Source organism: Rosa chinensis, chromosome 6 (assembly GCF_002994745.2).
Source record: "Rosa chinensis cultivar Old Blush chromosome 6, RchiOBHm-V2, whole genome shotgun sequence".
NCBI classification, from domain to species: domain Eukaryota; kingdom Viridiplantae; phylum Streptophyta; class Magnoliopsida; order Rosales; family Rosaceae; genus Rosa; species Rosa chinensis.
In genome coordinates this window covers 1,695,200-1,766,010 of record NC_037093.1, presented here as the reverse complement: position 1 = coordinate 1,766,010, position 70,811 = coordinate 1,695,200, and the positions used below count along the sequence as shown (strand labels likewise).

The 70,811-nt window shown below is 39.7% G+C and overlaps 6 protein-coding genes and 4 long non-coding RNA genes across 15 annotated transcripts; 6 read left to right on the top strand and 4 right to left on the bottom strand.

The window, feature by feature from the left end:
• Positions 1-3,729: 3,729 nt before the first annotated feature.
• Positions 3,730-4,505, top strand: LOC112173644 (auxin-induced protein 15A). Its single transcript, XM_024311329.2, has one exon. It carries the CDS (start codon positions 3,995-3,997, stop codon positions 4,301-4,303), a length of 309 nt encoding a protein of 102 aa, XP_024167097.1. The 5' UTR covers positions 3,730-3,994; the 3' UTR covers positions 4,304-4,505.
• A 1,333-nt stretch (positions 4,506-5,838) lies between these two features.
• LOC121049655 lies at positions 5,839-7,017 on the bottom strand. Of its 2 annotated transcripts, XR_005800971.1 has the most exons (5): positions 6,828-7,017; positions 6,693-6,740; positions 6,517-6,587; positions 6,345-6,423; positions 5,839-6,267 (listed from the first exon to the last, which is right to left on the bottom strand). It is a non-coding gene; the product is annotated as an uncharacterized LOC121049655 (long non-coding RNA). The 2 variants fall into 2 exon arrangements; XR_005800970.1 differs by having other exon boundaries at positions 6,517-7,017.
• A 10,324-nt stretch (positions 7,018-17,341) lies between these two features.
• Positions 17,342-18,922, bottom strand: LOC112174453 (zinc finger protein 862). The gene is made up of 2 exons (XM_040509043.1): positions 18,165-18,922; positions 17,342-17,750 (listed from the first exon to the last, which is right to left on the bottom strand). The coding sequence occupies exons 1-2, from the start codon at positions 18,850-18,852 to the stop codon at positions 17,563-17,565; spliced, it is 876 nt and encodes a 291-aa protein (XP_040364977.1). The 5' UTR covers positions 18,853-18,922; the 3' UTR covers positions 17,342-17,562.
• Positions 18,923-22,618: 3,696 nt separating this feature from the next.
• LOC121049822 lies at positions 22,619-24,672 on the top strand. Its single transcript, XM_040508043.1, has 3 exons — positions 22,619-22,669; positions 22,757-22,900; positions 22,977-24,672. The coding sequence occupies exon 3, from the start codon at positions 23,024-23,026 to the stop codon at positions 24,479-24,481; it is 1,458 nt and encodes a 485-aa protein (XP_040363977.1). The 5' UTR covers positions 22,619-22,669; positions 22,757-22,900; positions 22,977-23,023; the 3' UTR covers positions 24,482-24,672.
• A 10,950-nt stretch (positions 24,673-35,622) lies between these two features.
• LOC112169638 (auxin-induced protein X15) lies at positions 35,623-35,937 on the top strand. Its single transcript, XM_024306706.1, has one exon. It carries the CDS (start codon positions 35,623-35,625, stop codon positions 35,935-35,937), a length of 315 nt encoding a protein of 104 aa, XP_024162474.1.
• Positions 35,938-37,280: 1,343 nt separating this feature from the next.
• Positions 37,281-39,942, bottom strand: LOC112170355. The gene is made up of 4 exons (XR_002925068.2): positions 39,555-39,942; positions 38,623-39,102; positions 38,011-38,089; positions 37,281-37,574 (listed from the first exon to the last, which is right to left on the bottom strand). It is a non-coding gene; the product is annotated as an uncharacterized LOC112170355 (long non-coding RNA).
• A 144-nt stretch (positions 39,943-40,086) lies between these two features.
• LOC112169636 ((-)-germacrene D synthase) lies at positions 40,087-47,702 on the top strand. Of its 4 annotated transcripts, XM_040507557.1 has the most exons (7): positions 40,087-40,746; positions 42,220-42,260; positions 44,918-45,144; positions 45,401-45,776; positions 45,869-46,090; positions 47,004-47,145; positions 47,264-47,702. In XM_040507557.1, the coding sequence occupies exons 1-7, from the start codon at positions 40,624-40,626 to the stop codon at positions 47,546-47,548; spliced, it is 1,416 nt and encodes a 471-aa protein (XP_040363491.1). In that variant the 5' UTR covers positions 40,087-40,623; the 3' UTR covers positions 47,549-47,702. The 4 variants fall into 4 exon arrangements, 1 of the variants encoding a protein (XP_040363491.1); XR_005801002.1 differs by lacking the exons at positions 42,220-42,260; positions 44,918-45,144; positions 45,401-45,776; ... (1 more) ...; positions 47,004-47,145; positions 47,264-47,702 and adding an exon at positions 40,902-41,828; XR_005801001.1 differs by lacking the exons at positions 42,220-42,260; positions 44,918-45,144; positions 45,401-45,776; ... (1 more) ...; positions 47,004-47,145; positions 47,264-47,702 and adding an exon at positions 40,832-41,828.
• An 848-nt stretch (positions 47,703-48,550) lies between these two features.
• LOC112170354 ((-)-germacrene D synthase) lies at positions 48,551-54,369 on the top strand. Its single transcript, XM_024307613.2, has 7 exons — positions 48,551-48,923; positions 51,143-51,410; positions 51,667-52,042; positions 52,135-52,356; positions 53,276-53,417; positions 53,536-53,784; positions 54,007-54,369. Exons 1-7 carry the CDS (start codon positions 48,801-48,803, stop codon positions 54,304-54,306), a joined length of 1,680 nt encoding a protein of 559 aa, XP_024163381.1. The 5' UTR covers positions 48,551-48,800; the 3' UTR covers positions 54,307-54,369.
• A 234-nt stretch (positions 54,370-54,603) lies between these two features.
• LOC121050188 lies at positions 54,604-57,956 on the top strand. Of its 2 annotated transcripts, none has more exons than XR_005802300.1 (2): positions 54,604-56,267; positions 57,608-57,956. It is a non-coding gene; the product is annotated as an uncharacterized LOC121050188 (long non-coding RNA). The 2 variants fall into 2 exon arrangements; XR_005802301.1 differs by having other exon boundaries at positions 56,879-57,956.
• Positions 57,957-61,144: 3,188 nt separating this feature from the next.
• On the bottom strand, positions 61,145-63,744 carry LOC112169508. The gene is made up of 3 exons (XR_002924699.2): positions 63,674-63,744; positions 62,755-63,534; positions 61,145-61,172 (listed from the first exon to the last, which is right to left on the bottom strand). It is a non-coding gene; the product is annotated as an uncharacterized LOC112169508 (long non-coding RNA).
• Positions 63,745-70,811: the final 7,067 nt, after the last annotated feature.

Here is a 70,811-nt window from a genome sequence, read left to right as displayed (position 1 = left end):
TACATACTGCAAATCCTGCAATGTTGTGTTACTTATCTTCCCCATCCAATAAAATAGAAAAGAAAATCATCACCTACCATACATATCAAGTGATCTTCAGGGTTCATCTTGACATGCTCAGAGATAACTAAAGAACTTTCTGATTGGAAGAGACTACCATCCATATGGTGATTTGATACACACACACACACACACACACACACACACACATATCCAGTTTATCTAGTGCAGAACATAGATGTGGACATTGGTTTCTAAAAAAGTTCCTGATTCGAAAGTTGAGTATGAATCATGGTTACAGATGAATTATGGTTCTTCCACTTTACCATAAAACATAAGGTAAAATCAGTAATAGGTATCTTAAATTTAGTTCTTGAATGATTCTACTCTTTATTACAATAATATACTTCTATAAAACCACAGACCAGCCACAGAAAAATTTAGTGTTAATTCGAGAACTTACCTGGAGAAACTGACAATGAGGCCTCTGCATCAGCACTCATAATGTCCTCAACATTTAGGTCATATACAGAATCTATTTTTATGTAGCTCATTTAACCAGGAATATACAGTCTACAGTCTACTCTGGCCTCATGGAGTGTTCATGGGAATTGAGTCAAGAGGGGACCCAATTGTAATGGTTACAATAGCATAAAAGGTACTGTTAAAGTAGAAATCATGATGTCGATTAATTTTGGGGTCTAACTCATCACCACAAACAAAGGTTTTTAGCTAGTTGACACTAAGGAAGACACTGAATAGAGCTGAAGTCCAAGTTCAGTGGTTTTAATATGCACAATGAGTCAGAGTATCAGAGTATCTTCTTTGATTGATCTTCATTCTTCTAATGTTAAGAACATCACAAAGGTCACCACAGTCGGCATTATTTACTAATTATTAGCTGGAACATTACTCAGAAAGTGAGAAAACTCTATAGACCTTTCAACTTGGACCCCTCTTCAATATATACTGGTTCCTGAAGCTACTAGTAGGGCAGGATGTGTTAGATAACTCCATATGCCTTTCAAGGTGAAACATTTTTCATAATTTCTCCGACCAACTGAAACTTTTTCACACAAGAAATGAATAGTTCAGATTTAATAAAAGCTCTTCAACATAACTCACAAGATCAGAGACATGCATGAGACATTTAGTATTTGACAAGAAAACTTAGAAGGAAAGCATTAAATGGGAGATGGCTGCAGGAAAATGCCAAATGACAAAATTCAACATTGAAATATGGATACAATTGAATAGTGAGAATTGTTAGCTGTGGCTGCACATGATGGCATTACAACTTGGGGTTCAAGCTTCTTGAAGTTTCCCTACTACTCATTCCTTCATTGCATACACCAACTTGAACAACCGCAAAGCAGTCTAAATACTTGTTCTTGTTGTTTTGTATAGAGACATTTTGCCATTTTATTTGGTACTTGCCACTTCTTCGTGAAGAGACAACTACTTGTAATTTGGGGTTCGGTTTAGGACAAGAAAGATGAATCACATGGTTTGCTTCCCAACTAATAAAAATTGACAATTTTCATAGGTGTCCCAGTTAGATCCTGGCCTACCATTAGAGCTATTTCCTATGTATCATCACTTTCTGACTAAACACATAACCCACAGAAAACACAAACAGGTGGAACAAACCATGTCTGATGATGAGAACTTGGGCTTGTAACTAAGATCTCAGATGAATGGTTTTGAAAAGATGCGTTATTTTTCCCTCCATTCAGTAAATTTTGATATTTCAAGTTATTTGACCCATACATGGAATATGATGAAACTTATCAATCAAAAGCTGGTAGACATTCGAATTGGATTTGAATAGGTGGCGGTAGGGAATGATATCAAGCAAGCTGCAACCTTTATTAGGATAAACTGACCAATGACCTTTGAAAATCAGACTTGAGAGTTGAGACAGATGCATGTGAACTTAAGTGTGTGTAGTTTGCTCTTAAATAGTTGATCCTTATATATAGGGAAAGACACCTAAAGAAATCATCACCCAAAGTCCTCACATCCTCAATCACAAGATTCATAAGAGCTCTTCGATCTCATATATATCACAAACGATGGGTATCAAATTGCTATCAACCATCTGAAGATCTCTCCATATGGCTAAGCAATCGAGTATGGCTACTACTAATGTCCAAAAGGGCCACTTTGCTATTTATGTAGGAGAGGAACAGAAAAAGAGATTCATAATACCAATATCATACTTGAACCAACGGTAATTCAAAGACTTGCTGAGTTCCTCCGAAGAAAAGTTTGGATTCACTCATCCAATGGGTGGCATCACTATTCCATGCAGTGAAAAGGCTTTCATTGGTTTGAGTTCTTGTTTGCATTCCTTTTAATGATCTGATCTGACAGAGGTAGATCAAAGCTCTTCAATTTTGTGCTGTGAAGAGTTGGCATCACTTGTAAAATTCATCTTCCGTATCCTCATACTGAGAATATAGTTGGAACCCCATTTCAAATTTTGTTTCACCAGGTCTAAGTTAGTTTAATTTTTTTACATTTATCACCCTTCATACTGCTAAGCCTGTAATCTGTGCAACTTATATCGCCCATAGAACAATACAGAAAAGAAAATCATCAATACAGTATATTTAAAGTTAATAGTGATCAAGTTAATAGTGATCTATTTGGAAGTGACTACATCCTAATCCCTCACCATACATCATAAGCAAACCCAGATATGATATATCTATTGCAGAACACAGGAAAGCATATTGTTTTCTGAAAAAGGTTCTAATTCTAGAGTAGAGTACGAAACAGAAGAATTATGATTCTTCCACTTCACCATATGACATAAGATAAAATCAGTTCCCAAATAATGGATACTTGACCAAGCAAAAAGAAAACTGATGTATAGTTTATTGGCCAAAAAAAAAAATAGCAATAGACTTTTCAAAGAAGTACTTGAACCATTACTTGATATATATTTTTTCTTTGGTGCATGAATGGATCTATAAAGAACCAATGGACCGGCCACAGAAAACATTTGGGGTGTTAACTAGATCCCAAATCTGCTTGACTTACAACTTTAATGCGATTATTTGTTTACTCACTAATAGAAATCTTATGGTACTGTGAAAACTGAGATCATGGATGGATGGACCTATATTTGGTCAAAGCAATGTGTATGACTCATAAAAAGCAACTCAATGTACATTTTAATTAAAATCAACAGAAACTAACGGTGTTTGGCTTAGATGCTTTACAGATCAACATGATAAGCGATAGGAACAACAAATAGAAAATGAGTAATAGACTGCATTCGAAAAGCTTCTTGAATCATAAAGAATGAGATGATTGGTTCAACTCTACAGTCTACTATCTGTCCCTAGTCATGTGAATGAGTCAAGAGGGGACCCAATAATGGATTTTAGCTAGCCTAAAAGAGAATCTGAAAGTGGAAATCGTGAATTGGATTACTTCTGGTGGCTGATCTTGACCACAAACAAAGGCTTATTGGCTGGTTGTCACTAAAAAAGCTACTGAATAGTGAATAGCAAAGTCCAAGTTCAGTGGATGTTCTACGTATCAACAATGCTTCAGAGACTCAGAGTATCTTCTTTAGTTGATCCTGGTGCTACTGCTTTCAAGAACATGCCTAACATAGAAAAGATCATTACTGGTTTGTTAATTATTAGTTGAAACATTACTCAGATGAGTCGATATAACTTTCAAGTTGAGCCACTCTTTATTAATTTCTAAAGTTGGTAGGACAACATGTCTTGGAAAACTAAGGCAACTACCATGTGAACCCTCACCAAGTCCTTCACCTGATGTGTTTCTCAACATTGTTAACAGGGCTCTTGCAATTTTATCCACTTTAAGGTTTCAACTTTGAATTCTCCCACTATATATATTTAGGGTACTAAACATGCCAATTCATCAAACCAAATCTGCAATTCTCACAGATCACTACAACTTTTCTGTATCCAACCTCTGAGGTGCATTTCCTTATTTTTGTATTCTGAAGATGGGTATCAAATTGATGGGTATAGCTCATGCCAAGCAGAAACTACAGCGAACCCTTTCAGCGAGATTAGGAGCAGTTACAGACACTACGGGTATTGATGTTCCGAAAGGCCACTTTGCTGTTTATGTTGGAGAAGGCAAGAAGAAGAGGTTTGTGATTCCGATATCGTATTTGAACCATCCTTTGTTTCTAGACTTGTTGAACAAGGCTCAGGAAGAGTTTGGATATGATCATCCTACAGGTGGTCTTACAATTCCATGCAGTGAGGACTACTTCATTACCCTAACTTCGGCTCTAAACTCCTCATAATCATTATTGATGATAGTTCTGTATATGACCTGAAACAGGTCGATTAATTAACCAATTCATTTTTCTTTTAATTTGTTTTCCTTTCATCCTACGATTAAAAGCAACAGAACTTGAGACTAATAAGTGTGAGTCTCTTAAGTTTTGTTTTAGTTGTTAGTTCTTGAGTAATACCGTTTTGTAATTTGTAGTCAAATTTTTCACCGTCACTATCTACATCTTTATGGTCTACTTTTGAACTTCAATGTCTACTACAACTCAGGCAAAAGAACAATGTATCTAAGAACCATAAAATAGATATCAAGAAAATTTAAAGGACAATAATAGAATTAGATCCGATAATTGTGACAAAATATTGACTACAACTAGGGGGAGAAAAAAGACCATGAAAAGTTCTTACATAACCATTTTGAAATCCCATTGAAAATTGCTAGCTTCAGAATCAGAGAATGATGTATTCATCATCATCATCTTCAAAACCAGAATCACTTGCGGAACTCTCCCTTTCATCCTTTTCCTCCTCCGCATCTTTAAGCTCATCACTATCACATCCAAGACATGTAAAGTGGCCATCATGCAAAAGTAGTTCATGAAATTCAACGGAGGGTCTTATTGTTTTCTGCTGTGTCCTATTGTTTTCGTCTGATATTGTTTCACTGTTCGAGTCTTTTGCTATGTCTTGGAGAACTATCTGGCTGCTGATTCCAGGGTTGCCATTGTTGTCCTGCAATTCTTCAAAGTTGGTCTCCATTGAAGGATTGGTAGTGTCCATTTTGATTTCTTTGTAAGTATATGGAAATTTTCCCTTGGGCAGGCAACATTGAAATAGCAACGCAGCCACAGAGGCTAGGGTTGGTACTTGTTGAAACCGTGGCATTTGGGGGTACGTAGGTTGACGGGCAACTAATATGATCAGGTTTCTTAGAATATATGGAACTCGATCGGCTACCAATCACAGTATCACACCACACAAGAACACCACTGTCACACCACAAAACAAATTCTAAACAGACTTTGCTATCTTACTTTCGTGATCGTGCCCATAACTTTGTTTTTATCAGGACTCTAGTAAAAATATTTAAGAAAAAAAAAATTATTATTTGTCCCACTTCATTTGGAGGCCCAAAATGACAACAAAATGTGCCGAGGTTCGGTAATTGCTTAGCAACTTTATAGTTTATCTCTGCTACTATAAAGCCAGGACCCTCTTTTCGTGTCAAAGGCTTCACCAATTTTTAGAAGTCCCCACATTACCCATGGTGAAACAATAATTAACTCAGATGAAAATATCTACAAGGGTTAGTATAGTAAAATAAAGAAAAAAGAATAAGGGGGAGCATACAGAAGCTAGAACGAGCCTGACCCTAGAGCTAAGATGGAACAAATAAGAGGGTGTACTACACCAACTAGTTGTTCTTGTACAATAAGATATTGCTCTAGAATTTTCCTAGGGAAACTAGCAAAACATCACTACTAGAAAAACAGACATTTTCACACGGATGAAATCTTTGTAAATAAGTACAAATTTTCACGGATTTCCGTGTGTATTCGTCTTTTCACATAGTACACTCACGGATTTAAAATTTGTACATATTGCGAGCGTTGCTAATGCTCTTTCACACAGAAAAGGTTGTCCGTGTGTAATATTTATGCAGACTCCACTTTAATTTCAACAATTACACTTGTGTCTGTATTTATATATTTATTGAATTTTAATTAATTTAACCTCATTTAGATTTTTTTTTTTGGTTCCTCCATTTACTGTATTGTCCTTCATGTGATTTTCCAGATTCGGAGTCTTTCAAATTGTCTTGAGAGCTTCTATGATACGCCAGACGCAACAAAGCTTCTATGATAAGCCAGACGCAACAAAGCAGTGACTGATCATCTCGGGGTTGATTTCATCCTGATTGAAGCGCAACTTCTTGATCAAATCCATGGGCTTGCGCTTCAGATGGATATTTAACCTATCAACAACATAAAATCAAAACCAACCACATCAAAAAAAAAAAATCTCAGATCCACAAATAATAGATCCTATTACCAGTTAAAATCAGTGAGAGGGTAGTCCGGTAGTAATGAACCAACATTACGAGTATCACCTTCCAATACAAATCGATCATCTGCACCAAAAACCCAGATTAGATAAGGAAAAAGATCACGTTTTTAATCTCTGAAACCCATAAAGATCAGATTTTTAATGAAAATTGAGGTACCCAATAGATGGAGAGGACTTGGCTGATGACCTAGACGAGAACATTGACGTTGAATAAGAAGAGGGCATTGGCTAAAAGAAGAGGGTGGTGAGTACTCCCACAGATATACAATAAAGAAACACAAAAATAGCAAGAAATTACAAAGAATAACAAAGAGAGGAAATTGAAATCCATACCTTACCTGCAGAGGATTTACGGATTTGGCATCTTGAAAAATACCCAGTCTGAAACCCCAACCCCCAATTATATCATAATCACATAACGAAATTACCCAAAAAAAAATAATACAAATTTACCCAAAAATTAAAAACCTTGCCAAGGAAGAGAATGCGGTCTTGAAATCTCAGGTTTCGGTGACTTGAACCTTTCAATATGGTCGGATTTCTCTTATTTGTGGAGATGTGAAGCTTTGTACTTCATAGATAGATCTGGAGAGAGAGAGAGAGAGAGAGAGAGAGAGAGAGAGAGAGAGAGAGAGAGAGAGAGAGAGAGAGAGAGAGAGAGAGAGAGGGAGGGAGGGATGTGGGTTGTTATGACTTGCGAGATCTGAAAAACTTGAATGAAGAGATATTGGAATGACTTACAACTTAGGACCCTATTGGAATTTGCCAAAAGCTATTGAAAAGAATTCACACGTGTATCCGTGTGAAACATGCGAATAGCGTACCAGATAAAATTACACTATCAAAATAATGTATTTAATTCTAAATGAGTAAATGTTAACACTATTCATATATAATTATATTTATATTTTAAATATCTTCAAACAGATATTTGGAGCTAAATATCATTTACACAGGTTTCTGTGTATAATATATTTTTTAATTTTATGTTTACATGTTTGCTCAAGTCCCATTAAAAGCATTCACACGGATGTTCGTGTGAAATATTATAAACTATTTAATAGATTTAATCTTTCACACGGATATCTGTGTGAAACATGTATACACACGGAACTCTGTGTATAATATAGTATGTTATAGACGGATTTTTGTCCGTGTGAAGTTCTGTAACAGTTTTTTCCGTGTGAAAATGCATGTTTTGCTAGTAGTGCATCTTTCTCTTAATTACCTTTATAAAATAAAAACACACTTTGGTTTTTAATATCACGGAACTTGTCGTGGAATTACTTGATTTTCTTTCCATTCCACTAGTGTCAACATATGCCACTGTAAACATAAGGGTCCTTGACCCATAAATCCATTTTTAGGGAAAATTTTCCCTAACAGCCTACCAACAAAAACAGCTTCCCCATTAGTCCATTTAACTCAAAAAAAGATTGAAATGATGAATTTTTAATAACCTCAATTATAAATTTACAAAATCTACCTCCCTGTTTCTCTCTCTCTCTTCCCCTATAGCTTTGGCACAATTTTTCCATTGTCTCAAAGCTGAAGAAAAAACTCTGAAGTCCCAACTCAATCCATCATCTCAAAACTTTGAGGTCAAGATTACTCTATCCACTTTACTTCTACTTCTCTTGGTTATGCTCAACTTCTGGTTCATTCTAGAGTTTAGTCAATCTTGAAATTGGAGTTGATATTTTGATGGAAACTTTCGAATGAAAAGTTTTAATTCCAATAACATCGAGAAGATATTTTACAATTCCACCCGTTTAAGTTTAATTCTCCAACGAATTGGTTTTTTTTTTTTTTTTGGAGAAATAGAAGTTGGGTGGTTCTAGTTGGATCACCAAATTTTCTATTTGGACCTCCCATACTTAGTACATTTACTTTTTAGAATAATTAAAAGGTTAAGTAGACCTCCTTATTTTTACCAAAACACCCTTGAACATAAGATACAACAATATGTTACTCTACTTTTTATCTCTATCTTCAACACATGAGAAGAAAAATGAATCAAAATCACATGGTATTGCTCTCTTATGAGTAGGTCTCTCCTCCACCAAAATTAATCAGAAGTTCTCGATCTTGATATGTTGCTGGAATCCTTTTGAATTTGGTAAAAGAAGGAATTTCAAGGATTTTGGGTTGGAAGATCGAGTAATAACTGTATCATAATACTCAATGAATTTAGTTTAAGAAAATTCCAAATCAGATTGTTTTGAATTTATTTTTGTATTAAATGATGAGCCATATATAGAAATTATCGTTTTTACTTAATTATTTTAGGTAAATTTTAAAACTATATGTCAATATAAGGAAATTCCGGAAAAGTAAAAAATAAAAAATTAATTTAATTGAATGTTTATATTTAGGGAGGGAATTTAAGAAGAGTATATATTTTTTTTTTCAGTTTTCTCTCTGTCCTTATTTGTCTTTTCATATGACTTGACAAAGTATATTAATAATTGAAAAAAGTTGGAGGTCCAAATATCAAATTTGGAGGTCCAACTAGAATCACTCATAGAAGTTTCATTAAATGGTATTCACAATTTCATATGCATCCAATTCCACTAAGAAAGCTATCGGCATTCTCTGTCAATCTTTACTTTTCATTCTATTATTAAATCTTATTTTGTACTCAAAAAAGTAATACATGTTCAAGTCAACCCTAATTTGTGTTTAGCTTAAACGCTAGGTTACTTGACCTAGTGGTAATAGGGTTAAATTAGAAAGATCTAGATTCCTATTCAATGTACGATTACTTTCCTTGTATGATTGAGATTTTATGCATTGTAATCCTCTATATAAAGAGGCCCCTATTATCAATGAGAATACACAGCAAATTTCTCTCAATTTCTAATTCCCTAAAACACGTTATCAGCACGAAGCCCTAACCTTGAATCCCTAAATTCGTAGCCTTCAAATTCCAGATACCGCCGCCGCCTACCTTGAAGATTCAAGTTCCAGAAAGCCAGAACCGGCGGTGCCACCTCTAGAACCGGCCGGCAAATACCTAAACCGGCCCCCGGAAATCCCAGAAAACTTTATGTCCGGTTCGAAGCTTTTCCCCCCGTCAACTGCTGCCATACTCCACCAGAAGCTTTAACCTAATCCCAGGTTACCGGTACTGAAAAATCATCACCGGAACCGACCTATTGGTACCTGAACCGGTCACCTGAAGATCCATTGCTCTGAACCGCCGCCTAACCACCAACCTAGAAGAAAACTCAACCCTGCTGACGCAGCCCTAGGCCCATACAGGTCTCGACCCACAGCCCACAGCCCAGAAACAGTCCTTGGCCCATAAGCACTGCAGACCTTGAAGCCCACATAAGTCAGCCTAAGACCCAAGCCACGTCAACAGCCACATCAGCTCCAGTCAGCACTCGGTCATCCTTCCACGTCAGCACCCCCGGTCAACCGACGGTCAACCTTTTTTCGGAGACTTCCGGCAACTTTTTCGGGTCAAGATTTTCGGCAATTTTTCAAGGTAAACTTTTCTAAAAGTTCCCGTTTTTGAAGTTTTTATTACTTTTCTCTTCTTTTTATCGGGGACTTCTAACAACCCTTCTTCTACCCCCTTTCTTCTTCATAGGGGAGACCAAAAAGCCAAACTGTGGGGTTCGTGCTCACTCCAAGCTTGAAGCTTGTAGAGTCCTCCAAACTTAGAGTTTGTTGAGAAGAAAAACGATCGACCACATACATCATTGTTTCGATCTAAATCCAAAACCCCTCTTGGAATCAGATTTTCTTGGAAGCGACTACGCTCAGAAAATCCCGAATTTCTTGGAAGCGACTATGCTCAGAAATTTTATAGTTTTTCGTGGTAGCCTTTTTCGCTCCGAAACTAACCCTATTTTCTTGTTGTTTTTCAGGATGAGTAACTTGAACAAGTTGAGTTTCGCTCCACTAGAGACAACAGGCGCAGGATACCACAAGTGGGTCCATGATGTGCGCTAGCATCTTAAGGCTGATGGGATCCTGAGCACGATCCAAGAGCCAAGTTAGGATGTGCTTACTCCTCAACAAGCTGCTGCTTTTGAAGCAAATAGAGCTACGAGAGAGGCTAATGAAGCAAAAATCCATCATTCTCATGATAAGGCACATGAATGACACGCTCCAAAATGAGTACCTCAATGAGGAAGACCCAAGAAAACTATGGGTAGAACTCGAGCAGCGTTTTGGCAACGTCCGTGATTCCCTGCTTCTAGACTTAGAAGTGAGATGGCATAGCCTCCGCTTCTGTGATTTCAAGTCTGTACTTGATTACAATTCAGAAGCACTTCGTATCAAGTCTATGACGGAATTCTGTGGACAGAAAATCACTGATACGATGTTGATCGAGAAGACTCTCTCCACCTTCCCCGTCTCTGCATTGATGATAGCCAAAAACTATCGGATTGATGTCAATGCTAGACGCATCACAAGATTTCATGAGCTAATTGGTGCCATGAACGTAGCTGAGAAGCACGACAACATACTTGTGAAGAACTATAACTCTACACCCGTGGGAACCAAGTCAAATCCGAAGTCTAATTATAGTCGCGCCTCCAAGGGAGGACGCAAGGAGGGAAACCCGAAGAATAGGGATAATTCTGGACATTCCGGTCCATATTCTCGCCCTAAAGAGAAAGGAAACCGCCAAGATAGGCGTGCACGGAACCGTGGAGGTAAACGTGTGAAGAGAGAGAGAGGCCAAGCCTCCGGTTATGTTGGTAACGCCACCAAAGGCAATAACCGTCCTCAAAACGCTCCCAGAGCACCTCAATCAAGGGAACCTGACCATAATGATGCTTGTCTCAGATGTGGATCAACTGGACATTGCGCAAAAGCATGTAAAGCATCCCAGCAAGTTGCAAACGCATACAAGACATATCGTGAAGCGAGGGAGACAAATTACATGGAACAAGAAGATCAAGATGGCGATCTCGATCTAAGGGTGGAAGACTACAAGGATTAAGACCCAGAAACTGGCGATTTTGATTAAGTCTTTTTATTTTCCAAGAGATGTAGGCAATTGCCATATTATTATAGTAAATGCCAATGGTATTAGTCTTTCTTCAAAGATGCGTACTCAATGTAAGTGTGATGTCTAGGAAGGTTTTGAGATAAGTGATACTTAAGTGAGCTTTGCTCCACCGACATCTCTCTACTCACCTGGTTACATTTGCATTGAAATTACCAAAAGGAGTTAAACGACTACCATTGTTTTGCATTAGCTAGTTTATTGGATTAGATTCTTTTTTATTAAAGAAACGATGATGTAATTCCGTTTAGCTTATTAATAAAAGTTGAGTGCTTTTCTTTATGACTCCTTTTTAAATTATAAGCTTTTCTTTTATGAATGGATGAACTACAATGTCTTGTGGATAGTGCGACCACGCATACCGTTCTACGATATAGGCAATTATTCTTAGAGATGTTGCCTACATATTCCTCTGTGACTACGATGGCTGGGCCATCAGGTTTAGTTCAAGGACATGGAATGGCCCAATTCCTATTGCCAAATGGCACCTTGATTAAAGTCACTGAAACTCTCTACGCTCCTAAGGAAAATCGAACCTTGTTGAGCTTTAAAGATATAAGAGCCAACGGATTCCATGCGGAAACCCGTAGTGAGAAAGGAATAAAATTCCTTTGCATTACCTCTAATGATTGCGGATGAAATAGCATCGTGAAGAAGCTTATGTGTCAATCTAGTGGACTTTATGTCACTACAATTCGACCAATTGAATCCAATAATGTCATAAGAGAAGATCTCTTGGATTCAGACACATATTGGCTTTTGCATGACCGACTAGGACATCCTGGTCGTGATATGATGCTCCATATACTTAAGACTTCACACGGGCATCCTTTCTTCAGAGTGAGAAGAAGCAAGAATCAAAAATTGATTCCAGGACTTAGCAAGATCGCAAAAATTGCAGCTTCTGGGGCTGCTGCTGTCTTGGGTCGCCGAAAGGCCGCCCCTGTCCCTAGTGATGACACCATAAATGGCACCAACCATGAGCATGACACCATGGTTGCTCCTCCTAGTAGCCATGATGCCACACAAACCAATTACCATGGCTCTAACGCCATAATGGGAGATGTAGTCACACACTTTGCTTCTAATAGCGCTACAGATGCTCAGGCCCAACCAAAATCCTCATTGGTTGCTTCTAAGGCCCCTCGCTCATTTTGCAAAGCCTGTTCCTTCGGGAAATTAGGACCGAGACCGTCCTACGCAAAGGATCCCAAAATACTCATTCCATTCTTACAGAGAATCCAAGGGGATATCTGTGGACCAATTCATGTGGACCTTTTAAATACTTTATGGTATTGGTTGATGCGTCGACACGCTGGTCACATGTCGCGTTGTTGTCCACTCGCAATGCTGCTTGTGTTAAACTCCTTGCCCAGATTATCCGTCTACGGGCTCACTACCCTGACCATCCAATTAAGTTCATTCGACTTGATAATGCTGGGGAGTTTACATCGAAAACATTCGATGACTATTGTTTGGAGCATCCAGTTCCCCATGTTCATACCCAAAATGGTCTCGCAGAAGCCGCTATCAAACGACTACAAATGGTAGCACAGACATTGGTTATGCGCACCAATCTCCCTGTTTCTGCTTGGGGATATGCAATATTGCATGCAGCGACGCTAATTCGTCTACGACCCACTGCAACCCAATCCTACTCTGCGTTACAGCTAGTGACTGGGTACGAGCCTGATATCTCGCACTTACGCATTTTTGGGTGTGCCAATTATGTGCCTATTACGCCGCCACAGCGTACTAAGATGGGTCCACAACAACGAATGGGCATTTACATTGGATATGAATCTCCAACGACGAATGGGGATTTATGTTCAACAGGAACGACAAGAATCGTCGTGGTCTGTCCCCACTATGTCTCATCTCGATCCCCATACCGCACAGTCTGAACTTGAAGTGCGAAGAATAATCGAGCTCCAGAAAGTAGTAGACATTCTGCCTGATGCGTTTTCTGATGTTGCCAAAGTGACGAGATCACACATACCTGCTGCAAACGTGCCTACAAGGATTAATGTCCCTAATAATGGACATAATGCCACTCCTGTGACACCAGGAGATTGCGCCATTGCCCAGGATGGCAATGATGTGGCGTCTATGGCCACATGTCCCTCAAGGAAGCGCGGTAGACCAATTGGTTCGAAGGATACTCGCCCTAGAAAGAGAGCGAATGAGGCACAAACAAATTCTTTGATCATTGATACTCAAAATCCGTCCCATGAGAATGTTCCGGATTATGGTTATGTCCAAGAGACATCATTGGGGGACGCCTCAATGTCAGAACCTATCCCTGAGAACGTAGAGATCTCTGTAAATTATACTAGTGTACATGGGACGTGGGAAAGAAACTCCATCATCATTGATGATGTATTCGCTTATTCAGTGGCGCGTGAGATTATTGAGACCGATGACATCGAACCAGGCTCTGTTGATGAATGCCAACGTAGAGCTGACTGGACAAAATGGAAAGATGCGATCTAGGCATAACTTGATTCTTTAGCGAAAAGAAAAGTATTCGGACCAGTTGTGCCAATACCGCCCAACACCAGACTAGTTGGTCACAAAATGGGTATTCGTTAGAAAGCGTAATGAGAGAAACGAGATTGTAAGATACAAAGCTCGCCTTGTGGCGCAAGGCTTCTCACAAAGCCCTGGAATTTACTACGAGGAGACCTATTCTCCCGTAATGGACGTCATAACGTTCTGCTACCTTGTCAGTTTGGTAGTTTCTGAAAAACTGAACATGCAGCTTATGGATGTGGTTACTGCGTATCTATATGGGGATCTAGATACAGAGATATACATGAAGATTCCAGATGGAATTAAGTTACCCAAATCAAGTAGCTCTAAACCACGGAGTGCGTTTGCTATAAGGTTGAAACGCTCACTATATGGATTGAAACAATTCGGACGGATGTGGTATAACCGTCTAAGTGACTACTTGATTGGAAAGGGATATGTCAACAATGAACTATGCCCATGTGTGTTCATAAAAAGGACAAGTTCCGGATTTGCAATAGTAGCGGTTTATGTCGATGATATGAACATAATTGGCACCCTTAAAGAGTTAAGGGAAACCGGTGAACACTTGAAATCCGAGTTTGAGATGAAAGATTTTGGGAAAACACGATTTTGCCTCGGTTTAGAACTTGAGCACCGTAGAGATGGTATCCTGATTCATCAATCAGCTTATACCCAAAAGATGCTTAGGCATTTCAACACTGATAGGATTAAGCCTTCAAGCACCCCCAATGGTCTTCCGTAGTCTTGATCCAAAGAAGGATCGATTTCGTCCAAAAGATGACGAAGAAGAAGTGCTAGAGGCAGAAGTGCCCTACCTAAGTGCAATAGGGGCATTATTGTACTTAGCACAATGCACAAGACCAAATATCTCATTCGCTATGAACTTGCTAGCTAGATATAGCTCTGCGCCAACACGACGACATTGGACTGATGTTAAAGATATCTTTCGATACCTAAGTGGTACGATCGATATGAGCTTGTTCTATCCCTACAGAGAGATGATGGATTCAGACCCATCTAGTGTCAGGAACTCCACATATGGTGGACTGCATTCCCTCTCCCCATCCCAAAACGATATAAGTGTTTTGGAAGGTTTTGCTAATGTTAAGTACCTCTCTGACCCACACAAAAGTCCCTCCCAAACTGGTTATGTTTTCACCATGGGAAAGACCGCGATATCTTGGAGGTTAACAAAGCAGACCTTACTCGCTACCTCTTCGAATCATGTAGAGATTATTGCTCTTCACGAAGCAGTTCGTGAATGTATATGGCTTCGATCCACAGTTTCGCATGTTCGAAGCAATTGTGGTCTAAAGTTTACCACGGATGAGCCAACAAGCATTTATGAGGATAATACTGCTTGCATTGAACAAATGAAGAAAGACTACATCAAAGGCGACAACACCAAGCACATATCGCCTAAATTCTTCTACAATCAGCAACAACAGAAGTTCCTCAGGATCAAAGTGAACCAAGTTCGATCTGAGGACAATGTGGCAGACTTGTTTACTAAGTCATTTCCTAAATCCTCGTTCGAGAAACATGTGGCAAGAATTGGCTTGCGGAAATTATCTGAACTCCCATGATCGTAGTCATTAGGGGGAGGCACAGATATTAGGGGGAGATGTCTACATGTTCGTCTCGAATCGTGAAGGGTGTGTTGTGCTCTTTTTCCCCTTCTACCGAGATTATTTTTGTCCCATTGGGTTTTTGTTACTCGACAAGGTTTTTAACAAGGCAACGAGAGAAGCACCGCATTTGGGCAACACAAGGGGGAATGTTCAAGTAAACCCTAATTTGTGTTTGGCCCAAACTCTAGGTTACTTGACCTAGTGGTAATAGGGTTAAATTAGAAGGATCTAGATTCCTATTCAATGTACGATTACTTTCCTTGTATGATTGAGATTCTATGCATTGTAATCCTCTATATAAAGAGGCTCCTATTATCAATGAGAATACACAGTAAATTTCTCTCAATTTCTGATTCCCTAAAACAATACCGGAATTTTGATTTTGAGATACTGAACTGTGGGTTTTAAATTTAAATTTGAATTTGAGATATTTAACAGTAGGGAATTTAATTTGTTTTGGGGGCCTTGGCTATGATTCAGTTTGTTTTTTTGATTTTTTTCTCTGTTGAATCAAATGTTATTATTGTGGCTGTGCGATATAAAAGTCTGGAATTGAATTAATGTAGTCCTTTCCCCTCTATATACCTGGGTCCTAGCTGTCCCTAAGGACTAACTGCTTGAACTATGACCACACACAAAAAGGAGCTATCTAATATTAGATGACATTCTTAAACTTACGGATGTTTTATACATGTCTTGTTAGATATTTGTTTTAGATTAGAGGATGTTTTTCTTGCGTAGCTGATGCTTTCTTTCGGATACGTTTTTTAAGTATCATAATATACATTAGGTGAAATTTTTCAAAAGTGTCGTCTAGTTTTCAATGACGTTTCTCGAACATCATTAAAGGCCTTTCTAGGTGTAGTGTAGACAACTAGTAGCCGCCATCTGTTTTGTTTCAGAATGGCTTTATTTGACTTGTTAGGGGTTTTGATAGACTTTTTCATGTGTTTAAGAATTTCTTTTGTGCGAATTGTTCTAAAATAGCGGGATTATATACATTCTAGATGTTTTTCTTCTCTTGGAAATTCCATTGATAAGCTTGGACGAGTAAACCCATGTGATTAGTTTCCTGAAAGACCTCTAAAAAGAGTTTTTTTTTTTTGGACGAGTAATTAACTGTTGCCATGCCATGCCACTATACTATGGCTATAGTGCCCCAGGGACACAATAGTAATTCAATAATATTAAGATTAAAGAATAATAAAAATAAATGCATTATCTTCACAAAACAAGGATAAGTTTTCCTCATAAATAGGAGAGGGAAACATCTTTATCTTTAGCAGACTCTACATCTTGCTCATTAGCTATTTTGGAGAGCATATTTAGTTGTTTATCAATTTTAGCAACTGCACCAGACTCCTAAATGGCTTTCAAATCTACCTTTTATTCACGCTTTATGAGAGTGTAATATGGTATGAAAAGTGTGGAAATGCACTTTCTTGGCTGATGTTTGTAAAGTGTGAAAAGAAGGAGGATTCCTTGAACTATTTCTACATGTCGCTATAGTAGCTAGAAATGATGAGCTCGAGTAAACTAAGGTGGTTTCCTGAAAGCTTTGGCTTGAAAGGAATGAGAGAGTGCATGGGAAGCAATTGAGGGCAGCAGAAGATAAAATTGAAGGTGCGGCATATTGGTGGGATATTTATGCAAGTACTAATGCAAGTGGCCAGGATGGCTGTACTGAGAAAATTTCTAAATGGGCTGCTGTCGTATCTGGGCATGCAGATGCAATAATCTAGATGGAAGTGCCTGGAATAGGCTATTTGAACCTACAAACCCAGGCACGGAACCAGGAAATAAATTTGAGGTGGGCTAAATTTACCTTATGTTGCCACAGAAAAATTATTCTAAAAAATTTGGTAGAGTCTACTTTGTTTTGATAGAATATCTCAATTGCATAACACCTGTCAAAATATCATCCACAAAATGCATTTTGTTACCCAAATCTAGCAATAGAAAATTGAAACAATTCAAAGTTAAATATTCAATGTCAATATAAATTCAACTACTTAAGTTGTGCTCTCCGGTTGCCTAAAGCATAAAACTCATCAATAACCGAATTTGAATCAATAGTATCAACAATTTCTCTCTCAATATGCACTGTCATTAAATCTGCAAGAAAGTCATCACTCATCTTGCTTCGAAGTCGGTTCTTAATGAGCTTCATGGCTGAAAATGCTCTCTCTGTTGTAGCCGTAGAAACAGGAAGAGTCATCACTAGACGGACTAGTCTCTCAATCAACATGAATGGTGTCCTTGTGTTAACAAATTCTTGACATAACTCAGAAAGGGTGCATAAATCTTGAAATTCTGAAAGTTCGGAGAATTGATACTCAAAATGCTCCAATTGGTCTCTTAGATCATTTAAATCAGGCACATCATGAGGATAGAATTTCTCAGCCAAACAACATATTTTGTCAATGTCAAATGATTGAAAATCAAATCGAGGATCTAATGCAGAACTAAGAATCAAGAGTTCCCTTGTTTGCTCATTGAATCTACTATTTAGTTCCATCAATTGAAAATCAATTACGGCATTGAATATTTCAACACGATAATAATGCTCAATAGTGACACAATTTTGTTGTTGAGAAAGACGACCCGTACCTTCCATATGGCGAGCACTAAAATCTGGAGCCTCAATTGTATGTGCGTCACAAAACGATACAACACTAGCAAAGAAATCAACCCAACCATTTTCTCTCAACTTTTTAAGACGACCCTTCGTACTATAAACTAGATTCATAGCATTTATGATCTCTTGAGACTGTTCTTGCAATGACTTACAAAGAGCATTTGTGATTCCCATAGTTTTCTCCAACAACAATAAGCAAAACACAAAGTCAAATGATCTTAGAGCTTTAGAAGCACCCAAAGCCTCTCCACGTATTTTTCCATTGAGTCCATTATCAATCATGTTTTTCAAAACTGAACTAGTTGAGTTATACAATTTCATCAAGTTCTTGATAGAATAATACCTTGAACTCCACCGAGTAGCTCCAGCTCTTTGCAAATTGCATGTTTGATTAGCTCCCTTTCCAGTCTCAAGTTCCCCAGCAGCAATTTGTTCTACAACTTCAACTTCTTGGATAGATTTTAACTCAGAAACACGCTTAGCAGATGAGTCAACATTGATGATACTAGTCAGCATTTGAAAGAATAAATAGATAACACCCACATCTTTAGCTGCAGCATTCAAAGCTAGTTGTAGGCGATGAGCAAAACAATGTACATAATATGCATATGGACACTTTTGCAAAAATAGTGCTTGCAATCCATTCCACTCACCACGCATGTTGCTAGCACCATCATATCCTTGACCACGCAAATTTTCAACTTGAAGATTGTATTCAGTAAGAACATTGTCTTACTTTGTTACCTCACTTTGATCATGGACAATTGGGCATTTAGGTATTAATAATACAAATTCAATATCTTTTTCTAGAGATCAATAGATTCGATTACTTACATCAAGAAATCAAGAAATACCCAAATTCTAACCTAAATTACATTCTAATTTCGTAAAAAAAAATTATTATAGAAGAGAAGTAATACCTGATGAGAGAATGAGAGTAGAGTGCTGAGGAGAATGAGTGACTTGGCAGAGAGAGCTGACTAGATGTTGATGCTCGAAAGTCTGGCGGTAGCCAAACCTTGGTCTAACGCTGGTCCGGCAAGCGGACCGCTACTCTACCGCTCTGAGGATTACTGCTAGCTGCCAAACACAAGACAGGGCGTTAGAGGGAGACCGCGCTGGGCGGTCTTCAACTCTCCGATGCCTAAGTCAGTCAATGCATATAGGCAGCATAACAATAATGAGTAGTAAAATACGTCATTAATGAGGAGAGAGGAGAGGACCTTTTATAGGTGAGGAAGAGGATGATCTTCTCCTTGTTTTCGATGTGGGACTGATGTGCTTCAGTTCCCAGTTTCAGTAGCTTCTGATGCTAACTTGACACGGCGCGTGGTGGCGCGTCGGCGGTGCTTTGGGGTTGATCCGGGGCTCAAGCGGTAACCCGGCTAGCTGTCTTTACGCCAGTCACTCATATGGTGGGCGTTGGTACCCCTGGCGGTACAATGAGCTTGGCTCATTATAGCTAATTATGCTTGCAAATGCACATGTATGTACAAGTCCCCCAAATCCCCAGTCAAGGAGGGCAATCTTGGTTGGGGAGTTGATCGGCGGTTTGAAGCGTTTCTCCCGCTAGACTTTGCAGAGGCATAATTAGCGTCAGTGCGTCGTCAACCATGGATTTACTGAGCAAACGCTTTGTGCCCTTTCGGGTGGGCCCCTGCTAGGCCCCCCAGGGAGTCCCCCACTCCCCGGCTAAGATGGACCTCCGGATGGTCGCTATTATTGTTTGTTGAGGGGGAGCTGCACGGAGCAGAGGGTGTTGGGTTGCGAGCCCAATCTTAGCACCCAAGTGACGGGGGTCAACGTACCTGATCAGGGCTGTCGTAGACTGTTGACTAGTCCCCGTGTCCCGTAGGGACATTCTGACCGTAACTCCGCGTGGCGGCGTTGTCAGAGAGGCGTGGCCTCGGGATCCGCCGCTGGCGGAAGTCCCCCCGCTAGATGTAGCAGGAAGCAGCGTCAAGTAGACGTGCTTGGTGGTATTTTATTGAGCGGTATTGCGCTGAATAAAGTACGCAGCTTGTCAGATGAGAAAGGGGGGGTCCGCTAGCGGTTTGCTGTGTAGCGGAGGACGCCCCGTTTACCGAATGACGAGAGAAGTTCCGTTGGAGACTTCGATGGTGACAAGAGAAGTTCCGCTGGCGGGGTTTCGCTCAGTGGACTGTCACCTGGGAGATGACAAGTGAGAAAATCTGCTGGCGGGGTTTCGCTCAGCGGAGACTCCACTTGGAGGATGACAAGTGAAGATCCGCTGGCGGGGTTTCGCTCAGCGGAGACTCCGTCACTTGGAGAATGACACGTGAAGATCCGCTGGCGGGGTTTCGCTCAGCGGAGACTCCACATGGAGGATGACAAGTGAAGATCCGCTGGCGGGGTTTCGCTCAGCGGAGACTCCACTTGGAGGATGACAAGTGAAGATCCGCTGGCGGGGTTTCGCTCAGCGGAGACTCCGTCACTTGGAGAATGACACGTGAAGATCCGCTGGCGGGGTTTCGCTCAACGGAGACTCCACATGGAGGATGACAAGTGAAGATCCGCTGGCGGGGTTTCGCTCAGCGGAGACTCCACTTGGAGGATGACAAGTGAAGATCCGCTGGCGGGGTTTCACTCAGCGGAGACTCCATATGGAGGATGACAAGTGAAGATCCGCTAGCGGGGTTCGCTCAGCGGAGAATCCACTTGGAGGATGACAAGTGAAGATCCGCTGGCTGGGTTTCGCTCAGCGGAGACTCCGTCACTTGGAGAATGACACGTGAAGATCCGCTGGCGGGGTTTCGCTCAGCGAGACTCCATATGGAGGATGACAAGTGAAGATCCGCTGGCGGGGTTCGCTCAGCGGAGACTCCACTTGGTTGGGGGTTTTCTTCTCAAGTGGTTACTTCCCTTGGAAGCTAAAGGAGACGACGGTTGACACGTGGCCAACTCCTAGAGGGTTAGCGTCTGGAGGCTTGTCTCCTAAGCCTAGCCGTCTTCTCGTCATTAATGCGAGTAATGATGGATTTCGTAACCGAGGCAACGCCTCGGTTAATCCGGGGAGTTAGTGAAGACGTGGGACACGTGTACGGTTGCTACGTGATGTCGTTTTCTAGCGGACGGCTCAGGATTGCCTGATGTTGACATAAAAGGGAGGGAACTCAGCGAGTTTCGATACTTCTGGAAAATCTTCAAATCTGAGTCGCCTCCTTCGAGCCTTGTTCGTCTGTGAATTGCGAAGAAGATTCCCCGGTTTGCGTGGAGCTGTCGGACTCGAGAGGACGAAATATCTGTCAGTGAAGACGAGTTGCACGCCACAGCTTCGACGTGAGGTTGGTATTTCGAATCCTTTTCCTGTTTCGTTGAATCTGCAATGGTGGTTTCTGGGTTTTGCTACTTCTGTTAATGGTGTGATGTTGCTTCTTTGGTGTTCTCTGAGGGTGTAGAGAGAGATTTGAGGGAGGTTATGGTGTTTGACAGAGAGTTGGGGTTTTGCTAGATGGTCAAATCTGGGTTGAGTGTGCGTTTGTTCTTGTTTTGGTATTTTTCTGGGTAATTGTCCTTGATGTTTTTGTACTAAACGAATATAGGTAAAGGCTAGATCTTGTGTAAACTGACCGGTTTGGGTTTTAGGGTTTGGGATGGCTAGCGTCGTAGAGATTTCGAGCAGTGAGGATTCCGGGTCTGACGTGTCATTCAGCGCGGCGGATAGGAATTTTATTGACTCGTTGCGTTCGTCTGCCCGTGCAGGAACCTCACTGCCAGAACCGCTAGACATCGAGCCGCTACAAACCATACCCTGGGAAATAGTAATGGGTCGTGCTTCGCGCCCCGAGAGTTCTAGGGCCAGGGAGGCCGCCGCTGCTCAGAATAGGCGTGAGGAGCGGTTGGCAAGTAACAGCGCTGCCAGTGGCTCCGCTGACGGGGGAGATGCGACAGGGGAGGATACCGAATCGGCATGGGTTCTTCCGGATGGGATTCCTGTTGACGAGGCGGGAGGGCGGATGACCGTTGCCAATGTCAACCGGATAAAGCGGATGTTTCGGTTGCCCGGCGCGGTTAAACTGCGTCCACCGACGGTGGATGAAAAGGCTTCAATTCTTCGCCTGGGGTTTGCCGCTGTGCATGAGGCAATATTCCGCCAGGGAGTGACACTACCGCTCGTGCCCAGTCTTCAGATCTTGGTGTGCGAGTTCGGCCTAGCCTTTGGGCAAGTCTGCCCCAACATGTGGCGATTGATGTTGGCGATGACTTCGCTGTGGCGGTTGTCCGACTGTGAGGGACCAACCGTGGCGGAGGTGCTGCATTTCTATGAGCTGACGTATGTGAAGCGTCAGGGCTGCGGAGGTCAAGTGAACCTAAGTCGCCGCCAGGGAGCCCCCAAGTTGATAGAGAACCTGAGGGATTCTATGTCGTATTGGCGGGACACCTTTTGCGTTGCCACGACGGGGTGGTGACGGGGAACCGGCGTTTAGGATTAAGTCAGAGTTCCAACCTATCCGAGGTGGTTTGTCGGTCTCCGCTGAATATTGCTGGCGGTTTACGTTGTGTCTAGTCTTGAATCTTGCTAACGTTTACCCTTGTTTTTCAGTGGGCTTGCGCTACAACCTGACTCGTGAAGAAGAGTGTCGTGTGGCGCGCATTGAAGGTTGCTGGCGGAATCGCAATTTGTTGGACTTTCGCCTACTTACCGGTTGGGAGCTGTTGGTCGATCAACGATTGACCCGCGCCGTTGGTAAGAAATCTTCGCTACCTTGTACACTTAGTTAATTTGGCCCTGTGGTTGACTGAGTTGCTTTCTGTTTGTTTAGAGACGCCGCCAGGTAACGCTAGGAGCCGTGACGCCTTTGCCAAAGCCATGGACCGCGCGGAGATTGACAACTTTTTGGAGGCCATGTATGCCTCAGGGGATGCGGCTCAAAAGACAGTGATAGACCCGGTGACGCTGGCGGTGAGCCCATCCGAGGTTCCGGTGGTGCTGCCAATGCCGCTGCACTCCCACCTTGGCGCCGACGGCCTACCCGTTGCTCAGACGGGTGCCAATGTGGGGGGTGGAAAGGAGGGGTCTGGCGCCGCGCAGCAGACAGAGAGAGTGCCCAACGTGCGACGTGGGCCACAGAAGGTGGTGCGGCCGGCGGGGGCTGCCGCCACGGTGGGTCAACAGCAACGGGGGCCACGGCCTGCGGCCGCTAGACAGACGCGGTTGTTGCGGAAGCGTCGGCAGGATGACTCCGACGAGGAGGATGATGATGATGCTGAGGTTATCGGGGTCCGCCAGCGAAAGAAGGCCCGCCAAGCTCCGCTGAAGGCGCCAGTGGCCGCTGCAGAAAAGGCGCCTGCGAGTGACCTGGACTCGTTTGCCGCCTATGCCGAGTTCATGACTGACAATGAACGGGGATTTCTCTACCACCTCTGCGAGATAATGGGGTTTGGTGGTCTGGCGGGGATTTCCCGCCCAACGGCGATTGACGGGTCACCCTTCAGTTCAGCTTTTGGTCACCTTTCGGTTGGGCTGCATGAGATGTTCATGGCGGCGCAGAAGCAGCCCGGGGTTGAGCGGCAGCTCAGGGACGAGATCAGCGGTCTCGAGAGGGAGCTGGGGGACGCCAAGGACAGGCTGGCGGATGTGGAGCGGCGCCTGACGAAGGCGGATTGCGACGCCGCGGATGCTCGCGGCAAGTTGGAAGTGGCAATCCGGCGGGACGTGGAACGGAACAACCACATCTCCAGGATGGAACAAGACATGTCTCTGCTGCAGGAGCGGGTGGTCGCTAAGGAGAAAAAAATTGATATCCTGCAGCGGGAGTCTGCCGCCAAGCAGGCAGCGGTGACGAAACTGGAGGCTGAGGTAGCTCGCCTGCGGGACGAAGGGACCCGTGCCGCTGCCGCCGCTGTGGAGAAATTCAAACAGTCGGCGGAGTACAAAAAGGCGATGACTGAATCGGCGAAGGCCGGCGCCCTAGCCAACGTGGAGATGCTGAAGCAGAGGGGCGCCATTGACTTTGCGAAGGCGTCCCAGCCACCTGTTCTGCCAGTCCAAAATGCTCCGCCGGTGCAAGCTGCGGTTCCTGTCCAGCCTGAAGGTGTTCGCTCGGGAAGCGGGGAAAGTGGTGCACAGCCCGCGGATGGTTCTCAGCAGACTCCTCTGCCTACCCAGTCAGAGGTGTCCCGTGCCGGTTTCCTGGCGGCACACACTCGTCCGGATGGCACCATAGAGACTCCAAGTCCTACCGCCAGAGGGTCTGACCAGACAAGCCGCGCACAACCACAGCCGCCTGCGGAAGGTGGAGATGTTGAAGCCAACCCGAAGAGCTGAGCTCCTACATGTGTTGTTTTTTTTATTTTTTTTTTTTCGTTGGCTGAGTTTCGACATTTTGAAGTAATGAACAACTTTGGATGGGGAGTCTCAGCCCTGAAATGAAATTTCAAAGTTTGATGTTTGTCATGATATGTTTGTACCGCTAGAGTTTTGACTTAGAGATTTTTCTTTTGCCAAGCAATGAAACATTAAAGGAATTAAAATTGGTCCAAGTGCACAACGTAGCGGACGTGGTCCGCTGACGATTCCTGGCGTTGCCAGTTGCCCTCAGTGCTAGACTTGGTAACAATGGTTTGAATAATTCCTCGTTTCATTGATAGCTGACTGATCAGCGTTTACAAAAGAGGGGTAGTACCCGTTGGGTAGCTTCCCTTAGCTAAATATTGAACAAAAATTTAGCTAAGTCAAGATGCCTTTGGGTAGCGGCATGACTATTTGTAATAATACCGAAGGTGTTCGGTATTCCAAGGGTGGGTCGTTGTGACGCCATCCTTGTCCATTAAGTAGAAGGTGCCTGGGCTAACGACTTCCACAATTTTGTATGGACCTTCCCAAGTTGGGCGAAGCCTTGTTGGCGGTGGAATGACTTCCTTCATTACCCAGTCCCCCAGTTGGAGGTTCCGGGCTTTGACTCTGGCGTTGTAGAAACGCGATACCCGCTGCTTGTTTTGCAGGTTGCATAAGTGGGCCTTGTGTCGCTTTTCTTCCAGGAGGTCCTTGTCCAGGTTGATGCCGTCAGTGTTGGTTTCTGGGCGGTAGCCCTCGACTCTGGCGGTAGGTTGAGTAACCTCAATAGGCAGGACAGCCTCCGTTCCGAACATCATGCAAAAAGGAGTTTCACCAGTTGCGGAAGTTGGGGTTGTTCTGATGGCCCATAGAACTTCCGGGAGTTTCTCCGCCCATAGACCCTTTGCTTTGTCGAGTTTTTTCTTCAGCAGCTTTTTGATTATCTTGTTTGCTGCTTCGACCTGACCGTTGGTCTGGGGGTGGGCGACAGATGCAAAACTCATCTTGGTACCCAAGTTGGCGGTGAAAGAGATGAGCTCCTTGTTGTTGAACTGTGTGCCGTTGTCTGTGATTATTGTGTGTGGGACACCGTAACGACAGTAGATGTTCTTCCAGAGGAAGTGAATTACCTTGGCGGTAGTTATTGCCGTTAGTGGCTCCGCCTCTATCCACTTGCTGTTGTAGTCGATAGCAACTATGATGTACTTGAACTGGCCCTTGGCGGTTCGAAATTTTCCCATCAGATCCAGGCCCCAAGTTGAGTGAATCCATGGAGCGATGATGACCGATAGTGGTTCCGCCGGTGCATGTGGGAGATCAGCAAATTGTTGGCATTTGTGGCATGATCTCGACATCTGGCGGGCATCATCGCCGAGAGTAGGCCAAAAATAGCCTTGCCGCATTGTGCGATTGGCTAAGGATCTGGCGCCTGAGTGGTTTCCGCATTCTCCGCTATGAATTGCCGCCAGAACAACCTTTCCCTCCTCTGGGGTTAGGCAGCGGAGGTTGGGATGGGTGAATCCCTGGCGGTACAGCTTGCCGTTCTGGATGTTGTAGCGGGTTGCCCTCCGCTTGAGTTGTCGCGCCTTAACTTTGTCTTCCGGCAATGTGCCGTTGCGCTTGTACTCAATGACTTCGTCCATCCAGCTGGTATTGACCTCAATGTTGAAGATCTCCGCCAGGGTTTTTGTGATACTTGGCTTGTCAAGACACTCCACTCTTGTGTCCGCTGGACTCTGATGTGGCTGGGCGGTTGCCAGTCTTGCCAGTGAATCAGCCTTGGCGTTCTTTTCCCTGGGGATTTGTGTGATGTTATGAAATTTGAATTTCTTGAGGAGTGTCTTAACGTACCCCAAGTATGCCGCTAACTGTTGGTCCTTGGCCTGGAAGCTGCTATTGACCTGGTTAACGACCAACTGGGAATCACTGAAGATGTTGACACTGTCAGCCCCTGAATCGATGGCAAGGAGTAAGCCGGCAATGAGTGCTTCGTACTCCGCCATATTGTTGGAGGCCTTGAAGTTGAATTTCAATGCGTATTCCACGTTCAGCCCCCCTGGTCCTGTCAGGATGACTCCGGCGCCGCTGGCCTTGGCGCTGGCGGAGCCGTCCACATGCAGGTTCCAATCTGACTGTAGGGGAGCTGGCTCCTCAGCGGTTACCAATTCCGTCCCGGGCTCAGCCTCCGTGCCGGGATTGGGCTGACGCTCGGTGAGCTCAGCGATGAAGTCCGCTACCGCCTGGCCCTTCATGGCGGTTCTTGGCTTGTAATCTATGTCAAATTCACTGAGCTCGATGGCCCACTTGCTGAGGCGCCCTGAATGTTCAGGGTTCTGCATCACCTGTCTCAGCGGTTGATTAGTTAGCACATGGATTGTGTGTGCTTGAAAATATTGGCGGAGGCGCCTGGCGGCAACGATGAGTGCGAGAGCTAGCTGCTCCAAGGGTGGGTATCTTGTTTCTGCCCCGTTCATGCCTCTGCCGGCGTAGAAAACTGGGAGCTCGTCCTGTCCCTTCCGCCGGACAATGGCGCAACTCACCGCTGATATCGATACCGCTAGGTATATGAACAGTGTCTCTCCTTGCACAGGGATAGAGAGTAGTGGGACTGCCGCTAGGTAATCCTTCAAGCCCTGAAACGCCGTCTGACATTCTGGGTTCCAGTTGATGACTTTCTTGTGAGTCGTTTTGAGGAGTTTGAAAAATGGGGCACACCTGTTAGTGAGCCTGGAGATGAATCGAGAAAGGGCGGTTAACTTGCCCTGGAGGCACTGGACATGTACCTTATACTCAGGGTCCGCCAGGTCGAGTATGGCCTGTACCTTGTCCGGGTTAGCCTCGATTCCTCGTTCACTGACGATATAACCCAGAAATTTGCTGGCGGTGACGCCAAAGAAGCATTTTTCTGGGTTGAGGCGCATGCCATAGGCCAGGAGGATGGTAACTATGATCTTGAGGTTTGCCACATGTCCGCTGGCCTTTATACTCTTGACCAACATGTCGTCCACGTAGACTTCGATTATCTTGCCCAAATGTTCAGCGAACATAGCATTCATCAGCCGCTGATAAGTTGCACCGGCGTTCTTCAGACCGAAAGGCATAACATTGTAGCAGTACAGGCCTTTGTCGGTGGTGAAGGTGGTACACTCCTGATCGCTGGGATGCATCTTGATCTGATTGTAGCCGGAGAAAGCGTCCATCATGCTGAGGAGTTCATGCCCGGCTGTTGCGTCAACCAGCTGATCAATGCGTGGTAGAGGGAAACTGTCCTTTGGGCACGCCTTGTTGAGATTTTTGAAGTCGACACACATCCGCCACTTGCCGCTAGGCTTCTTGACCATGACCAGGTTGGAGATCCACTGGGGATAGACTACCTGGCGGATGAATCCCATGCCCTGGAGCTTGGCGACCTCCTCTCCTATGGCGCGGTATTTCTCCTCGTCAAAGGCCCTTCGCTTCTGCTTGATAGGATAGAAGGATGGCTTGATGGTTAGCTTGTGTGTGATGATTTCAGGAGAGATACCTGGCATGTCTGCATATGACCATGCAAAGACGGCGGCGTTGTCCCGTAGGAATTGAGTGAGTTCTGCCGCCACCTCTGGGTCTAGCTGAGCTCCTATGCGGACTGTCCGCTCTGGGTGCTCGTCGGAGATGCTGATGACCTTCAACGATGTTTCTGGATTGACCGGTTCCTTCTTCACATATTTCTTCTCCTCATCCCTAGGATCCTCGAAGATATCTGGTTGCGGTGCCTGATTTCCTACCGTTAGGATTTCGTGGCGGCGGGTTGACCGCACAATGGTGGTTAAGTAGCAGTCTCTTGCCAATTGCTGACTTCCCTTGACACAGCCCGTGCCGTTGGGTGTGGGGAACTTCATGAGAAGCATGTATCCGGCGATGATGCATTTGAGCTTGTTGAGTGCCGGCCGTCCTATGATGGCGTTATACGAACTGAAACAATCCACAATTATAAATTCAGTATGTACCTCCGCCATACATGGACTGGAGCCGATGGTTAACCGCATGTAGTCAGAACCCAGCGGTTGAGTGATATCGCCGGAGAAGCTAAGCAATGGCTCATGGTCTTGCAGTAGTTTCTTGTTCCGCTTAAGGTTGTTGTAACAACCGCTGAATATGACATTGACAGCAGATCCGCTATCCACCAGGATTCTTCCCACTGACCATCTGTCGAGAATAGCATCGATCAGAAATGGGTCGTCATGGGGTAGATGTACTCCGCGCTCCTCCTCCTCTGAGAAGGTGATGGGCTCCCAACCAGACTTTGGGAGTTTGGCGGATCTCTCGTAACGGATGTTACAGACTTCCTTTGGGTGATTGGCGCGTGCGTAACGCTTTCTTGCCCTGTGAGACATGTTGGTGATTAGAGCCCCGCCATCGATGGTGTTGATGCGGCCCAGTGGCTCAATGTTGGCAATTACAGGTGGCGATTGGCGCACCTTGAATTGATCCATCTTGCCGTCACGGTACAGGGTCTCAATGGCCGTTTTGAGAGCGTTGCAACTGTTGGTATTGTGACCGCTGTCCTCGTGGTATTTGCACCACATGCCGGTGTTTCTTGGCTTGCCCTTTTTAGGGAATTTCGGTGAGGGTGGCGGTGGTATCTGATCCTTGCACTGATTGTAAATTTCCTCGTACGAGGCTGTGAGGACCGTGAATACTGCATACCGCTGAGAGGACTCCGTCTGCTTGTTGCGATTGTCCCCATGGGATGGGCGGTTGCCCTTGTAGTGGTTGTCTTTCTGCCTCTTGCTTTGATAACTGCCCTGTTGCCACTCCCTCTTCTTGTCAGCTGGCGGTGCAGTGGGGGCCTTGCTGGCGGTCTCCTGGTGGCTGGAGGAGGGTTGAGATGATTTTGTTGGTGTTGCTGGCGGCGGTGGGGTTTCTCCATATGTGATAAACTCTGCCTGGGCATGAATGACCGCCTCACTCATAAGGTGATCATACGCCGCGTTTGGATGATTGTAGTTGAGGTGATAGAGGAATGGTCCCTTGAGGAGTCCCTGCTTGAAAGCCGCCGAAGCCATTGTTTTGTCGAGATCGCGGCACTGAGATGCTGCCGCCCGCCATCTTGTGACGAATGCCTTCAATGATTCGTCCTCTCCCTGCCGGACGCCAAACAACTGGCTCGTGTTGTGATGACCGGCGGACAACAAGATGAATCGAGAGAGGAAAGCATGAGATAACGCCTGGAATGAGCCGATGGACCCTGGCGGACACTCGAAAAACCAACTCATTGCCTCACTATCCAGCGTTTCGCTGAACAAGTGGCACAGGGTGGCGTCATCAAATCCCTTGTTGTTGGTGACCTTCTTGAACGTGTCCATGTGGACGAAGGGATCGGTCGTACCGCTATAATGTGACATTTTTGGGGTCTTTGCAAACGCTGGTCTGACGGCTTGCAAAATTGTAGCGGTGAATGGTCCTGGCCTGGACGCGAAGAGTGGGTTTGGGTCTGGCGCCGGGGTGCTTGCCTCCGCCAGGATTAGCCTCTGTTCTAACTGCTGTATCCTCTCCAAAATTTGGGCGGTTGCGTTGCCAGCGGGGCCTGCTCGGGCGCTCCGCGGAACTGACCCTCGCCCGGGAATGGGTAGATTGCCCTCAGTCCTTGCTCTAGTCCTCGAGGGGTGGGTGCGCAGCGATGACTCCGCCTCCTGCTCCAACAGTTGGGGGACAGGGGGTGGTCCCATTCCTGCCAGCTCAGGTGGGTTTAGCGGTACCTGCATTTGCACAATGGGTCCTATACCAGCGGTAGGCCGGCTGTGTCTGGTGCTGTGTGACTGCTCACTTCGTGCTGGGTTGGCGTTTGCGTCCAGCGCCCGCTTTAGCTCGTCGAAATGTGTCATCAGCGTGGCCACCTGCTCCTGGGCCTCAGCCTTTTCCTTGCGTTCCTGCTCGCGCTCTCTGTTTGCTTTGTGGAGGTCCGCCAGCGCCAGCTCATACAAGGCGGTGAGGTCCTGACCTGGGGGGCGGCTGCCGCTTGGATTTGTTTCACCGCCAGGGTTGACCGGGGTGCTGAATAGTGCGCGGTTGATGCTTACCGCTGGGTGGGCGGGTTGGGGAACGGCGGACTGGTCTGCCTGCTCCTCGACATTTCCCCCGCTATCGTTAGTCATGGTAATTGTGATGGGATGACTTTTTGTTCAAGGTTTCCCACAGACGGCGCCAATGTTGATGCTCGAAAGTCTGGCGGTAGCCAAACCTTGGTCTAACGCTGGTCCGACAGGCGGACCGCTACTCTACCGCTCTGAGGATTACTGCTAGCTGCCAAACACAAGACAGGGCGTTAGAGGGAGACCGCGCTGGGCGGTCTTCAACTCTCCGATGCCTAAGTCAGTCAATGCATATAGGCAGCATAACAATAATGAGTAGTAAAATACGTCATTAATGAGGAGAGAGGAGAGGACCTTTTATAGGTGAGGAAGAGGATGATCTTCTCCTTGTTTTCGATGTGGGACTGATGTGCTTCAATTCCCAGTTTCAGTAGCTTCTGATGCTAACTTGACACGGCGCGTGGTGGCGCGTCGGCGGTGCTTTGGGGTTGATCCGGGGCTCAAGCGGTAACCCGGCTAGCTGTCTTTACGCCAGTCACTCATATGGTGGGCGTTGGTACCCCTGGCGGTACAATGAGCGTGGCTCATTATAGCTAATATGCTTGCAAATGCACATGTATGTACACTAGATGAGAGACCAAAGTTGATGCATAGAGAGAAGTGAGAGTCTAAGAAACGCAGAACTGGGGGAGACGACAGAAAAGAGAGGAGAAAAGGAGAAGATTGTCGTATGCAGTTTGCTATATATCATATATGTTTGACTTTGTCTCTTCTTTTTTTTTTTTTTTTTTTAAGGGGTGCTAAGTTATAGTATATTAGTATATATCTAATAATTTTTTTTTCCCCAAAATCTTGAGGAGGGCTGCAGCACACCTCAGCCCCCCTCTAGGTCCGTGCCTGTTGTGAGTTCTTAGCCGTAGTGAATGGGTTAAACTTTTGCCTTCAAGAGGGGTTCACTCACTTAGAGATCTAAGGTGATGCTTAGAATATTTTCACGGCACTTAATTACATTGAGGAGGATTTCGGCCCGGATGGTGCTCTTGTTGACGAAGCTAGGGTATTATTAAGTTATTTTCATTCTTGTAGTTGGGGTTATATACCTAGAGAGTGTAATAAGGCTGCTCGCTGTGTAATAACGATTGATAGTCTAATATAGGTGATTGATCTTTGCTGCTTCTGCTGAAGTTCTTCTTTTCTCCTTCGAATTGCTCCAAGGTTTGTCATTCTCTCGTGCTCTAGGGTTGATTATAACGTCCCAAGGGTCTATCTATATATACTGCTCCTAGAGCCACGGATCTTTGTTTCCTTGTAGGCTTCGAACTTCTTAGCTTCAAATAAAAGCTTCAATGAATTCTCCAATTGGCCGGTTTAGGATTAATTAATTGACATCACCAAATTAATAGAAACGCACCACGTTAATAAAATTGATGAATAGCCATCATGCGCAGCTTTGGGCTCTCCTTGATTCACCTAGAATCCATGCGTCTTCATAATTCCACACGTACTTTTGTTTTTGGCTCTTTTTCTCTTCTTAGCTTTGAAAATCCTATAAAATACAAATAAATAAATCGCTTGAAAATAAAATAAACTAGATAAGAAAGTAATATAGGAATTTATAATACAAATTAATGTCGTATAAATATGTTCCTATCATATTTTGGAGTATTGAAACTTTCAGAACTAGAGACCGTACGTTAAATTTTAAATTGTTTGCGGTGTGCCACATTTAATGCACTAATTTAATGACTCCAGACTCTGAAGCTAGACAACCAGCTAAATGAAACATCATTGTGCCAAAAATGACCAAATGACATATCTAGAGTGGGCGAATGACGTCGGTAGGAATGAAGTGGAGATGTAAAGGTGGGAAGAGAAGGGTCCGTTGAGAAAAAGCAAGAAAAAATGACAAAAAATGGTGAAAGTATCTTGAATGAAGTCTAGAGACTAAATTGAGAATTTCACATACAACACCATCATTCTATTCTTGGTAAGATGAATTATAGTTTTTCAAGTCCGGCTGACACTGACGGTGATAAAAATGCTTTATTGCATGCATGAAGACGCACTGGTTCGTACTGCAATTTTCGCAATCAGTATCACCACTACCGGCCGAAGCAGAAGTATCAAATGGTTGTTTGGGCGTCTTTTTGACGGTGATTTCAAGGGCACTGTACGTCCTTTGCGCATTGAATAAAATGATGGAAGTGATATGCAGAGAACGCTGGGCGTCTAGATTATTGACTGGTGGATATAATTAGGTTCCCTATACATTGTGGTACAAATGAAGCTTACGTCACGCCTCCCTACATATCTGAGCCACATGGACCAGTCCATATATAAGAGCAAGTGCACCCGTAGTCAAGAAAAGGCAAAGTCGAGAAGTCAAGAATTCGACCAGTCAAGTTACTATTTACTGCCATTGGACATAGGTTTGCACCCGTTTTTTTTCTTGCCCGGTCAACACTGTTCACTTTTTACTGTTTAAATCTACTGTTCACACTTTAACTGTTCACAAGTGGATTTTACTGTTTAAATTCACTGTTCATTAAGTATCCACCGTTGTCGCTACGATATTTTCAGAAATTTTCATAAAGTGAAATCTTCAATTTAAGTGTTGGATAATAAAGTACACGACACGACGAGTTTGTGGGAATTTTCGGAGAATTTTTCGGACACTCGAAGTGTTTATAATGAATTTCCGAAGTTTGGAAATTCATTTAAATAAAAAGAAATTTCCGCGGTGCAATCCTAACCGTCCATAAATCCACCGCTTCATCCTAGCCATTAAAATAGTTTGAGCTTGGGGTTATAAATACCGTTTGATCAGATCAAGGATCGTGATCAATTGCTCCTAGAAAGCTCGAGAGAGAGCATCAGAGCTCCCTGACCCGGACACAACCGCGACCCGAGTGAGAAACCGACCGGAGCGACGCCGTCCGGCCACCGATCGACGACGCACGACCACCGATCTCTTCCTCTCGTCGTCGCCGTCACGACTGCAGTCTTCGATCGCTCATGCACCGGACGAGGAGGGAGACACGACAGAGAGAAGGTCTGACTGTTCCGGCAAATTCCAGCGATTTCCGGCCACCGTCTGGGCCGCATTCGGTACAGAAATTCATCCTCTCGCCTTCTCTACACGTTAGATCAATTAGTCTTTGAAATTGATGGAGTTTTGCTGATTTCGTTTCTGGGTTTGGTCTCGGCTGCCGTGTTCTTCAACGCCGGCGACCTTTCCCGCTTTCCTTGGCTTGGTCTCGGCCTCGACTGCAACTGTAGACGAGGAATGAAGGAGCTTTCTGGGTTGTGGCACGAGGAATCATCAGTTCATCCCTTTCCCAGTCTCGGCAGTGTGTTGAGCTTGGTTGCAGTCGATTTCCGAAGGTATAATTCCAAATCTTGAATTCAAAGGTTGCTCTTGTGATGAATTCGAAAATTGTGGACTGAAGAGCTCTTGAATTATTTCTGTCCTGGAGATTTGGTTGAATCATGGTGTTATGCATAGTTTGATCGAGTTGTGTAGTTTGGTGGTTTGAGGATTTCAACAATTGCGGCGCCACGCGTCAACGGGTTGTCCCTCACTTCCCAAGCTGGCGCGTCTCCTTCTCCCCTGAAGAGCTGACGTCGCCCACGTTCCCTTGCAGACTTCCTTCTCCAAACCGCTGGCCTGTTTGTTGCCTGGTCATGAAATTAGTCATGGGAATGACTAATTTCTTGGCTGTAGTCAAGAAGGAGTCGGTTTTGCCCGGGCAAAAAACCACCGGTGCAAGTATGAAAATTGCTCTCAAGGTCACCACATCAGATTTTTCTTGACTATGACTATGACTATGACCTCCGGTGGACTTGCTCTAACTGCTTCATTTATTCATTCGTCATCTTCTTCTTCACTTATTGATTTGGGTACCCCATCATTTCAGTCTCAGTGTCGTCTCACTCTCAGTTTCAGTCTGCACATGCAGTACTCTACTTGCCTGGGAGGCTGGGATTCAATTTAATTTCCTTTGGTAGAAAGGAATCCACCAAATAAAGAAAGAAAGAATATAGGTAAGATATGTTATTTCCTTCTAACTAACTAATGGAGAGAGATGTGAGCAGAATATGCAAATACGTACTCGATCATCACCAATAATAGCGAGCATTAAATAACAAGATTGATCAAGTATAATTGTTTGAGCTTGAAGTCTGAACGACTGAACCAAAAGTAGCATTTAATCATCGACTCATCCAGAACATGTGCCAAACCAGGATAGGGTTTTAGGGAAAAATTGTATGATACAATACCCGTATTTCATATACATATTTATAAATGTGACAACAAATTAATTTGTTGTCAAAGCAGTAATGTTGAGTCATATTTTATGTAATCTAAGTCAATATTGTAATTTTAATTTAAATAATTATAATTTTTGTTCAAATATATGTAAAATGAGTGTATGATAAACATCACGTACGGTATTATAGTTTGTCTCAAGATTTTAGTTGTGTCATATATAAATGAGGAATTTTACCTACGTCTTTTTTAATAATGTAAATGGTTTAAACTTAATTTTCTTTGATTTTTCCGTTGCATATGATACTATGTTAGAGTAGTACTGTTCTACATTTTGGTGAATAAGGAATAGATAAATCGAATAATTTTGGAGATTATACATCTGGAATATTTTTCACTTTAGTTTTGTCCTTTTCTTTCCACTTGATCAAACTACATATCCTTATCTGTTGAAGGGGCACCCGGTTTGTGAAAAACAGTGTGCGAATTATGGCTCTGTTGATGTATATTTCTGAACGGACCCAAATTCAGTCCCAACTCCCACAAACCCTAGAAATTAATTCTATCATATATGCAATAGGACAAAGGCCGGTGACGATAATATAGTTAAAATTGTTCCTATATATACCTTACAAAATGCTCGGAGAACCCATCCATCTAAAAGATTCTAAACTACTCAACTATAGCTAGCTTACATAAACATAAAACTCGATCGCCTCGTCTAGCTTTGTGGTACATCTCGCTAGTGTGAGAACTGAGAAGGAAAATGGGGATTCGATCGACTGCAAGAGATGGTTGTTCATGCTAAGCACATTATGCAGCTGCGCCGGCATGCAGCGACGTCGTCTAAGAACCAAATAAGGTGCAGCAGTACTACTAGTAATAATGTTGATGATGTGCCGCCGAAAGGTCATTTCGCAATTTATGTAGGGGTAGAAGAAGAGAAGAAGGAGCGGTTTGTGGTTCCTATGTCATACTTGAAGCAACCGATGTTCCAAGACTTGCTGCTCAAGGCTGCCGAGGAGTTTGGTTTTGATCAAATGGGTGGCATTACACTTCCGTGTGGAGTAGAAGACTTTACTCGTCTTACTTCTCGTCTAAATTAATCAGTTTCTTGTATCTATATGTAGCTCCTTCTTCTTTAATTTGTTTTTCTTGTGATTTTTGTTCTTCTTTTTTTGGTGATGAGGTAATTTCCCATAACTAGTCGACATTGTTGTGTGAACTGAGGTTTTCAACGCAGATTTCATGTATATATAGAATTCTCCGAGAAAAAAAAAATTAAATAAGAGGAAGACTACTGCATGTGTGGCATGTGTAGATTCTATATTTTCAATTTACATGTATGTACAGGATGTGAGGATTAAAACTTGAGATCGTTGAGACATGATACAAGGATAAACACTCTTAATTAGCGACTATATAAAGACTAAGTACCCAAATTATAGACCTAGTAGTATACAAAGGTAGACTTCACAGGTTCTTTCGGACCAAAGCAATGTGCAAATGAAAAGCGTAATTTGGAATACTAACTAACAGTAATTATAACAGGACCTTTAGTTTACATAAGGTTTCAATTGCGCGCTTTTAGACAGGTTACACCATAAAATTAAGAATCCATCCAAATGAGAGTGGTTAAACCCTATATAGACTAAGGACTAATGCTGATCAAGGCAACTCTATAACACTAAACAATTAATTTGACGCTAAAGTTCTACATCAGACCAGCCATATATGTTAGAGCAACTTCAATCTTATAGTCAGATATAGTCAGATCTAGCTAGTCAACTTAATGGACAAACATAAATTTTAGGTGATAACTTAATTCGATCCGAAGTGATAAGATAATATAGTTTTATTATCTTGACTAATTGTTATATAATCATAGCTATAAGCTATATATATTGCAAAGGAGAAGGTGGGAAGGCTGCTATATATGTATGTTTAATTAATTCATTAGAGGGCCTTTCATGTTTTGATAAATATGATGGGTTGTCGTTCTTTGATACAAATCAAACTTACAAAAAACTATTCAAATCTAATAAATTGAAAACATGGAGATATATCGATCTTTTTGCTATATATCGATCTTTCACATGTACATGTGTGTGTTATGAAGATTTTAAACGACAGAAATGTGTTGGCAAATGTGAACACTAACAACAGAGTTCTTCAACTTTTGTGAATTAATTCCCATTTCAATGACAGTACTAAGAATTATGTGTTGTTTGTATTGGTTCTTAACTATAGTTTATTGTCGTTGTAAACAAGTTTCAATTACAATTATCTGTCGTTTTAACTCATAACAAAAGACATTTATTTGCGGTTAAACTTGCCTTTAAGATACAATTTTATGTTGTCTGAATATATAATTTTTTCTTCTATTCTATTATTTTTTAGTTGCTCCAACATATTGTTCTTTGAGTTTGTTGTTGCCTTGTATTTCAGATGACACATAAGTCTGCTATTGCCATTCATTGATGTTCTCATTCATTATGGAAATTCCAATGTCATTACAACCATCAAATAATACATCTACAATAGTCATTAATTGTTCCATCAGAACTTACTACTGAAGCTGACTAGCAAAATAATTTGCAATGTACTTTAGAGCTTGGACATTTGTTTTTTCTTCTCCTCTTGTGGCTTGGCTGTAGAATATCTTAAATGCTCTCAGCTCCTTCAAGATGCCAATCACTTGCCTTCAGAGTTTGCATAGAATTTTTCACTATGGGAAAATCACCTGCAACAAGGAGAGCAGGGAGCAGGGAGTCTCGGTCAAACCATAACTGTGCTATAGCACTTACTGAAGACTCTAAGAACATAGTAATTTTTATTGCAACACAGTAATACAGTAAAGAAAATAGTGAATGAAGACTTGATTTCAAGACTTTTGGTAAAACTGGAACTTCAGCTCCATGCTAAGAAATCTACCAAAACTAATAGCCATCTATGACCATGAATGCATTAAGAGATAATAAGCTCTTCCTGCATAGGAACATTTCCACTCTAAAGCATATCGAGTAAATATATTTATCCTTAAACTCTTTCTTATTTAATGAGTTAACAGCCTATAATGACATAATAAGGGGGGCATCTTCATCATCCTACCATCACCAACAACTTGGATAAGCAAATTAGCAGTAAACAAGGAGATGTGAAAGATATAGTATTCTTACCTTAATAGCAAGATTATTTGCCTTCACTTCTTTTCCTTTGCAGGATCTAAGCTTTGATTTATGAGGATCATCTGGTCTCCTAATTATGATGTAAAACTAAATAATTAATATGGATATAATTTTAAAATCCACACAGTAGATGAATGACTTAAAAGAAATAGAGAATGCTTGTACAAAGTGGATGAGAGAATGAATTACAGGACATATGCATGAATCAGGTAAAACTATCCAGAATCACCAAGCGAGAAGTGAAAATTGATATGTGACAAAAATTCAAGGGATTTACTTTGCGCAAATGTCAAAATCATCACCTACCATGATAAAAGAACAAATGCCTATATAGGAAATTAAATAGATAACAATCCAGAAACCACATAATGATGGCCACTAGTCAAGCTGATACAAGATACCCTGATGACCCTACAATTAATGATAAAATACATGTAGAATTTTAGGCAAATTTGTTGAAACATGAAAGAATCTGGAACTTTGCATAGAAGATCAATGATTACAAGCATATAGACAATACTCATCATAGTGACAAGAGTGCAATTTGAAGTGAATGCTTTGAACAATTCTCAGAATCTTACAGCAATCCAATTGGATACTTACTTGATTCTGAAAATAAACGAGAAAAGCTTGAATGGTTTCCCTATAGGAAAATTTATGGCTCCATTGGTCTCTGAACAGGAAAACCACCAAATCGCAAAACCCCCAAATCGATAAACCAAGAGCTCCCCATTGGAAACCTCATTTGTAGTTGAAAACGAATTTGAAATTGAAAATGAATTTGAGCATAATACCACTTCATAAGTAGGGTGAGTGAGAGCGGTTCTAGCAGATCGATGGTCGAGTTTTCTGGTTGACTGAAACTAGGGTTTTCTTGATCGAAATGCACCGCCGCGGTAAATCCGAGATTCGGGTTCCGGTAGAGAGATGCGAAAGATCTGTCGCATGGGCTTGTCGTCGCAGGAGATCTCGAGTTTTCGGCGAAGTGTTTTCGAAGGCGGAGCTTTCAGTAGAGTGGAGTTGAGAGAGTTGAGAATTTTAGACTTGTTCATTCCAAGTGTCGGGCTTAAAGAGAGATGGCTTCTAAAGGGAAAAGAAAAGACAAACATTAAAAAATTGACTCCATTATATTCAAAGTTTCAAACAACACAATTCTCTTCAATCTGTTGTATGAATGTTACCAATCTTTTGACTCAATTAGGGTTTGACTATTTTAGGAGGGAAATGGTCAAAAGAGCATGGAAGGAGAATTTTAAAATTTCAACCATTTATATTCAGACAACAGAATTTTCTTATCACTGTTATCTGAATAAGACTACTTTTTAGGCTTTAGATGAATGCAAACTATAGGTATATTTCTATCTTGAGCTAACAACGTTAATATGTTGTCTGAATGTCACATTTTTACTCAAAATAAAAAAAGTGTGTTTTTGTCTAAAAAAAAGAGACAACAGAAAATTAGACTTCTGTCTTCTGATTAACTTTTTGGCATAGTGTTTTAATACAAAAGGCCTCGGCATTAGTGTGTGTCGTACCATTCCTTATAACCCAAGGATGACTCTTCACTTTTCTGATGTGGGATCCCAAATGGCTCTAATTTAAGCCACACTTTTCCAACAATCTCCACCTTGACATGATTCGAGCCATCTTCAATTGTCTCATGATCTGAATTCCAATAGCTCCACCTTGACCACAAGCATCCAATTCCAAATCTTGTGCAACTTGACCGTATGAGACACTAAATCTCAAGCGTAACCTGGGCTCTGATACCACTTGTTGTGCGGAAGCGGTAAATGAGTCTCACACACACGGATCCAATTTCAAATCTTGTGATCCCAATCCAAACGGAAGCTCCTCCAAATTACAACTCGACCATATGAGACACCACGTCCCAATCGTAACCTGAAGAGGCGGTGGGTGGCTAATTTATTGCTGGTGCATGTCATGTGTCTATATATGTGTTAATGGCTAGTTTTAGTTGAGAGAGAGAGAGAGAGAGAGAGAGAGAGAGAGAGAGAGAGAGGAGATGATAGGGTTTGAGTGGCTGTTGGTCTTCACCTGTTGGAGATGAGTGGATAAGGCATGTGAGGTAAGGAAAAAAAAGAGAGAGAGAGGAGATGATAGGGTTTGGATGGCTGTTGGTCTTCACCTGTTGGAGAGGAGATGATAGGGTTTGGATGGCTGTTGGTCTTCACCTGTTGGAGAGGAGTGGATAAAGCATGTGAGGTAAGGAAAAAAAAATCTTTAAAAAATAAAATAAAATGCGAGTAAGAAAAAAGATCAAAGCAAGGGCTGGGATTGTGCCACGAGAATTGGTCGGGAAAGCATAATTAAGCAAGACCCTTTGCTTTAATTAATCAATCAACACGTGCAGCTAGCACATTCGACTATTTACCTTTTTTAGTTTTTCTTTTGTCTTTTTCTACTTTGCTTTAATTAATCAATCAACACGTGCAGCTAGCACATTCGACTGTTTACCAACACATTCGACTTTTTTAGTTTTTCTTTTGTCTTTTTCTATTTTTGGTACCAACACGTGCATCTAGCACTTATATATATTCTTTCAAACTTCTTCTACTCACGCAAAGCCATTCATATAAGAAAATGTCTCTCCAAATTTTAGCATCTCAAGCTCAAAGGCCAGATACCGTTACTGATGTTAAGCGACCTTCAGCTAATTTTACCCCAAGCATTTGGGGTGATCATTTTCTCTCTTATGCTACCACGGTAGGATATATATGTAGAAGCGCATATTTTTCTTTAAGTTAGCAATTTCCAATAATATATACTTATATTGATTTTAATTCTAAAGTTTCAGTTGGGCATAATTTTATTGTTTGCAACATTGCAATACCATGTAAGCTATAAATATATATATACAGAGCCGTTCAGAAGGGAACTCAGCACAGACACAAAAGTGTAGATGTCCCTCCTCCGGTCTCGATCAGGCGGCGCTGCGGTTACCGGTGCCGAACCAAGCCTCGATGTCGAGCCTCTACATGTCGTTGTAGTCGTTGATGAATAATTCGAAGTCGACCTCGATGGGCTTCCATTGATTCAAGCGAGCTCGCCGTGCATCCCTTCGATTCTGATCAGCTAAGCCTTCGTCTTGATGGTGACGCCGTCCGGGATGTCCAGAGGGTTCGTCCGACAACCACAGTGCCTGAAACCGTTGCCTAATCGAGGCTGGAGGAGGGACGTCTGCACTTTTGTGTTTGTGCGGACATCCGATTTTGATCTGACCTGAATACCAGTGCCGGCCTTGAGCCTAGGCGAAGCAGGCCCAGGCCTAGGGCCTCCATTTTAAGGGGCCTCAAAACTAAATTTAGGTTGGCCTGCAACAACAACAAAAAAAAAAAGATATGAAGAGTTGTGTCGCTGTTACACACAAAGCAGCGACAACTCCTCTCCCTTTCTCAAATCTCAATTTAGCCTTTGTTGAAGTCGAGACCTTTATAGTTGAAACTTGAATTTAAATATTCAATCTGCAACTTCAGGCATCAAAATCAAAAGGAAATTAAGAGAAAGGAGAAGGAGAAGGGCAGAAGGCGACTAGGAAACTAGGAGAAGGCCAGTTAAAAAAGTTGAATTTAAGGACTGAAGAGTTGAATTTATATTTTCTTCAAGAAAGGCAAAAAGATAAGAACTTTGCGTTGAAGAAATTTTAGCTTTTTCCTTCTCTATTTGTGTTTCTGATGCACTGACATCCATTCAATACATGTACTATTTAGTTTTTTGCTATATGCCCGAGGCTTTCTATATATGATTGTAATAAATTCATTGTCAATTTAATGAAAAAGATATCGTTGGAAAACTTGATTATGTAAATTTGATTAGTACCTTTGCATTTAAAAATGCAAGACGAGTCATATTTCAGTGATACTTTAAAATTGGGATATTGATTTTTTCTTCTTTTGTTTTGAACATTTGGTACTATTCTATGAAATTTTAATTTTTTTTTCTAGGGCCTAGAAATTATCGCCTTGAGCCTCTAAACTCACAGGGCCGGCCCTACTGAATACACACACACACACACACACACATATATATATGTGTGCGCGCACGCGTTTGTTTTTACGTACAACACCTTATGCGTAGCTAAAAACTCCAATAAGGCTAAAGCAAATGCATGGCCATGCATGTTAATTTAGAGCATCTGAAAATCATATAATTTTTCTTTTCTTCAATTTGCTTGTGTAGGAAGTTGACATTAAACTTGAGCAACATGTCCGAGAACTGAAAGAACACTACTAGCAAAACAACAATTACCCACAGATTAAAATCTGTGGGTAATAAGACTTTCTCACACTGATTTCAGTGTGTGATAGCTTTTACCCACGGTACACGCACAGATTGAGTTACCGTGTGGTTTGGAGGGGGGTAATACTCATCTCACACGGATTATTTTGTCCGTGTGAAATACTTACGTGGGCCCCACTATAATTCCACAAATATAAATTACCGGAATTAGCTGCAATCCGTGTGAACAACTCTATTTCACACGGATTTCTGTGCCAAATACGTACCTATCTCACACGGATTTATGTGTCAAATACATACCTATCTCACACGGATTATTTTGTCCGTGTGAATATTAGAAGTGGGCCCCACTATCTTTCCGTAAATATAGATCACCGTAATAGAATGCATCCGTGTGAACAACTCTATTTCACACGGATTTCTGTACCAAATACGTACCAATCTCACACAGATTTCTGTGTCAAATACATACCTATCTCACACGAATTATTTTGTCCGTGTGAATATTAGAAGTGGGCCCCACTATCTTTCCGTAAATATAGATCACCGTAATGGAATGTATCCGTGTGAACAACTCTATTTCACACGGATTTCTGTACCATATACGTACCAATCTCACACGGATTTCTGTGTCAAATACATACCTATCTCACACGGATTTCTGTGTCAAATCCTTTTACCCTAACTCTCACTGATTTCTGTGTGTAAAAGTAACAGCATGTAAAAAAAAAAAATTCTGCTAATTAATTTGCAACCTAAACATAATAATACTTTTATTTTTATTCAAAAAAAAAAATACTTTTATTTTTCTACAATTTAAATATATTACAAATATTTACAATAAAATGAACAAATCCACAACTCAATCGAAAATATTCAAACTTTACATTCATAGCAAGATATTTTTTTACATTTCATACCAATGCTAATTAGAATAAAAATTAGTACATGATCATCAACAATGCAAGTACTACTAATTTCATTGTCTGCCCAAGCTGCAACATTCCAAGTGAAATGTGAAAAGTTTGGATGAGAGCTTGACATAACCGAACTTTGTCTGAGAATTGTTCTTTTCACACGGATATCCATGTGAATAGGTTTTAGTTTTTACACAGACATCAGTTACTGTTGTTTATTCACACGGATTTCTGTGTGTAGTCTCCTTTTTCACACGGAATTTTGTAGCTCATTGTTCTTTTCACACGGATTTCTGTGTTAACATTTCACACAGATATCCGTGTGTATTACTCATTTCACACAGATGTCTGTACCAAAAACCGGTCAACCCTTTAAACGCTTCTACTTCCCTAAGGGGAGCCGACCCTTGAGGAGATAAAATTTCAGAAATTTTTACATTAGTTGATATAGCTTCTACCCATGAGAGCATAAGAGTTTACAGATCAAAAAAATAAGTTACGAGTGTGCGGTTATGAGCATATTAGTTTTATGTAGTATTTAAAGTTTAGGGTTGACCTACTAGATCGAAACCCAAACGACGACGAAAATAGCTGAAATTTTGAACACAACCATTTATTCGTATCATGATAACATCCTACGGTCGATTTTGATAAAGTCTATTTCCTACGCATTGTTGCTTATGGAAGGTATACTTTTCATTATAACTAATAAACTAGTTATACCACATTAGTAGACATATAAGAATTTTGTGCAATCCAAAAAATAAAAATAAAAAATTGATAAATTTGACATTACTCATCTATTTATAGCGTATTAATAGGTACGGTGTAAAAAAATTAACCAAATCCGCCGTTCTTTCAATATCAAATAAGTGGTGAACTTTATATACACGTATACTTTTTCACACAGAATTCTGTAGCTAATTGTTATTTTCACACGGATATCCGTGTGAATAGGTTTTAGTTTTTACACAGACATCAGTTACTGTTGTTTATTCACACGGATTTCTGTGTGTAGTCTCCTTTTTCACACGGAATTTTGTAGCTCATTGTTCTTTTCACACGGATATCTGTGTCAACATTTTCACACAGAAATCCGTGTGTATTACTCATTGCACACAGAAATCTGTATCAAATACTTATTATAACGGAAATCTGTCCCTCCGTAATTCACATAACAAACAAAATTAATGATCCCGAAATAAACTAATTTCAGATTTTCACACAGAAATCAGTGTGAATTAATCTGCACACAGATATCCGTGTAAAAATATTTTATCATTTACACAGACATCTGTTACTATTGTTTATTCACACGGATTTCCGTCGATATTGTTATTGTATAAATCACTGTAGGGCTCAATTATGTTCTTTTCGCACAGATATCTGTATCAAATGCTTATTGTAACGGAAATCCGTCCCTCCATAATTCACATAAAAAAAATTAATTATTTCGAAATAAACTAATTTATAATACGTACAGAAATCAGTGTGAATTGATTTTCACACAGATATCCGTGTGAAAATGTTTTAGTTTTTACACAGATATCTGTGACTGTTGTTTATGCACACGGATTTCCGTTGATATTGTTATTGTATAAATTATTGTGGGCCCGATTATGCTCATTTCACACGGATTTCTGTTAGTATTTCTATTTCACACGGATTTCTGAGACTTTTAACTACAGTAAATCCGTGTGTATTGTTATTTTGCTAGTAGTGGAAGAGGTGAAAAGAATGCTAATAGACTCCTTCAAAAATCCTTCACAACAATTAGACTTGATTGATGACATTCAACGCCTAGGCGTGTCCTATCATTTTGAAAATGAGATTGATAAAATTTTGAAACAAATTCGCCACAACTACTCTTATGGTAGTGAAGATGACCTTTACACTACTGCTCTCCGTTTTCGATTGCTGAGACAACAAGGTTACAATGTTTCATGCGGTAAGTTGTTCATTTGTGTATGTATTCTAATAGCTCGCTTTATAGTGCTAAACCAAGGAAAAATAGTAGATGTTACTTGATACGTATAATATTAGCATCGACATGATTTCGTAAACTCTTAGTTGAATTTCTATGCCCATGCCTGCCAATATACGGATAACAGCCTGACATGAAATTTGTCGATCTCTTTATCTTTGTCTGTATATAGATAATATGATATATAGAGGCTCGTATAATGGATTCCTTGGTAATGCAGATATGTTCAACAAGTACATGGAAGCAAATGATCAAAAGTTTAAGGCATCTCTCTTGAGTGATGTATCAGGACTATTAAGCTTGTATGAAGCCGCCCATCTTAGGATACGGGGAGAAGACATACTTGAAGAGGCTCTAGCTTTCACCACCACTCATCTTGAGTCGATCAGACACAGTTTAAGCCCTCCACTTTCGAAACAAGTAGCTCATTCCTTAATTCAGCCACTTCGGAAGGGCATCACAAGGGTGGAAGCTAGATATTACTTGTCAATCTATCATGAACGCGATTCACATAACGAGACTCTCCTGACTTTTGCAAAGTTGGATTTCAACCTACTGCAGCAAGTCCATCAAAAGGAACTATGTGAAATTACAAGGTTAATTAACTATCAAACTACTTACATATTTACTAAATCTAAGAAATGCTATTTGGTTCTACCAATTAAATTGTTCTGTAATTTAATTGTAGGTGGTGGAAGGACTTGGACGTGAGAAACACCTTGCCGTTTATAAGAGATAGGGTTACCGAAGCTTACTTCGGCTGGGTTTTGTCAGTGTACTTCGAACCTCAATATTCCTTTGCTAGGAGGACATCATGCAAAGTCACCGCCATGACATCTATTATAGATGACATTTATGATGCCTATGGCACACTTGAAGAACTGGAGCTCTTTACTAAAGCTATTCAAAGGTTAATTTATTATTTAAATTTACTAAAGCTATTCAAAGGTTAATTTATTATTTAAATTAACTATCACTGGCCCTTGTCTAAACTTGATCACCCAACAATTGAAAGCCGATTAAAAGATACACATGGATTTACCTCAATACGCATGCCCACGCGCGCGCGCATACAAATCATTAAAGATAAATGTAGAGTGTTGGACTGAAATGGTTAAGTGATTTTAGTTTTTCCTGAAACTTTTGCAGGTCATATATTATTTGAGTGACCTAGAATTAAGAGGGGTAGTCAAGATCATCAAAAACAATTTAAATGATGTATATATATACACACACACACACACACACACACAGAGGGCCCTTCTAGTGAGGGATCCCTTTTTTTGGTCTTTTATAGGGATAGGCATTAGACCAACTTTTCGATCATATTTTCACATATTAACTGTTCAGTTTTTAGGTCCTAATGTATAGATCACTACAAATTTTCAGCCAATTTGATGATCGTTAAGGCATCCAAAACTGCAATTTACCATTATAAACACGAATGGTTCCGGTTCGATAGATTAGGTCCGTTTGTGTAAATTGCAATTTTGGATGCCTTAATGATCACCAATTTGGCTGAAAATTTGTAGAAGTGATCTATACATTAGGACCTAAAAACTGAATAGTTAAGATGTGAAAATATGATCTAAAAGTTAGTCTAATGCCTATCCCTATAAAAGACCAAAAAAAGGAATCCCTTAGTGGAAGCTCTATATATATATATATATATATATATATATATATATATAATTATATACATGCAGGGTTGATAATAAGTATCGGCATAAATACTACAAATCAACCGTTTTTTGGTTTAAGAGCATTTTTGGGTATGTTAAAATATGCAGGACTAACTTTTCAATTGTCTACTAATCGATTAGGTGGGACATCTGTGCCATAGATCTATTACCTGCAGATTATATGAAAGTCTGTTATAAGGCACTGTTAGAAGTCTACACTGAAATTGAACAAGAGCTTGCAAAGGAAAGAAAGTTGTATCGAATCCACTACGCCAGAGAAGCTGTAAGCCCCATTAGCCTAGTATTTTTTGAGTTGTAAGTCTATATACATAGTTTATGTATGTAAAATATGACTTTCGTTAGCGACGAACAAATGTTAATCGGTTGTCTCTTATATGTAGATGAAAAAGCAAGCTGAAAATTACTTCCTTGAAGCTAAATGGTTGCACCAGAAACACATACCAACAATGGATGAATACATGGCCGTAGCTTTAATGACCACAGGCTACCCTCTGCTAATAACAACATCTTTTGTTGGAATGGGAGATATTGCTACACAAGACTCCATCGATTGGTTGGCCACTTATCCCAAGGCTGTAAAAGCGGCTGCGGTAGTTGGCCGACTCATGGATGACATAGCGGACCATAAGGTACATACCAATTGCTATATAACAAGTCTCCACTAATTTCATCATCGATCACTTCAAGACTTTATCCTGCATATAGTGGTTGTTAATTGATATATTGTACTTAATTAGCACGGTTCTGTATATGAGCCAGTTTCTATCTTGAGCTAACAACGTTAATATATTGTCTGAATGTCACCTTTTTACTCAAAATAAAAAAAAATTTGTGTTTCAGTTGATATTCAGACAACAGAGTTAGATTTTTCTGTTGTCTAAAAAAAAGAGACAATAGAAAATTAGACTTCTGTCGTCTGATTAACTTTTTGGCATAGTGTTTTAAAACAAAAGGCCTCGGCATTAGTGTGTGTCGTACCATTCCTCCTTATAACCCAAGGATGACTCTTCACCTTTCTGATGTGGGATTCCAAATGGCTCTAATTTAAGCCACACTTTTCCAACAATCTCAACCTTGACATGATTCGAGCCATCTTCAATTGTCTCATGATCTGAATTCCAATAGCTCCACCTTGACCACAAGCATCCAATTCCAAATCTTGTGATCCCAATCTAAACGGGAGCTCCCTCAAATTGCAACTTGACCGTATGAGACACTAAATCCCAAGCGTAACCTGGGCTCTGATACCACTTGTTGTGCGGAAGCGGTAAATGAGTCTCACACACACGGATCCAATTTCAAATCTTGTGATCCCAATCCAAACGGGAGCTCTTCCAAATTACAACTCGACCATATGAGACACCACGTCCCAATCGTAACCTAAAGAGGTGGTGGGTGGCTAATTTTTTGCTGGTGCATGTCATGTGTCTATATATGTGTTAATGGCTGGTTTTAGTTGAGAGAGAGAGGAGATGATAGGGTTTGGGTGGCTGTTGGTCTTCACCTGTTGGAGATGAGTGGATAAGGCATGTGAGGTAAGGAAAAAAGAGAGAGAGAGAGAGAGAGAGGAGATGATAGGGTTTGGATGGCTGTTGGTCTTCACCTGTTGGAGAGGAGTGGATAAGGCATGTGAGGTAAGGAAAAAAAAATTCTTTAAAAAATAAAATAAAATGTGAGTAAGAAAAAAGATCAAAGCAAGGGCTGGGATTGTGCCACGAGAATTGGTCGGGAAAGCATAATTAAGCAAGACCCTTTGCTTTAGTTAATCAATCAACACGTGCAGCTAGCACATTCGACTGTTTACCTTTTTTAGTTTTTCTTTTGTCTTTTTCTATTTTGGTACCAACACGTGCATCTAGCACTTATATATATTCTTTCAAACTTCTTCTACTCACGCAAAGCCATTCATACAAGAAAATGTCTCTCCAAATTTTAGCATCTCAAGCTCAAAGGCCAGATGCCGTTACTGATGTTAAGCGACCTTCAGCTAATTTTACCCCAAGCATTTGGGGTGATCATTTTCTCTCTTATGCTACCACGGTAGGAAATACATATTATATGTAGAAGCGCATATTTTTCTTTAAGTTAGCAATTTCCAATAATATATACTTATATTGATTTTAATTCTAAAGTTTCAGTTGGGAATAATTTTATTGTTTTGCATCATTGCAATACCATGTAAGCTATAAATATATATACAGAGCTGTTCAGAAGGGAACGTCAGCACAGACACAAAAGTGCAGACGTCCCTCTTCCGGTCTCGATCAGGCGGCGCTGCGGTTACCGGTGCCAAACCAAGCCTCGATGTCGAGCCTCTACATGCCGTTGTAGTCGTCGATGAATAATTCGAAGTCGACCTCGATGGGCTTCCATTGATTCAAGCGAGCTCGCCGTGCACCCCTTCGATTTTGATCAGCTAAGTCTTCGTCTTAATGGTGACGCCGTCCAGGATGTCCAGAGGGTTCGTCCGGCAACCGCAGCGCCTGAAACCGTTGCCTAATCGAGGCTGGAGGAGGGACGTCTGCACTTTTGCTTCTATGCAGACATCCGCTTCTTATCCGACCTGAATACTAGTGCCGGCTTTGAGCCTAGGCAAAGAAGGCCGAGGCCCAGGCTTAGGGCCTCCATTTTAAGGGGCCTCAAAAATAATTTTAGGTTGGCCTGGAACAAAAAAAAAAAAGATATGAAGAGTTGTGTCGCTGTTACACACAAAGGAGCGACAACTCCTCTCCCTTTCTCAAATCTCAATTTAACCTTTGTTGAAGTCGAGGCCTTTATAGTTGAAACTTGAATTTAAATATTCAATCTGCAATTTCAGGCATCAAAATCAAAAGGAAATTAAGAGAAAGGAGAAGGAGAAGGGCAAAAGGCGACTAGGAAACTAGGAGAGGGCTAGTTGAAAAAGTTGAATTTAAGGATTGAAGAGTTGAATTCAGTGGCAGAACCAGGATTTAACTTCTGGGGGGTCCAAAATGTATTACAACCAAATTATTATAACATAATTTGAAAGTAAAAAAACCACAGTATAACAATAAAAAAAATTGTATATAAACAACGACTATAATCAAATAAAGCATAAAAGAGAATAGAAAAATTGAAATGGTACAAGGACTTAATTGATGATTTGATCAATGAAATAATAAATAAATAAATATAGATAAGTAAGAAAGAGAATCATATTACTGCAAAAAAAAAAAACAAAAACAAAAAAAGAGTATCGCAAAACACTATGAATGATGAAATTATACAATACTTCTATTACTTTCTGCAAATTGAGAATTTGAAAGAAAGAGATACCAATTGATTCCAATTAATATAGAGAAGCCATAGAAAACCTAGTTAATGACTTGGGGAATATTTTGATTTTGTTCTCTTATTATATTAATTCTTTATGAAATGATTACTATTATTACCTTTTTGTAACTATAAAAAAACTGATGACCACGTGGGTTGGGGGGTTGCGTACATTACAAATATAACTGGTTGGGGGGGGGGGGGGTCCAGTAGCAATTTAATTAAGAATGTATGTGCTTTAATTAATAACTAATATATAAATATGTAAGTGTGTGAAAAGGCTTTTCGGGGGGGGGGGGGGCGTCCAGACCCCGTCAGGCCGAACAGTAATTCCGCCCCTGGTTGAATTTATATTTTCTTCTAGAAAGGCAAAAAGATAAGATTATTGCGTTGAAGAAATTTTAGCTTTTTCCTTCTCTATTTGTGTTTCTGATGCACTGGCATCCATTCAATACATGTACTATTTAGTTTTTTGCTATATGCTCGAGGCTTTCTATATATGATTGTAATAAATTCATTGTCAATTTAATGAAAAAGATATCGTTGGAAAACTTGATTATGTAAATTTGATTAGTACCTTTGCATTTAAAAATGCAAGACGAGTCATATTTCAGTGATACTTTAAAATTGGGATATTGATTTTTTCCTCTTTTGTTTTGAACATTTGGTACTATTCTATGAAATTTTAATTTAATTTTTTTTTCTGGGGCCTCGAAATTATTTTCGCCTTGAGCCTCTAAACTCACAGGGCCGGCCCTACTGAACACACACACACACACACACAGATACATATATGTATATATATGTGTGTGTGTGTGTGTGTGCGCGCGCGCGTGTTTTTACGTACAACACCTTATGCGTAGCTAAAAACTCCAATAAGGCTAAAGCAAATGCATGGCCATGCATGTTAATTTAGAGCATCTGAAAATCATATAATTTTTCTTTTCTTCAATTTGCTTGTGTAGGAAGTTGACATTAAACTTGAGCAACATGTCCGAGAACTGAAAGAAGAGGTGAAAAGAATGCTAATAGACTCCTTCAAAAACCCTTCACAACAATTGGACTTGGTTGATGACATTCAACGCCTAGGCGTGTCCTATCATTTTGAAAATGAGATTGATGAAATTTTGAAACAAATTCACCACAACTACTCTTATGGTAGTGAAGATGACCTTTACACTACTGCTCTCTGTTTTCGATTGCTGAGACAACAAGGTTACAATGTTTCATGCGGTAAGTTGTTCATTTGTGTATGTATTCTAATAGCTCGCTTTATAGTGCTAAACCAAGGAAAAATAGTATATGTTATTTGATACGTATAATATTAGCATCGACATGATTTCGTAAACTCTTAGTTGAATTTCTATGCCCATGCCTGTCAATATACGGATAACAGCTTGACATGAAATTTGTCCATCTCTTTGTCTTTGTCTGTATATAGATAATATGATATATAGAGGCTCGTATAATGGATTCCCTGGTAATGCAGATATGTTCAACAAGTACATGGAAGCAAATGATCAAAAATTTAAGGCATCTCTCGTGAGTGATGTATCAGGACTATTAAGCTTGTATGAAGCCGCCCATCTTAGGATACAGGGAGAAGACATACTTGAAGAGGCTCTAGCTTTCACCACCACTCATCTTGAGTCGATCAAACACAGTTTAAGCCCTCCAATTTCGAAACAAGTAGCTCATTCCTTAATTCAGCCACTTCGGAAGGGCATCACAAGGGTGGAAGCTAGATATTACTTGTCAATCTATCATGAACGCGATTCACATAATGAGACTCTCCTGACTTTTGCAAAGTTGGATTTCAACCTGTTGCAGCAAGTCCATCAAAAGGAACTATGTGAAATTACAAGGTTAATTAACTATCAAACTACTTACATATTTACTAAATCTAAGAAATGCTATTTGGTTCTACCAATTAAATTGTTCTGTAATTTAATTGTAGGTGGTGGAAGGACTTGGACGTGAGAAACACCTTGCCGTTTATAAGAGATAGGGTTACCAAAGCTTACTTCGTCTGGGTTTTGTCAGTGTACTTCGAACCTCAATATTCCTTTGCTAGGAGGACATCATGCAAAGTCACCGCCATGACATCTATTATGGATGACATTTATGATGCCTATGGCACACTTGAAGAACTGGAGCTCTTTACTAAAGCTATTCAAAGGTTAATTTATTATTTAAATTAACTATCACTGCCCTTGTCTAAACTTGATCACCCAGCAATTGAAAGCCGATTAAAAGATACACATGGATTTACCTCAATACACATGCCCACGCACGCGCGCATACAAATCATTAAAGATAAATGTAGAGTGTTGGACTGAAATGGTTAAGTGGTTTTAGTTTTTCCTGAAACTTTTGCAGGTCATATATTATTTGAGTGACCTAGAATTAAGAGGGGTAGTCAAGATCATCAAAAACAATTTAAATAATAGATATATACATATATATATATATATATATATATATATATAATTAAGAGGGGTAGTCAAGATCATCAAAAACAATTTAAATGATACACACACACAGGGCCGTTCTAGTGAGGGATCCATTTTTTTGGTCTTTTATAGGGATAGGCATTAGACCAACTTTTCGATCATATTTTCACATCTTAACCGTTCAGTTTTTAGGTCCTAATGTATAGATCACTTATGCAAATTTTCAGCCAATTTGATGATCGTTAAGGCATCCAAAACTGCAATTTACCATTATAAACACGAACGGTTCCGGTTCGACAGATTTGGTCCGTTAATGTAAATTGCAGTTTTGGATGCCTTAATGATCACCAATTTGGCTAAAAATTTGTAGAAGTGATCTATACATTAGGACCTAAAAACTGAACGCTTAAGATGTGAAAATATGATCTAAAAGTTAGTCTAATGCCTATCTCTATAAAAAACCAAAAAAAGGAATCCCTTAGTGGAAGCCCCTTATATATATATATATATATATATATACACATGAATGGTTGATAATAAGTATCGGCATAAATACTACAAATCAACTGTTTTTTGGTTTAAGAGCTTTTTTGGGTATGTTAAAATATGCAGGGCTAACTTTTCAATTGTCTACTAATCGATTAGGTGGGACATCTGTGCCATAGATCTGTTACCTGCAGATTATATGAAAGTCTGTTATAAGGCACTGTTAGAAGTCTACACTGAAATTGAAGAAGAGCTTGCAAAGGAAAAAAAGTTGTATCGAATCCACTACGCCAGAGAAGCTGTAAGCCCCATTAGCCTAGTATTTTTTGAGTTGTAAGTCTATATACATAGTTTATGTATGTAAAATATGACTTTCGTTAGCGACGAACAAATGTTAATCGGTTGTCTCTTATATGTAGATGAAAAAGCAAGCTGAAAATTACTTCCTTGAAGCTAAATGGTTGCACCAGAAACACATACCAGGAATGGATGAATACATGACCGTAGCTTTAGTGACCACAGGCTACCCTATGCTAATAACAACATCTTTTGTTGGAATGGGAGATATTGCTACACAAGACTCCTTCGATTGGTTGGCCACTTATCCAAAGGCTGTAAAAGCGGTTGCGGTAGTTGGCCGACTCATGGATGACATAGCGGACCATAAGGTACATACCAATTGCTATATAGCAAGTCTCCACTAATTTCATCATCGATCACTTTAAGACTTTATCCTGCGTATAGTGATTGTTAATTGATATATTGTACTTAGCACGGTTCTGTATATGAGCCAGTTCCTCTGGTGCATGCATTTTTTTTCTTCTAATTACAGCAATTAAGCTTTGTATTTGAACCTAGCTAGATGATCATGTACGTCTCTGCATTTGTAGTTTGAGCAAAAGAGAGGACATGTTATAGCCTCAGCTGTAGAGTGCTACATGAAAGAATATGGTGCCACAGAAGAAGAAGCAATAATCGAATTGCGTAGGAAAGTGAGTGACGCATGGAAGGACTTAAATGAATCGTTCCTCCTCCCTAATGTTGTTCCGAGGCCATTGCTGACTCGAATTATTAACTTTGCATGTGCCACGGATGTTGTATACAAGTACGGAAACGGTTACACTACTCTGCATGATACTGTGCTCAAGGATTTTGTAATTTCTACACTTGTCCAACCCGTGCCTGTATAAACTTCATATCATGTACGTTTCCTATGTATCTTAATACATATGATGGGTTGTCGTTGTTCGGTACGAACCAAACGTACAAAAAACCTATTCAAATATAATAAAATAGAAAACATGGAGCTATATCGATCTTTCTGCCATATATTATGAGGTTTTCTCTAGAAGAATTATTCAGAATAATATACAGTTAAGTACGGAGATGCAGTCAGCAATATTGGTGGATTTTGTTTTTTTCGTTCTTTTCGTCTGAACAGCAATATTGGTGGATATATAAAAGAAAAGAAAAGAAAACATATGGGACCTGAGCATGTCAGACTCACACCACGTTGGGATTAGATACCCTCAAACAAACCAGCCATCAATTCCAACTCAGAATGAGGCTATGTATAGCTACCATTTCATCCATTAAATTTGAACCTCCCCCCTTTTGTTTCATAAAACTGACCAGATGGGTTTTGTTCCCGATGATACTCAATTGCTGGCTAGGTTTCCCCAGTTTCCCGTTTAGAGCCTCTGGTTTTATATATCATCTCCTATAAATGATTTCCGATTGTGTTGATTATTTAGGAAGATTACAAACCAGAAGATGAGGAAGACGATGGTGAGAAAAGCTGGGTGGGTCTTAAGCTTAGGCTGCTTGGGAATGGGATCGGGTTCCGCCACCTCTTCTAATTAATTTACTTTCTTTGTTGTTTTTGTAACCATCACTTGATCAATTTTGATGGTTAGCTCTTTGTTTTTGATGGATAGCATAGTTTGCTTTTGATTACATGAGGGAGGCATTTGTACGTTTTGAGTGAATGAGTATTGACCAATGTGGGTTGTCAATTTTTTTGATGTCTGTACAATTCCTGGGAAATTCTCATTGCTCTAGAATCCCAGGGAGAGGAGGTCATTAAAACTCTTTTTAATCCCATTTTTAACAAACCCTGGGAATTCTCACTTTGCTTATATTTGAACATTTGCCTTACATATGCCAAGTTATAGGGGTTGCTAGCTTGCTCCCAGAGCTGCAATCAAAATCAAAGGTAAGCTTGTTTCCTCTTTTTATGCAAAATCAGAGAGATGGGTTTGAGTGCCGCTTATGGCTAGATTACTGAATTTGTGGGACTGTGAATCAACCTATAGGTTAGAAAATTTTGATTCATTGGATCTTTTAGGAATCAAACATCAGTGTGCACATTAGATGTTTGAATAAATGCTCCAAATGCAATTTTTTGGCAAATGTCTCATGCATTTTACCTGTTTGAATAGGTTCACTTCCAACAATGGCTAATTCTTGTGGTTTTGTGTTTTGTGACTTCCGTGGGGATATGCTGTCTTTGACTGCAACTGCATATGTGAAACCCAGCCAATTACCCTTGTGCAAAATTTCAGCAACCTATGCAACTTAGAGCTTTATTTGCATGCGTAGTTTTAAACATTTGCTCTAGAGACATGAGAACATTTCTACATGATAATAGGTCGAATGTGTCCTACTATATGTTGCTGCGCAAAGTGGTTACAAAGCTCTTGCTTGTAAATGATTTTGCTGCAGTTCAGTTTTTGCTACAGAAAGCATGTAGTTTTTTTTATTTATTTATTTTTTATCTTAGACGAATGATATATATATGGCTGCGTTTGGGGGGGCTTTTTTGCTCCCCTGCTTATAAGCACCTCGACCTTTCGCGTTTGGTAAACTAGCTTCTCCTCTACTTTTTCCAGAAGCCACCGCTTCTTTGATGGAAAAGCCAAAGCCGCGAGTGCCCTGCTTCTGAAAGCAGGAGATGGCTTTTGGAAATACCGGTTTCTATCCTCTCTTTGTTTCAGCAATTACACAATACCGATTTCTCTTCCGTGTTCAATTCGAAGCCTCGCACAGACGCATAATTTCTCTCGCTCATTGCCTTCACCTCGCCTCTCATCCGTGTTCGAAACCAAAGCCTCAATCCTTGATTGCTGGATGCTGGGAAATTTGATTCACGGTTAGTATCTATTTCAGTTTCAATTTCTTTGAAAAAGAGGTATTATAGGTTGATTTGGGTTTCAATTCAGTTTTGAACCTATTACAGGTTGATTTCAGTTTCAGTTTCACTTTTGTATCTATTACAGTTTCAGTTCGTGTAATTGGGTACTGAATCAATGGGGGTTTAGGTTGATTTGGGACTGTGATTTGGGCACTGATCTCAACATGATGGTTATGCAATAGTTATAGATTGGAATTATGTTTCTCTCTATGCTGCAAGATTAGATTTAGAATTGTAGATTGGAATTTACTCCATGTTCTCACTCTCTGCAGCAATATTTATATGTAATGTATGCTTATTTGAGTTAAAGACTGTTATTTGCGTTTAGGACCAGATTATTAATTTGGTGCGAGAGTGAATGAGAAAAGATTAGGACAAAATGTGTAATATGATTTATACACACAGATATGTGATGTTATGGTTAACTTGTGGATCATTGAAGAGACCATGTATATGAGATGAGTGAAAAGGAAATCAACATATTTTTGTAGGAGGCTTTACTTGTTAGACTAGAAATGTGGATTGTAAGCTTGAAACAATACCGTTCCTTTGGTTCATTCTTTTCCCAGGAAGCATCTTTAAGAACTCCAAACTTTTGAGTTCTTATCAAGTTCCACTAGTGAAGAATTTTGACATCCAGAGATCATAGTTAGTGCCATCAGTAATACGTATCATTCTGAGGAGTTCTCTATTGTTTTGTATGATGGTGGTGGGGTGGACTTTCACTAGAATTCAAATAAGTTTACAATCTCAGAGAAGTTTTGTAAGGATTTAGTGTCACATTTTTATGAAGTTTATGAACATTATGCGAGAATTTGGATACCATTTTTGGCACTATATATACATGCCTTTGGTTACGCTTGTTCCTTCATTCTGTAGTTCTCTTGATAATATTGCATTCACTGCAGAGGCAAGTAATAAGAACCAAAAGTGTTGAATACATGCCATTTACTTTTGTCTTCATTCTTAACACTTTGTGCTATCACATGGTTCTTCTACAGACTTTTCACAAAGAATTACTAAATTGAAGTAAGTGGTATAATTACCATCTCTTTTTCTGTTTCTTTATCTGATGCTACTTAAGAATGTCTTTATTGTTAATTGAAGAAAACCTAGCTAGCTATTAATCAACCTGAGATGGTTACCATATTGTAGTGAAGGATTGAATGATTGAATCTTTGTGAATGTGAATGAGTGATTTTTGTATGAAGTAGCTTTGATCATTAACGTAGTAATGTCCTAGGTAAATAGCAAGTAGTGTCCTTTGATCATTATTGCTTGTTCTGTACTGGTGATAGGGATATCTTGTTCTGTGGACAATGAGTTGTTAGGAAATAATACATTTCTGGATAAAGGTAATGAACAGCCGGGCTAGTTACATGCAGACCTTGTTTTTGTGATTGATGAGAAGCCCCATGACGTTTACAAGAGAGGTAGCAGTTTACAAGACCTTGTTTATATTCTAGGCTATAGTGGTGTAAGCTGTATTTTTATATGTCAAGCTGCACTATTAGAAATGCTGGCAGTTTGAATAAGTGTTGTTTCAATATATTTGATATATTGTACTGACTCTACTGAGTGATCCCACTCCATTCTTTGTTGAATATTACATCCATAAATTCAAAATGTAACTTCTTGTTCTTGGTATTTTCTTGATGAACACAATTTTTCCTGTTGTATCAGTTCGCCTTAAACACAAACACTATTAACTGTAAAGCTTCATACTTTGAGACAGTTGAAGTAGCATCTAAGGGGAACAATTAGAATTTAGAAAGTTAATGATTACTTTGCCATTACTCAAAGCATATGGCATAACCAAATATTACAAAACTCTTGAAAGCAATTAGATAATGAGACAACGACAACTTCATTTTGGTCTCAGAAATATTCAACCACGTTCTTGGTTTTGTTTTAAGGTAAAAAAAAGCATTCATGTCCAAATGAGTTATTATGATATTTTTTGTGGTTACTTGATGGCTTGATGCCAATCAGAAATCAATTTTATTAATGTTACTAATATATTTGTATAACTTATTTTTAAAATTGTCCAATATTAATCATATGATCACCATAATTTATAAAAATTGAAAGTTAATAAAAATTTATAAGGACATAATAAAGATTAAAAATGATAACAAGAGCAATTGAACAACATTGTATTACCAAACAATCAAGGCAAAATAATCTTTCATGTCTAAATTGGTCATTCTACAAACAAAAAGCACAAGCCAGTTTTGAGCTTACCAAACACTTTGCCAGTGCTTTTGCTACTAACAGCACTTATAAAAAGCCAGTTTACCAAACACTCAGCTGCTTTGCTTTTCAGCTACTTATTCTCAGAAATAAGTAGAAGCCAGCTTTTCTTAAAAGCACAGCCCTACCAAACACACCCATATCCTCTAAGTAGCGGTAAAGCTCATTAATAGGGGGCATTTCACGCACGACGACCCCTCCTCCTCCGGGCACACAGAAGGCAGATGGCACTTATAAGTTATAACAATAAATATGGACAGCTTGGAACAGGGGATACAGCAACGAGATCACAACACATTTCTGTCCATAGGCTTTTTAGTCTTACTTCCGGGTCTGTATGTCCTATTTGTTTTTGTTCATTTCTTTTAGTCCTTTGTACTTGTTCAGCACCACTGTGATTTGTTTGCCTTCTCAAATAGTATTATCCACTGATGTGTGAAATATGTGTTCTGCAAACCTTATTTTACACCATCATAATTTTCTCGTCTTATGTAGAAGTTTTAGAATCTTTGTGGACCATATTATACTAATAAAAACATGCTACAGCAAGTACAAATTGGCAACATGTGCTGGATTGGTCTAAAAAGGTTGCTTTAGTCATTAGTTAGCGGTGGGATATCTACAGAACTGCAACTACGTAAGCAATTGCTACTGTTAGACCGTGTTCTTTGGCATTCATTTAGCACATAACAAAGTGCTTAAAGATTGGAAACATCTTTACGACTTTACCACATAGACACGTTTGAACACTTAATCATTGCAAATGTTGCTATTGTTCCTCTAGATCTCAAGATGAATCGACTAAATTAGTCATTCTTTTAAGTTTATTTTGGCCTTGGAAGCTAGTCATATAAAAATCAGACAATATCTGTGTCATACATGACCCAGCTCATTCTGTCACTTCTATGTTGTAAAAGCTGCATGTAAATTTCTTGTGAAACGATAATGATGATGTAGCTATGCTTGTTGTGACTTACGACCTTATACCATTTGAAGAAACAGAAGATGTAACTTAGGTATTCACAAAGTATTTTTTATGAGCTTTCCTGAATTAGTAGTAACCTGTTCTTGCATGTGAGGCTGAATTAGACTTCCTTGTCTGTGAAGTCACTTTTGCAGCCAGGAGATATTGATATAATGGCATCAATCACAATTTGAGATCAATTTGCTATATTTAGCTTTCCTGCGTTGTTAACTTTGTACTGTAGTTGGGTAAATGAGATAACCATATTTCCTCCATTGTCAATATAAATGAGATGTGGGAAAGTATTCCTTTCCTTATTTTCCTCCAAGTTGGGTTGTTTAACTATAACATAAGTATGTTATGAAATTTAAGTTTTCGTTTCTTTCTCCATTTATATGTTCTTCTATTTTGTGTTTGCTAGTTTTGTCTAGCATTTTATGGATATGAGCTTGGGCCTTGGGTTATCTTTCCTTTTATGGTTTGTGAACTCATCCGTCCCTGGATGTTTATGTGCATTGAGTTCATTTTATTTTTTCACAATAGACTAATAATACAGATGATATGTTAACTTATGATTTCGTTATTAGTTGATGCATTCGTGTTTTTGAATTGATACATCAATTTCTTCTTGCTTTTGCTGCAGTTACTTGAGATCTCTTATTGTTACTTGCCCTTGTTGACAATTTGCCCTCGAGTTACATTAAAAGTTCGGAAGGAGAAAATGTAGTGTCGCAAACAAATTGAGATTAATAGCCATGTTGGGATGCATATGATGTAAAACGGCTCCAATCCAAAAGTGAATTTTGGGAAAGCAAATTCCAACCAAATTCCGTCATGTCAATTTTGTATTGTTTTACCGCTCAAAGTAAAAGCCTTTCTTGGAATGTTCATGTTTAATTGTGGTCCAAGGCTACCCTGCTTACAAGCACAAACCTTGTACAGAAATCCATATATAGAATTCCTTAATATTGTTGTGGATCTATTCCTTGCATGTAAATAGAATTGTGTGAGAGTTCCTTGTAGAAATCATGTTTAAATTACTTGCATTGTATAGAACTTGTGTATAAATTACTTCCTTGCATATAGACATGTATAAACTCAACGTAATAGTATGACCAAAAGTTGAATTTGCACACTTTCAGATAATATGTAATTGCATTTGGAGGTAAAAAACTTCAATTCTAGTACACGTTACAGATAAACATTGTCTAAAGAGGAAATTAGCATTATTTTGCTTATCCTAACTTCAAAGTTAGTGCTAGTACTTGATATCACCAGATTAAAGCGTGTGTATATATATATATATATATATATATATATATATATATATATATATATACTGAATATTAGACAAACGGGGACTAGGCTTCAATCATGTTGATAACTTGATGTTGAATTCGGTGTGTAACATTCCCATCAAATTTCTGAAAAACTTCCACTCTTCATTTCTAGTCCGGTGATGACAAGAGCTCTGGATTTGGTCACCATGTCATCTCTTTACAATGTGTTTCAACATCCAGATTCCTCCAATGCCAAAAAAAAAAAAAAGGCTTTCAATTCCAGTCTGCCTCTTTTCCCTCTCGTATGGATCATTCATTCGATGCTAACTTTTTTCGTCTTCAAGGAAGGTACAAGGAAGTCTTCTCCTTCCAAATGATAGAAAGACAGATACCAATGTCAATATAGTCAATTTAAAATCATCTGAGAGAGAGAAAGAGATAGCAGATACCATGTCAATTTAAAATTATCACAGGATAAAAATATCTCAATTTAGGTCCAAGTTCCAATCATGAGATGAAGTAACTATTTTGTTTGACCTTGCACTCTAATCTATCCCAGCAAAATTGGTCACACTATGAATCAACCACCAGTATATTAGTTGTGTGCAATGACCTTGCAATCAATGACAACAGATATACCAAACAATCCTTCAACAAAGTAGACTAGATTAGCAGTAAGAGAAAAGGTAACGAGTTATTTTAATAGGAATGTCTGCCTGTAGCAATTGCAAATTCTCAATGAGTGTGCATGAGATATAAGCTTAGATAACCAGACAAAATTTGTAATAAGCTTAGATGCATGTATTGACTAGCTTCTTAGGTGGAATACTTATTCTTAGTTCTTTTCCTGTGTTATTTTACGAGTCCCATCCACCTAGCTAACAATTAACCTAGAATGAAATTCTATAGCGAAGAGAAAACATGCATTAATGTTTATAGCTGCATATCTAAATGGAGATGATCATCACTTTTCTAAGTGCCTCGAACAAGAGATGGTATTTCTAGTGTATTTTGTTCTGCACTAATCTATTAAACTATTTAAAAACTGGTCTTATCAAAACCAACAGAGAAGTGCGCTGAACAGAAAGCAAAAAACTGAAGACAGACAAATGGTAGCACAAAGTATGTGCAATATACTACTTACATAGCCAAGAAGAAAAGCAGAACAATAAGAGGCTCATCAGCTGAAGATGATGGGTTTGGCATTCATGAATACCCATCATCATTTGACTGATGGGTTTGGCATCACTTGAATAACATTCATTTTGGGTTTGTTTAGGATTAGAAATATAAAAGTAATAAACAAGAGGATCATCTCAGCTGAAAATTTAAGTCAGCTTGTTCCAAACAAAGTGAAGAAGAGCCATAAAAACCAAGAGAGATTGGGTGATGTATGGGATCAAAGCTGTATATAGGCCAACACAGTTATAAATATACACCAGAACTCTATGAAATACAATTCATTGGCTCATCAGCTCAACCGCCCAACTTTACTACTTTTGACTCATAAACCCCACAGTTGGTGGCTTCAAATTGCCAAAGCTGCTTGATCTAAACCTACTAAGGCTTGGTTTCAGTCAGCAAAGCTCACTATCACTCAAGAGCAGTCACCTCAATTTTATAAACCTTTTCATCCATTTGCCTACTACAAAGTCCAAAATAATGGAGATCGTTTTGACATGTAAGTATCACATCATAACCAAACTCTGTAACTGTAAAGCAAAACTCTATCTGGAAATTTGTATTATGCAAGTCATAATATCAGCATATAGTATAGAAGAAGAAGCAAAACAGAAGAAATCATTAGTTATTCTCAGGACTAGACTCTGGCACATAAATTTCTATATATTCCGAATCTCTACAAAATCTTCTTGTAAACAGATCCCAGCCAAGTAGCCAACAACCAACTCAGAGACATAAAGACAGTACATGGTTTCCAACTGCATACCTCAAGTTGTTCATGAAGCCGATTTTGGAGTTCTACCTGCAACCGCAATGCCTCAGTAATACCCATACTGCTCCTGCAGGTACACAGGAAAAAGTTTCAAGTTCATTACAATTTAATAGCTCACAGATAAACCAGTAGACAGATTGGTGAAATGTTTTTTCAGTAGCTACCAATACTTTGAATTTGCATATTCGAATTCAAAAATTTCTCCAACCAATTAACGAAAATATGGTAATAACAACCAGTAACTAGAGCTGTTCAAAAACTTTTAGCTTTCTTATATAAAATTGTTTGGTCCTACAAGCGGGACAGTCTCTCAATTAATCGGGCGACGCTGAATGTTGCACAATACATAAAACTTTTATAATAGACATAGCAATGGTTTCGAAATACAGAACATAAAAGAGGAAAAAAAAAAGTTTTGAAATAAAAGTAAGATACATAATCTTCAATTTTCTAGGTGAGAAAAAATAGAGACATTTTGCTATTCAAACTGATTCCAAAGTAAAAAACTAAACATGGGTTTGTAACTTTCCGCAAGAAATTACAAACCTTAATATCAATATCACTGCAAACGTGCAAGCCACAAAAGCCCAATTTGAGATCAAGCCATTTTCACAGATAGAATAAGCAAATTTGGTGAAAAAGGAATACCGCAATAAAAACACCAAGAAAGGTTAACACTCCAAAGCAACCTTAGAAGCACTAGTGAAGAAATAGCAGGGAGATTTGGTAAAGTAGCACTTATCTCATTTAGCACCTGCAGTCACAAGCAGTCACCTGTGAACACACGTAATTTCATATATTAGAAACTAACACCGACCCAGAATATACTAGTAAGAAACCATAGATAGGTCTAGTCTTGCATTCTCAAGCAATTTCCAAATCTGAAACAAGTATTTAAAGATCATGAATTTACAGCAGAAGGATCCAATTCACAACCAATTGATGCTTGGTTTCGAAGAAGATGAATTTGTGTTTTTCAATTCGTTCTTATAAGCAAGCAACATATATATATATATATATATATATATATATATATATATATATATATATATATATATACAGTCCGTCTCAGATGCGGACGTCCGTACCGAGCGGACGGTGCGGATTTCCTATTTTCGACCACTTTTCGGCCACATTTTTACATCTTAACCGTTCAGTTTTTAGGTCCTAGTGTATAGATCACCTCTACAAAATTTCAGCCAATTTGGTGATCGTTAAGGCATCCAAAACTGCAATTTACCATTATAAATACGAACGGTTCCGGTTCAACAGATTCGGTCCGTTCGTGTAAAATGCAGTTTTGGATGCCTTAACGATCACCAAATTGGCTGAAATTTTGTAGAGGTGATCTATACACTAGGACCTAAAACTTGAACGGTTAAGATGTAAAAATGTGGCCGGAAAGTGGTCGAAAACAGGAAATCCGTACAAAAAATTAGGTACGGACGTCCGCACCTGAGAAAATTCCTATATATATATATATATATATATATCTAACTCGCTTTAACTAGTGGACGAACTGAATATGTCTAACCTGAACCGTACTAGCTTTAAGGCAGTTATCAATGTCTTAACGACCATCAATTTCGCTGAAATTTTGCAGAGATGATCTATACATTAATTAGTACCTAAAAACTGAACGGTTGAGATGTGGATATGCGACTGAAAAGTGACCATAAACCCTAACCTCGCTCTAAAATTTCAGAGTGAAGCCTCGCTCTAGATAGGATATATAAATATATATATATATATATATATATAAAATATAATATTTTAACACTAGCATTAAGACTTAAAGAGTTATATGATTGTAACTATATCAGTATATTGTGATTTTGATTATACATTGTTTTTCAGTTGGTAATTAGTTAATTCCGATCATTTAATAAGATAATTGTAATACTTTATTATAGAAAATTCAGTCAATTTTGTTTTCAAATTGACTTTGATCAATTTGGTCTACCTTAATTTTATAACAGTATTATAAATACACATTAGATTCCTCCAAGGATAATCTCATTGAGACTTATTATTAAGTTTGTAACCGAAGTTAGTTTTGTAACTATTAGGTTGACCGATGCCGTATTCGCCAACAACCTGCTGATAATTTCAAACGAGCTCTTATTACATTTGAAAGGTCAAAAATGTAATAAGAGCTCGGTCGATACATCTAAAAGGTCAAAAATGAAATAAGAGCTCGGTCGATACATCTAAAAGATCAAAAATGAAATTTATCAATTTGGTTATTAGAAAGTAATATCAATGTGCCTACTAGTGTTATATAACATGTTTCATTACACATAAAAATATGTGGACTCTCAAAAGTGACAACATGATGAATGCTTAATTTGGAGAAGCCTATGATGAAATTGGCCGAATTTTGAATCTAAAACCTAAAATAATGTACATGTCACATCTAATGGTCGGTGACTCAAGGGTACGATCCGATCACGCCCTTGCACTTTGAACCTTGGAGTAAACATAAAAAGGGTTATTTAGCCTTAATCGGTTGACCAAGAGGATAGACGTCATAACTATGACGAAATTTCCCAAATTTTGAAACTGAAGCCGAGAATATTGAACTTGTCACATCTAAGGGACCTTGTCTCATGTGTATGATCCAATGATGCCCTTGCCCTTTGAAGCTTGTAGTTAAAAAAAATAGGGTTATTAACCCCTAATCGGTTGACCGAGTGGATAGAAGTCACAACTATGACATAATTTTTTGAATTTTGAACTCGAAGCCTAAAATAATGTACTTGGCATATCTAATGGTCATTGTCTCAAGTGTACAGTACGATGACGCCATTGCTCTTTACAGCTTGCAGTGAACAATAATACGGTTATTAAGCCTTTGTCAGTTAACCCAACGGATCTACGTCATAACTATGACGGAATTTTTTTAATTTTGGACCCGAAGCCTAAAATAGTGTATTTGTCACATCTAATAGACTGTTTCTCAAGTGTACGATCTGATGTCGTCCTTGCTCTTTGAAGCTTGTATTAAACAAAAATAGGGTTATTAAGCCTTAATTGGTTGACCAAACGGATCGACATCCTCACTATGATTGAATTTTCTGAATTTTGAACCACATCCATAAAGCAACATAATCCACTCATCCAACGGTCAGCTTCTCCAAATTAGGCTTTAAGCATTATTTCTAAATGATTGTTCATATGCATACTATGAACAATCATTTAGAAATAAGGAAAGGACAGAGAAGAACTTGAGAAATAAGGAAACGATTCTGGAAATATGTGAAAGGATTGCAAGCATTATTTCTCAATGATTGTTCATATGCATACTAGGTGCATTGTTTTGCACATCACTTGCAATTGGCATTAGTTGCTGTACCAAGAGAGGTAATTCATGTCCATCATTTTTTCTCTCATTTGAGTTTTGTTATATATGTGGTAGTTTCTTCTTGTAAACGTCATGATGAGTTACAAGATGCTCAAATAGAAGAAATAGCACATTTATTATCTATTGATGAACTTAAAAGTAGAAAGGGAGTTAATCAGATTGGCACTTTGAAACGACCCGGGATATACTTGATGGAGCTCACATTTTCATTCTTTATGTAGCCTAGTGAGGCTGTTTGGTCCAACTATTGCGGTGCTTGAAAAAATTGAGAAAGAAAGCTCCAATTAATAATTATCACAGTATATTCATTTGCGGCTCCAAGTTGAAGTGTGTATGATGGGGTTGTTGCTTTTTTGACAAACAAAGTTATCAAGTACTTAAAAATCAACGATCCATATATCATCTTTCAGCTGTATATCTATATATAGTATGACGTTCTCTAGAAGCATATATATATTATTCACTAATAGGTGAGTATGGATCATGCAGAGTGCACATTGGTAATTACAACACTGATGAAAACATATGGAAGCAATTAAATTAATTAACCATGTTAATTAGACCCATTTTTAATTAATGGATACACTCATTAAAACCATCCATCGTCACTAATTCCAACTCATTATATGTGATACCACAGCTGGTTAGCCTTGCGAGCTATGCAAGACGTACATATACATTTGCGCGTACTGTGTGACTGTGCAAGTGGCTGGCAGCGCGCCAGCAACCATTAATTGATGAGCCATATGTACTAGTTCGATCTTAGTTTCTGAAAGCAACTTATAAATATAACCGCAATTCTAGGCTCATACAAAAATCGATCAGAGCCATCATTCTTGATCTCTTTCAGCATTTCAGTTCTGAAGCTGTACTATTTGTAATTACCTGATGGAACAATTGTTTGAAGTACCGTTATGTATAGAAATTTATTTTAAAAGAAATGCGATACATAACACGAAAATTTGCTAACGCAGTGTAAACCTCTCCACTGAGGAAACTTCACTGCGTGGCTTTTGACGTAGCCAACACGAAAATGCAATCCAATATGAATCACTAGGGTTTACAGAATACAAGTCGTGTTGTTCTTAACAAACACTCTCACTTAGCAACACATGCTAACTTGTTTTACAACTGTTCTAACTCCTAATACAACATTCAAGATACTCAACCTTCAACTTTTCTTGCTCTCAATTTAAATCACGATCTTGAGAATAAGTATGAAATGATTTTGCAATGGAATACATGAAACACATAAAGAGGGTTTTTCCAGAAAAACGATATGAACAACTCTAATAAATCAATTTAGAGCAATTTTATGTAATCAAAAAAACCCACAGCTAACTTTCGTTTAGAAACCTTTTATAGGGGAGAAACTCTCCCCCTCAATCAAATCTTTTCTTAATAAATAATTAAGAAAAATATAGAAAGGTTTTAAAACAATTTTTGAATGAGCAATCGAAACTTTCCTAACCAAGATCTCAAATTGATATGCAAGTTTAAATCCCTCTTTAATGCATAATAGATTATTGAATCAAATTGACTGATATGCATATCAATCAAAAAGCATCAAAAAGATATGGAATCAAAACATATTAAACTCAAGATCAATGACTTAATTTGACCTAATCTTTTCTTCAAGATCCGATCCTTTGATCCTTTATCTTTGTTTCCTTAATGCTCCGGTTTCCTTGTGACAAAGGGAAATCATGTGTTGAATGGTGAACAGCCCAAAATACTTACACTATTCAAGTTCAGTGATCGATAATCATATATGGCTGTCATTCATTTACCATCGTTGATATTTGAAACGTTAAGCACATTCTCGGAGTTAAGTCTTATGATCATGAAATCCCAAAAGGTATGTTGCGGTTTATGTAGGAGAGAAGATTGGGAAGACGATCAGGTATGTGGTGTCAGTATCTTTGTTGAACCACTCTTCATTCCAGGAACTGCGCGCTTAAGCGAGCCGAAGATGAGTTTGGCTTCAATCATCCGATGGGCGGTCTCACGATTCCTTGCAGAGAAGAGACCTTCCCTGATCTTATTACTTCTGATCTGGCGGGGTGCCAGGTGATCATGAAGAGGATCATTTAGAGAGATCAAAGAACAATAATGTTTTGACAATTAATATGTTGTTTCATTTTAATCAGTTCGAGTTGAGAATTGTAGTGGACCATTTATGTAATTTTTCATGACAAGTGATTTATAGAGTAGGAATGAATATCCGAATATGTAGTTCAACTTGGTTACTGAATTGAAATTGATTTTTGTTTGTGATCCCTCCCAAAATACAAAAAATCTTAATTTTTGTAATCACTGGTCTTTAAACTTCATAGCATTTCTTTTTTAAACATGCAAGTAATAAAGTAAGGAACTTGTCACAGTTGGGTTATTCATGAAATTAAGCCAAAACAAATTAATATATTTTGGTTCATTACATTCATATCAAGATCGTCCGTTCCTCCAAATTATTTAGATTAAAATGATAAACACAAGTAACTACACAAACAACAAAAATCAAATAGTAATTAAGTTTGACCACTAGAAAAAAAATTATAATGTGGTTCGGCAATATATCATTACATCTATAGGGTAGCAACAATGACTTTCAACTATATCGAATTACGTACCGGGTATAACAAAGGATAGTCAAGATTTCTCTGAGCTACAACAATGACACATTTGAATGAAAGGTGATTCACTACCGAGGCAAAAAAAAAAAGGCTGGATCTTGATCCTTCCGACTCTGACCTAGCTAATGCAGAAAAGGAGACTTTGAAAGGACAACTCTTTAATCTGCTATCTAGCTAGAGCAGTATTCGCTAACCATCTTAATAGAGGAGTGGTATTCCCACGCTCTCTTTAATTAGAGTGAAACTAGAACTTTGGCATTGGATAGCATTTTGGTATAGTATGTTTTGCGGGATCGATGTAACTTTGGCAAGTTCTCATTTCCAATCGATAAATATCCATACCAAAATACAAAGTGTATACATGAATGATATTTTGGTTTCCCACAGAACATCTCTTGGTTCTAAAATAATGTTGGAGTACATGGATCAAGATGAATGTGGAAGATTCATGAATGAGCATTTATTGAAGTGGTTGGATGAATGAAGCATTAATGAAGTCATATAGAGGTTTCCTCCATGGCCAATATAAGGAGAGGTCATATGCTCATTCTACTCATCTCATCCAAGTTGAGAGTGTAGTAGTTGTTACTTGTTAGGTAGCAAAACAATTGTGAGAGATTTTCTTTCAAGTAGTGTTCTTGAAGTCTTGTATTTCTTATACCCATCAATTATTTCATAGTGGAAGTTCATGTTGTTTCTGCCCATGAAGGTAGGCACCTTGTTGAACCATATATGTTATATCTTGTGTTCCCTTTCCTTTACTCTTTATTTCCTTCATATTTTCCTTTTGTGGTTGGCCTTGTTACTTACATTTTATTAATTCGCTCAACACCAACTTTATCTACTAAGGATATATGCCACTTTCTCAGTTAATTTGTCTATGTATATACGATCGATAGACATATATTTGAATGGCTTCTTGTGCTCTAGGTGATCCATTTGTTCTTGCCTTAATTAGGTGGTTGTATTCTAGCAGGCAGCAGCTCATTCCCTCAAACATTCAAGTGACAGGAAAAATGAACCATCTCACTATCATGTGTATCACAAACAATGGTGGACGCAAGTAGAGGTGAGCGGGGGCTGAGGCCCCTAGTGGGTTTTTATTTTTGTTGAGCTGAGCCTCATATTTTAGTATTATTTCACTGCTTTTTCCCCACAATCATACCCCACTTCTCATTCATTCTTTATTTTTCAATTTTGTATATTGGTGTTAGTGGACAATAATATGCATATAGTAATCTATTGAGGAAAATCAAGACAAGGTAATGTAAAGCTTTCAGTTTTCAAGAGCTCACCAACCTAATGTAAAGCTTCAGATAAGATCGAACTGAAACATTAGTTATAGAAAGCAACCTAATGTCACATTGTGGCTTGCAATAATATACATTCTTGTATTTTACTGATATGAAAGATTTAATTTTCTAGGGAAATATTAGCAATGTTTATTTGTATCAGAAGAACTGAATGTAAATGTTTTGTATTTTAAAAAAATATACTTATTGAAAATCGATATTTATATTTGCTAGAAAATATACCGATTAAAGTTTTGTTTCATTCATTGAAGTTTTATCTTGTGGCTGTCAATTTTTTTCGTCCCTACGTCCAAAAGTTTCTGTGTCCACCACTGATCACAAGGTACTAGCTAAGGCTAATTCCACAGGTTATATATGGGAAAACAATATAACATATTTAGAGGCCCTTGTTGGTCTTCATCATTCATGCATCTCAGCATCTAACTAGAACTTTTGCAGCTCAACAAATTGCTTAGCAAAAGATGGGCGCTGCCAATACATGGTAGGAAGGAAAAGATTTTAACCCAATGTAAAAGAAAATATTTTCATGCATGTGTTGAATATTTTAGACCATGTGATTTTTTGGTTCTCCCATAAAGTTAATAGTGGTTTCACATATTCCTATGCAAGTGGTTACTTTTTTTTTGAAATAAGGGCCGGTGCGACTGCCCTCAAGTCTTCATTAATGAAACTGCAAAATAAAATAGGGAGGACATGGTGCCTAAACCCCAAGTTACAATAAGCATTTAGAGAACATCTCGA

Excerpts from the sequence above, each read along its gene's own strand:
- LOC112174453 (XM_040509043.1), bottom strand. The coding sequence starts at position 18,852 with ATGCGTGGTGAGTGGAATGGATTGCAAGCACTATTTTTGCAAAAGTGT. Across the intron at positions 17,751-18,164 it reads TAGTGCTCGCCATATGGAAG|CTACAACAGAGAGAGCATTT; the intron begins GTACGGGTCGTC and ends CTGTTTCTACGG.
- LOC112170354 (XM_024307613.2), top strand. The coding sequence starts at position 48,801 with ATGTCTCTCCAAATTTTAGCATCTCAAGCTCAAAGGCCAGATGCCGTT. Across the intron at positions 48,924-51,142 it reads TTCTCTCTTATGCTACCACG|GAAGTTGACATTAAACTTGA; the intron begins GTAGGAAATACA and ends TTGCTTGTGTAG. Across the intron at positions 52,043-52,134 it reads GAACTATGTGAAATTACAAG|GTGGTGGAAGGACTTGGACG; the intron begins GTTAATTAACTA and ends ATTTAATTGTAG.
- LOC121049822 (XM_040508043.1), top strand. The coding sequence starts at position 23,024 with ATGGACCGCGCGGAGATTGACAACTTTTTGGAGGCCATGTATGCCTCA.
- LOC112169636 (XM_040507557.1), top strand. The coding sequence starts at position 40,624 with ATGTCTCTCCAAATTTTAGCATCTCAAGCTCAAAGGCCAGATACCGTT. Across the intron at positions 40,747-42,219 it reads TTCTCTCTTATGCTACCACG|GAAGTTGACATTAAACTTGA; the intron begins GTAGGATATATA and ends TTGCTTGTGTAG. Across the intron at positions 47,146-47,263 it reads TCCACTACGCCAGAGAAGCT|ATGAAAAAGCAAGCTGAAAA; the intron begins GTAAGCCCCATT and ends TCTTATATGTAG.
- LOC112173644 (XM_024311329.2), top strand. The coding sequence starts at position 3,995 with ATGGGTATCAAATTGATGGGTATAGCTCATGCCAAGCAGAAACTACAG.
- LOC112169638 (XM_024306706.1), top strand. The coding sequence starts at position 35,623 with ATGGTTGTTCATGCTAAGCACATTATGCAGCTGCGCCGGCATGCAGCG.